Source organism: Malus sylvestris, chromosome 13 (genome assembly GCF_916048215.2).
Source record: "Malus sylvestris chromosome 13, drMalSylv7.2, whole genome shotgun sequence".
Taxonomy (NCBI): domain Eukaryota; kingdom Viridiplantae; phylum Streptophyta; class Magnoliopsida; order Rosales; family Rosaceae; genus Malus; species Malus sylvestris.
The window spans coordinates 2,502,914-2,563,720 of NC_062272.1; the positions used below are offsets into that span (position 1 = coordinate 2,502,914).

The following is a 60,807-nucleotide window of genomic DNA, read 5'->3' on the forward strand; positions in this document are numbered from 1 at the left end:
ATTCTTGGATTATCATGTTGTTGTACAGAATTTAGTGGAATAATGATTTGTTATTATAATGATGGTTTCTGTAGACCGACAAAAGGAAAATAAATAAATAAAAGTATCTTGATGATAATTGGGATAAGGCTTTATCAAGTACACACTAGCATTTACGTTTGGTGATGAATTCCAATCTCTCTCCTTTTGCTCCCTTTTATTTTCTTGAATAAGATGATGAAGCAATAATATTCCAGATTCAGTCAGAATCATTTGCGTTTGAGAACAGCAACCAACTGACTTTTCTCGTCGCGTCGTGAGTTTACGAGATCGGAAATGTCTAGAAGTTTATCGGTCACTCGTCCGAACATTTCATCGATGACCTCACTTCCAAAGTGTCTGGCAAACATCCCCTCCATTGCAGCCCTTACATGTTTCACACCAAAGTTGGTATGTCAACTGGACGACCTTTCAGCCATGCTGCTGGGTTTGACGACTCCATTCTCCCTATCTTAAAGCACCCGTCTTTCTCTACTATCTCCTCCATCTCCTCTAACGAGGCTGCATAATATGGCAAGTTGAAGGAATCCGCTTCACTTTCTTCAATTATTCCCTGTGGAAGAAAAAGGAAATGCAACATATTCCAACATGAATTTATGCAATTGTTCTTTTCCGGTCATCTCTGTTTTAACTGTATATAATTATGTTATTCTTTTTAATTATTATGTTTGTAGGTCAACAATTATTTTGTTTTCTAAAACACCTCTTTGAGGAAAAAAAATTAGAGAACGAAAATCTATGGTTGTGCTTCAAATATTAAAAATAATTTTTTTTTTATTAGAGAACACTAAATAAACAATAAACGAACATTTCAGTTAATGAATTTTTTTCTTTACTTAAAGATTTGTAAAAAGTTATATCAACGTATATTCTCCAGTAAAAACACTTATTGGCTCCTCTACACTTTTTAGAGCCCCAGCATGTGAAATTCTACTTTCGTGTTTTTGTCTATTTGTGATATCCTTTAGGTATCGTTTGGTATGCAGACAGGACGGGACGGAACAGAACAGGAAGGGACAAGACGGGACGGAACGGAGAGGGAGCAAAGATGCCTTCGGATGGAAACAAGGAGGAAGAAGAAGGAGACGGAGAGGTTATAATTTTGTGTTCCACGGATGTGGAACGAGTCGTTCCAAGGGGTGAGGCGGAATGAAAATTCACCCAAAACTCGTCCCGTGGAACAGCGCGTTCCACCCGTTTTAGGCGCACCAAACGTGCGACGGAACGCCTCGTCCCACTCCGTTTTGTCCTGTCCCACGTACCAAACGGTACCTTAACGCACACCAAAGTTATTTTAATATTTTCAATGTAAATTATAATAGCTTAACGAAAAGATTTCATTATTATTCACTTTAAAGAAAAATCACATTTTTATGCTAAAAAATCAATTCTGGTACTATTTATTTTACCATTTTTTTTGTTTGTATCGTTAAAACTCAAAGTTTTCAAGACATTTTCATTAGGTTTCCTTATAAATAATGAGTTATCGATTTACCTCTTTTGCCATGTCCATGAGGCTAGACGATATACAATTGTACAACATACCCGCTGGGACTTCAGAATGAGGCATCCCTTTGGCCCTAACAGTCAAAAAGTTCTTCATGCCCTTGGCAAACTGCAACGCATAAGCATCAAGGAGCTTGTGACATGATGTGTATTGAGTATTTCTTACGGCACTTCTTGAGTTCAATTCGCAATGCTAAAGAATTACACGATGGTGAACAAAAAATGCTAAAATGTTTTTGTGAGTCTTCTTGACCCCAAGAGAGTGAAATACGTCTTTAAAAATGGCATTTAAGAAATTTGAGTACAGAAACCCATCATGAAGTTTGATGATTAATTGTAGATAAAATTAGTTCACGCCGTAATTGCACAAAACTTTAAAACTCTAGTGGCATTTGTGCAATTTTACCAATAAAAACTAAAAGGAGGAAGAAGATGCAGAAGAAGCTTATCCTATCCGTTACTGCCACACGCTGCTAGTCTGCTAGCTCCCGCTCTGTGTCATCCATGGCAACCTCCCTGCTCTTTCTTCCTCCAGCTCCACCTCTCAGCTTTCCTTCTTCCTCTTTCAAGGCACTCCTCGAGCTTTCTCTGTCTAATATTTGATATGATTTGCTAAATAGCTGCTAATAGTTTCAATCTTTACAGGGAAATGCGAGAAACTTGGGGCAAAAACTGTGTAGCGTTCCCTCCGTCAAGGTGATCGGAGCTACAGAAAGAAGACCGCTGGTGATTTTGAATAAGGCGGCGGCGTCCACAGTCGGGTCACCGGTCGGCAATGTGCGGTTCAGGCTGGACAATTTGGGCCCGCAACCCGGGTCCAGAAAGAAGGGCAAGAGAAAGGGAAGAGGTATAGCAGCCGGGCAAGGGAACAGCTGCGGGTTCGGTATGCGGGGACAGAAGTCTCGGTCCGGACCCGGCGTCCGCCCTGGATTTGAAGGCGGTCAGATGCCGCTTTACCGTCGACTTCCTAAACTTAAGGGAATTGCTGGAGGTAGTTACATTATATCGTCTTTTATTTCTTGATTGCGAATGCACGCCATGTGTTCGTGAAAATGCTTCAGTAACATTCGTTCGTGCATTGCTCAAAGCTTGTTTTGTTTTCTTGACAAGGTATGAGTGCGGGGCTACCGAAGTATGTCCCTGTTAACTTGAAAGACATAGAAGCCGCAGGGTTTCAAGAAGGCGAAGAAGTGTCATTGCAAACTTTGAAGAACAAGGGTCTGATCAACCCATCCGGAAGAGAACGGAAACTCCCTTTGAAGGTATATACTTTAAATTGTCTGCTCTACACAATGTAAAATGTTCGAATGCTCATATATAATATGCTGCTTTAAACTTTAAAGTATGGATGGATAAATCAAACCTTGAGTCTTACACCTAGCGTTAGTATTTAGTCATCTTTTCCTTTGTTAAGTTAGTAATGTCGCCTGTTTCTCATGCCTAAACCCTGTAAATCTGGCCTCTATACCTCTGTTGGGCCGCTGCGCCATGCTAAATGCGACAACGAGCCTTGAGAAATGCAAAACAGTGATAATCTCTAACTGAAAATTCCTCCTTCAGATTGTTGTTTCTTTTGTTTTTAATGATAGTGTAACTGGCAGAGAATCATAGTATAGAACTTTCAGCCTGGATGATTTTCTAATTACTAGATTTCGTGTTTTGGTTAAAGCATCCCAACTGCGATGCATTCTGGCCAAAACTTGGCAAATCCACATGTGTGATCCAGCACTTATGCAATTGATAGTATATTAGGTTTTCTTTGTAATTTTGTAAAAATGCAGTATAAGTAGGCTTATCTACCTTATTCAGCAGCTGTAATGCGTCCTTTACGATTAAAGTATCTGGATGATACATTGAGATTTTAATGGAAAAACTATAGAATAATAGAAATGTGGTACAAGCATTAGGGCCACTGCAAGCTTCATGTGGCCCGATAATTCCTAAGCTTCACAGGAACGTTACAAAACTTAGGTATTTATCACTGTGCACTGCTCGTTAAGCATCTTTACATGGTAAAAGAATAAAGTTGCCTGCTCTCTATTTTTCTAGATTCTTGGTGATGGAGAGCTAAGTGTGAAGCTGGATATAAAGGCACGTGCCTTCTCAGGAGCAGCAAAGGAGAAACTAGAGGCTGCTGGCTGCAACCTCACTGTATTGCCGGGTAGGAAGAAGTGGGTAAAGCCATCGGTTGCCAAGAACCTTGCACGCGCTGATGAATACTTTGCCAAGAAACGAGCTGCTGCTGCTGCTGCTGCTGTAACTGATTCTGTGTCTGCGTAGACGACTTCATAATCAGCCTGTACGAGACTGTAGGTGAAGTCGTAGACGGTAACAATTTTTTTAGGCATGTTAATCTTCTTTCCTGTTATTATCATTTTAACTGGCAATTGTTTCATATAACGTGAGAAGTAATATTTATCAACCCTTGAATTGGCCGTGACGTAGTGGTCTATAGGTCTTCATTTTTTCCTCAAAAAGGCAGGCTTTTAGGCTGTTACCCAGTGATTAAGTAACCACTCTGTCGCAGCCGTATCTGGAAATGGAAGATAAGAAAGAGACCGCCAAACCCTAAACCCTAAACTATAAAAGTCAAGTTTGGTGAACCTCGTATCAAAAATCGGACAATTCTCTACATATATTTTTTTCGCTGGCGAGTTTGTTTGAAGTAATTTCATAAAAACACGTTGAAATTTTCGTTACAAAACAAGTGTTATTTTTTAGAGATCCAGCGAGCTTTTTTCAAATAAGTACTTTCTCATGAAGCAATTTTAATTTTTTTTTCAGATGGCACGAGGACAATAAAGTGGTGGAGATGGAAATCCATCACGATCAAAATCCAAGGAAATTGATAGCGGGTCCAAATGCTATTACATAATATGATTAGGTAGTTGTCAAATTGCTCCACCTCCCAGACTCTCACAATTCTAACTTTCTCAGAAAGTAACGTTAAAGGCAATGCCCCTAACTACTAAATTATCGATCTGTGTTCATGTTTCGCGTTAGAAACGTGCCCAAACGCGTCATTTCAGTCACAAAAACTGCACATGGCTGCAAATATATTTGAGTTTTGGTTTAATTTGGGTAAAAGTTGGTGATGACCTAACCCTACATATCATGCAACTACTTATGTGGACTGGTAAAGTAGAAAGGTAAAAGCCCAATCAAAAGCTATAACTGCCTCCAACCTAAAATAAAAGAAAGTCACATGTAAGCCTGACAATTTTTTACACAATCGGTTAATGAATCAAGTCGTTACTGAATCATCTATTAAGAATTCAATAAGATATCATTTGTCATGTCAAGACATTAGACGTGGCAATTTTTTGCATGACTCGTTCACCCGACACGAAACGATACGACCCATAACGAATCAAGTCACCTGTTAAAAACACATTAAGATAACAAGTTTGACACGACACTACCTGTTAAAATAATTAGTATGGCACGAAAACGTCACAAACACGATAAACACGACTCGTTTGCCAGATCTAGCCAGGAGTCGAACAAATTTTTGGATGCATATGACAAAAAATGACATAGTTGTTGGATTATCGGCACAAAACACTCCATCTTCTTGTATTTTAGTCTCTTTCATCTTTTAATCGGACCTCTTTTACCTGGTGCTCTACACAGACATACGAACACAAGAATCTCTTCATTTGTAGCCTAGAAACATAAGCTTCACTTCTCTTCACATCCACCATTACTTGGTTTGTCCTACTAAATACTTTTCATGTCCATTCATTATGGGCACGTACAATTAAATTTAGTTGCGCAATTGTCGACATGGTGTTCGTGTCTTGTAGCATCGAAAGGAAACACATCACATGCTTACCACGAATCATAGCTACAAGCATAGGACGACACCTCCTACTTGCTAGGTTTTGGTTCCACCAGCAAGTCCAAACATGCAAAAACCAATTTCCAAACGCACATCGTGGATCATGATCCGTGACAACATCAGAATAATATGCCACAATTCAAGCTGCAACAGTCTCCTTGGTATTTCGTCAACGCGCTCAAAATATTGTTATGTTTGTTTGAGTGGCATCTGTCTCGCTTTAGGCCGTTTTATTTTGTTTCGACACGCCGGTGAAGATACCAACTGTGTAGGGGATATTTATGGCGGGAATGATGCTGGATATGCGGCTATTTTGCCGCCCATTTGTAATGTCAAAGAGAAAAGGTGGCCAAATCGTGGCCGTCACCACTTTGTCTTAAACAAGACTTTTTTGGTCCAAAGTCTTAAAACAAGATTGGGAATGAGAAACGTCACCTTATCATGTTCGTTAGAAAAAATGACTCGTGTTTTTATTGGTAAGCACTTCAAAATTCTCGTTATGTATTTTGCGTATTTTGTTTTCTAAATATTAAAAGGTAGGAAACAAAAGAATGTAAAATCGTATCAGTTTATGTTTTTCGTATTTATAGTCTGTATGATTCTTAATTCATGACGTGATGGATGTAGGTATGTTTGTAGCAATGTAAAAGTCACACACTTTAAGTATTAAATCCCAATCGTGCGATTTGTTGCCATTTCTACATACGAAACATAAATTAAAGAAAAGTCGAAGCCATATAACTAATTTTAGTCTATGAGATGCAGGTGTGACTTTCAAGTCAAACAAAAAGTGAATCTCCTACTTACCGTATCACCAATTTAACTATGCATTAAGTACTCAAACAACTAAAAAAAAAATGTTTAAAATTGAATTTTCGTGAACCATACTTGTATTCTATCAAAGGAATTAATTTGGCTCTTCAATAAACGAGGAGAAGTTCCTCCTCGAGAAACTTTATTATTATTTCACAAAATTTTGTATTTATGATCAGAATTATTAATATTATAAATTAATTTATGTAAAATAATAATAAAATATAAGATAATTTAATCATAAAATCGTATAAAAATAAATAATTAAATACATTAAACGTACTTGGACCTATTTATTAGTTACGATTGATTCTGTAACCGATACTTCGAGGAGAAATTTCTCTTTTAGCTTTCCACTTTGTCGAGGGGCGAAAGAGAATATAATTTTGCGATTGAAGCATCAAAATATACAAAAATAAACTTAGATGCTGGTGCACGTGACACGTGGGGGGTTGCAGGTACACTAAAGTTATAAAAAAACCGGCAACGGTTAGGTCTTCCAATGGGCTTGGGTGGCGAAATCGATGTGAGTTCTCGCGGGAGGCACCGCCTGCGTGAAACAAATAAAATATTATTCCACCATTCCCTAACAACTTGACAACCCAAAGAAACATATTTTAATTTTTATTAAAATATTAAATTAACAAAATATCAGTATTTAATCAGAGAGGAAAGATAAGGGAGAGCCGCCGTCGTGCTTCTCTCTCTCCTCCTCTTTCTTTCTCTCTCTAGCTTTGTCATCTGTTGCCCAATACCTAAACCTAATTTCCATCCCCTCTCCGATTTAATTCGAATTTAATATTATTATTTTTTTCTCTATAAATCTGTTGGACGCTCCCTTCTATTAACCTTGTTTCCTTCCCCGTCCGTCTTCTACCTCTCGCCTAATTTTTGCTTCCTTCTCCCTCTCTGTTGTGATGTCTTTGTAGCAATTAGGGTTTCCTTACACAGGCAAGCCAAGCAGCTCAACTCTTCACCCAACTTCAGGTATTTACATCTATTTTTTGCTGATTTTTATTGTTTTGTTTCAATTTTGTTCGTCGATCTGGTGCTTCTGATTGTAGAGAAATGATTTGGTATCAGTTTATGAATTTTGATCTCTGTCTGCTCAATTGACTGGAAATTTTCAGATTAGATCAGATCTGTTGAGTTCGCATCTAATTAAGCTTGTTTTAGATCGATTAATTTTGATTAACGATTTGTTTGATTAGGTTGTACGACGTCGTTTGCAAGCAAGGAAGAAATGAATCACTGTGCGATTCAGCAAGGAAACGCCCTCTCAGCTTGCGACGACATGAGGACTTGTTCCAGAGACTCGGTAGTTTGTCCCAAACCTCGCCGTTTTGGCCTCCTTAACGTTAACCAGAACGATCCCGTCAGATCTCTCCGATGGCATCTCGGGTAATTTCCCAATTTTTCATTTTTTATTATATATTTGTCTATTTTTTATTTCCCCCAAAAGATACTATTCGTCTAGGGTTTCAGATTATGCAATTCTTTTTATTGTTTTAAATATCGGTTTTAATTCTTTGTTTGAATGAATTTCAGCCACCAAGCGGAGCTCTATGATTCGAAAGCAGGGTCTGAAATTTTGGACAACATTCTCTCAAAGGTATGTAAAATATTTCCGGATCTGCAGTTTTTATTACAAAACAATTAAGAATTAAGCTCATAATTTAGAAATGATTAGCATCTGGTTCATAATTATTTTGTTCATGTTGGATTTTCTGCAGGGATCTTTTGGTGTTGAACAATTATCGTGTACAGAAATAGCCTCGCCGCACCCATTTTTCAGCGGGTCACCGCCGAGCAGAGTAGCTAACCCATTAATTCAGGATGCTAGATTTGGGGATGAGAAACTCACCCCATTGTCACCACTGTCGCCAACCGCTCCCCCAATGGGCCTTTCATCGTCTCCTTCATCATCTGCTAGGAAAGGAGGCTATGCTCGGGCCAGTTTCGGGAGCAAACCAGCAGTGAGGATCGAGGGGTTTGATTGCCTGGACAGGGATCGACGTAATTGCAGTATCCCTACCCTGGCATGAGATCCCAATTCAATCGATGAAGGTACATAGGAACAGACTGAGCTTAAAGTTTGATATAGCCAACCACATTACTTTGATAGCACTGTGAGGAAATTTTGAAATTTTCAGCACGAGAAGAGAACGACGACGATCCTTCTACCTTGTGTATATATGTACGAGGGATTTGTGTAAATGAAATGTGTCAGTGTCGTGTAAGTAAATGAGATGTTAACCAAATAATAAACGGGTTCATCGATCGTGTCTAGGAGTGTTTACGACCCTCTTGTATTGTAAAAAGTAAAAGAGTACTGTGGGAAAATTTTCGTTGTGTTTCCATTTAGGTGTTTCGGAGTTTCATAGAGCGGCTTGCGAAGCGAATCTGTATAAATTGAAGCCGCAGTTGAGTCGATCTAAACAGTCGTTTAGTGTGTAAATAAAGCATTTGTGTTTTAGTCCGTTTCTGTTGTGTATGACATACATTTAATTGCTTTGCATTTCCCTTTCTTGATCCGGTTATGGTTTTGTTTTCTGTAACCCGCGTCGCTTGAGCATGTAAAAAAATTAGGATTTAAGCTCCTGTGCTAAAGTTTGTTAGGATTTATTAGCACTTGAGCTAGCCCCACATATTAACAATTAAAGGAGATGTCCGTTTTAACCTAATGTGTACGAAGAGTTTTGTTTTAGCCTAATATGTGCGGTTCATGTGCTAATAATTAACAGAAAATTAAAGGAATTTTCAATTTTGGGCATAAATACTAACAAATTTTACCACAGGAGCTTGAATCCTAGTTTTTTCATCACAGGAGTTATCTTCAAACTACCCTATCACCACGGAGACTGTTAATCCAATTAAGCCTTTGTTTTATGGTAATGTAATCTTTTCGTTAATTCACCTTAGATTTATCTAATTACTATTAAAACAAAATTAAGTTTTTAAAGAGACTAATGGTATGTTCTACTCTGGAATAGATAAGCTTCAGGCTAATAGTGTTATAAAACTGGGATTTGGATTCCATCCATATTCAAATTGTGGGGATATTAAAGATCCTCACATCTTAATCATTTATCGTGCATCGTGCAGTCATAAATCATTTGATTTTTTTATTTAAAATTAAACACAAATATTACCTGACGAAAATTGACCGTACAATGTACGATAAACGGTTAGGATGTAAGGATCTCTAAAATATCCACAAAGTGGATCCGAAGAGGATCCTCTTCCATACTGTTGATCTTTGTTCTATGTACATCTAGCAACCACTGACAAACACGGTGAAGGACTAATGAAGGAACGAATTTGGATCTTCTTTGCGAGGATCCCGAAGATCCGTGAATCGTGTCTATTTCTTGTACATCGTGCTGTTAGTTTTCGTTAGATACTGTTTGTGTTCAATTTTAAATAATAAAATTTAAAATAATTTCTGACCGCACGATGTACGATAACGGACACAATACATGGATCCCCATAATCCTCACAAAGATGATCCTTATTATGAAGGCACATGGCACTTCTTTTAAACAATGAAAATGTTATTCCTAACAGTATATATTTAAAGGAAATCTTTAAGAAAGATTTTCATTTCTTTATAAAAATGAGGATTAGTTCGGGTTCATACCATAAATTTAACGATCCGAACCGTCTAATTTTCAAGTTGCCCTTCATAGATTATCTTTACAAAATATTAGTCAAATCGAAAATATTTGAGGTATTTAATTGAGTTCAAAGAAATTGACGAACACTTTGTTCTCTAAAAAACATTAAAATTTTATCGTGATAATTAAATAGGCAAATGGTTTCATATTGAATTGAATGTTTGTAAGGATGGTCTGTGAATCAAAACTTACAAAAGAGACGATTCAAATCGTTGAAGTTCGATGTAAATTGAGTTCCACAACTAATCCCCATTTTTAATTAAAAAAAAAATGGAAATCCTTTATCTTGAAGGGCATGTATATTTATATGGCCATTCATTCATGTGTTTTGGCTAGTCTACTGGATAATCCAATACTTTTCTGGTAAATATTTTGTTATAATGTACATTTTGGGATTTTTCTCTAAAAAAATACTTGCATCCACCTATACTTTAAAAAAACACATTGTCTATCATTTGCGACTAATGTATTTTTTACAAAAGTTTCATAATCGAATGTGTAGATTTTCTTAATTCTCATTTAATCACTATTTTTAGAAAATATCAATCTAATTCAAGACAGTTAGTAATACGTCTGCATCATACAAATATACGGTCTTAGTATTAAATGACATATTGATGATCAATTGTCCACTTGTTTTGCAGATTTTTTTATAAAAAAATTAACAATTAAGAAAATGAATAATTTTGCTAACGAATTTGTACAATTAAAGTACATTAATCGAAAATAGTAGATTAGATGATGTCCCTCATGGGGTATCCAAGCAAGTATTGTCTTTTGTAACTACTTGTATAATTTTTGTAGTTTTAAGTAATTCTATAATTTTTATGTTCAAAAGAAAAAATACTTCTATGATTTTCTTTCGGGTTATGCTAGGGAAATTAACACTCAAGTAATAATCTAATATCAATATCCATATAATTTGATTTACAAAATTTGGTTTAAAAATTTAGTCTATCCAACATTACTCTTTTTCTAATCCAAACTTTTGGTACACTCCAGACTTTTAAGCCTTCTCGAGTCAAGGACTTATGCTATCTCCAACCGAATGAAGGCCAAATGGCTCCCTTTAGCTCTATAGTCCTGCAGGAAATTATATTTTAATGAACAGTGCTAGGCCATATTTTATACAATCTCCAACCGAGTGGGCCAAAAAGTCATAGACCAAACGTAACCTTTTGACAAAAAACCATCTCCAACCGAATGGGCCAAAGGGTCATAGGCCAAACATAATTTATTATTTTAATTAAATTAATATGGTTAATTAAATAAAACTACCATATTAAAATAAGGTTTTCAGACATATTTTGAGTGTCACTTGTTGCCAAATGAATAAGTCTCTGAATTTCTTATCTTTATATAATCTCAATAATTTTTTGGATAAGATTTCGAGTGACACGTGTCGTCAACGTGAGTAACTCTCCAGATTTCTTATCTTTATGTAATCTCAATAATTTTTCAGGTAGAATTTTGAGTGACAAGTGTCGCTAAAGTGAGTAACTCTCCATATTTCTTATCTTTATCTAATCTTAATAATTTTTTTGATAAGATTTCGAGTGTCACGTGTCAAAATGTAATTGGTTGTGCAAATTTTAGATATGATTTTTATCTACGTGACATTTCTTATCTTCAGTTTTCAATGTTGTAGGAACGATGTAGGTATTTATAGGAAAATTTTTTATTTTTTTATTTTATAAATTTGTCTAAAAAAAATTTTCAAATTCCAACGGTAACCTGACGTTAGCTAGCCATTGCTAGCTGGCGTCATGATGATGCCAGGTAGCCATTGACATTCAAATGGGCTGAGCTGGAAGGCTGACGGAATGTTAAGCTTGACATTCTGGAGCTGGATGGTTGGCAAAATGTCAAACTTGACATTATGGCGCTAGAGGGTTGGCTGGTTGGAAATGGCCAGCCCACTGGCCTGATTAAGGGTTTTGGGCCCGGTGGGACCCATAAGCCTATTGGTCTAGCCCTCGGTTGGAAATGGTTTTCGTGTCGTTCCGAGCTATTATTAAGCCTATGACCCTTTGGCGGGGTCGGTTGAAAATGACCTTACATGTCAAGAGATACACAATCATTGTACAGTAAATTTGACTCTGTAAATCTCAATAACATTGAACCTGAACGAAATTTTAAGCCGTAGAAATAATATTAGGGGTGTGATATCCACACATCCCATTTTACTTCTCACACCTTTTTAATTTTCAACCGTCGAATCAGATGAATTGAATAAGATTAACGAACATAAATTATCAAGGAGTATATGAGAAGTAAAATAAGATATGTAAATATCACGACCTATAATATTATTAACACAAAATGCCACATCTATTGTATCCACACCAGATAAATTACCTACTCTCAGACCATCTCCAACCCTTGGGCTAAAAGCCAAATTTTTTAGCCTGGAAAATTTAGCTTTTAGCCCAGAAACATCTTTTCTGCTCCAACCCTTCTACCCTAAAATTTTAGCCCGGAATTATTAAAGAATGAAATTAGCCTAAATTTTTTTCTTAAATCAATTTTTTTTTAAATAAATATGTAGATTATTGTAAATTAATTTTATGAACATTTTAATCTAAAAAAATTTAAATTCCGATAAACATTTCGCATTTAGCCCGGGGGGGAAAGCTGGGGGGTGTATTTGGCCCAGAAATAGCATTTGACATTTAGCCTAAAATTTTAGCATGGGTTGGAGAGTGTTTGGGAGATAATTTGGAGGGTAATTTGACTTTTAGCCCAGGATTGGAGATGGTCTCTCAGCTCTCAAGTTCCCACACATATCACGTTCCTCACTTTACTTCTCTCTCTCTCCCCCCGTTGCCCTCGCGGCTCGCCCATTCCCAAAATCTCTCTCTCCTCAATTTTTTATTAATTAATCACACGATTCTTTGTTCGCTCTCTTTTTCTGTTGAGCCATTGGCCCTATAAATTCGATGGAGACTCTGCGTTGTCAACCTTCCTTCCTTTCCCATTTCCTTCCTCTCCAACCAAACCCCTTCCCTTTCCCCCCTAATTTTCCATTCCATTTTTCCCACCTGCAACCAAGCAGCTGCTAACTTCTTCACTCAAACTCTAAAGGTAAACTCACATGTCTTTTTTTTTTTTTTTTTAATTATGATTTTTCTTGTTTCCATCAAAATCTTCGGTAATTCCAATCTTTGTCTTCGGATCTGGCGTTTTTGAAAACAATCCGACTTCTCCAGATCTCCTTCCTCAATATTTACGCTCAAGTTAATATCCATTTTCTGTTACAATTTATCCAGATCAGATCTGTTAACCTGTCATTTACTATGCTCCATTTTTTGGATTTATTGCAGAGAGAGAGATATATATATATATACATATGTATGTATGTATTATAGTTCCTTCCCTCGAGTTTTTAATTTCGTTTAATTGATTTGCTGGACCAGGTTTTACGTCGTCGTTTTAAACCGAGCGGAAAATGAATCACTGTGGGATACAGCAAGGCAATGCGCTCTCAGCTTGCGAGGACATGAGGTCTTGCTCCAGGGACTCCGTCGTCTGCCCCAAACCTCGCCGCCTCGGCCTCCTCAACGATCCCGTCAGATCTTTCCGATGGCATTTCGGGTAATTCGAATTTTTGAATTTCTTTCTGTTTTGGAATATTTTTATTTGTGCTATCCTTAGCGTTTCAGAATTAAAATTGTGAAATTTCGTTAGTTTGGTTTTGATTTTTAATTATTTGAATTTCAGCCACCAGGCGGAGTTCTGTGATTCAAAAGCCGGGTCTGATATTTTAGACAATATTCTCACTAAGGTACTTCTCGATCTGCAATTAACTGAATGCTGATTAGGCAATTATGGTAATTAAGTCAGTAATTCAATGTGTGTGATGTTTAATTTATTTCTTGATGTTTGATTTGTGTAGGGATCCTTTGGTGTTGAACAATTTTCGTGTACAGAAATGGCCTCGCAGCACCCATTTTATTGCGGATCGCCACCGAGCAGAGTAGCTAACCCATTAATTCAGGACGCTCGATTTGGGGATGAGGAGCTCATCTCGTCCTCATCTCTGTCGCCAATACCTGCCCCGTCAGGTCAATCATCGTCTCCTTCCTCGTCCACGAGGAAAGGAGGCTGTGCTAGGACCAATTTTGGGAGCAAACCGGCAGTGAGGGTCGAGGGGTTTGATTGCCTGGACAGGGATCGAAGGAACTGCAGCATCCCTACCCTGGCATAAAGAGCCCGATTTTTTATCAACGAAGGTACATAGGAGAACATGAAGCTAAAGTTTTCTACACTTGATAGCATTGAGAGGAAATTTTGAAATTCTCGGAGAGTGAAGGAAGTCGATCCTTGTGGCTAGTGTAATTATGTTCAAGGGATTTGTGTAAATAAAATGCGTCGTGTAAGTAAGTTTGATTGTTAACCAAATAATGAGCGCGTTCGTTCTTCTTGTTTAGGAGAAAGCTCTGAGGGGGTGCGGCATTTAGTAGAGAACAGATTGATTGTGTTTTCTACCGCACCACCCTTTCTCTGTGTTTCTATTTAGGTGTTTCGGAGTTCGGCTTATGAAGCAAATCTGTACAAATTGAAGCTGTTGTTGAGTCGATCTGAACAGTCATTTACAGTGTATATATACCATTTGTGTTTTCGTTTTCTTCTGCTGTCCGCTGCTTGCTTCGTTTTTTTACTTTCCGATTGAGTTTATGTGATTCTCTCCGAGCTTTGCCAAATCCTTGTGCTTTTTATCCCTGATCATAATTCAACAGCTATGTGATGGTTTTTTGTGTTCATTCGTACAACTCCGTTTGAATCATCCGATGATCAGATCTGTTTGAATCATCGGAAATCGATCATCGATGCTATTTTTAAAGAAAGAAGAAAAACAGCTTCGAAGCATCGTTCAGCTTATTATCCACACAACTTTATTCGAAGGGATGAGCATCTATATCTTGATGCGAACCTCTTTGTGTGGTTGAAGCTTGCAGAGTGGACATGTTTTGCGTAGTTGAAGCCAGTTGGGGTCCTTGATTGAAGAGATTCTCTCGTTACAATTAAGACGTAGTCTTGGTATATTCCTTTCCTTCGTCCAATAGATGATTATCATATATTCAAATGAATTCTCCTTTCTTGTTGCATAAGAAACTTTGAGTTTAAAATCGTTTAGTGGTGAGATAATGATATTCATTTTATTAATTTAACCCTGTTTAAATCCTCCATTAAGACATTGATCATGATAATTTGACACAAAAATTGAACTAGTCTCATCAAAACAAAATCAACAAAAAGAACTTATTAAACGAGTAGAAAGACTTGGCGCCTGCTTGAATTCGTTACAAGAAGGGGACCCACTTCTAGAGACAGGATTTTATTCCAAATATTATATTAAAAATTAAAAATTAAAATACTCCCATCTGTAAGTCAAAAGGGTAGGTTAGATGGAATCTGGATTCTCTTCGTGAATCGTATCCGTTAATCGTGTAGTCATAAATTATTTTAAATTATTTTATTTAAAATTAAATACAAATATTATTTAATAAAAACTAACCGCATGATGTACGATGAACGAACAAAATTTACGGATTCGCATGATCCTCATCAAAAGAATCCAGAGAAGATAATGTTGGGTTTAGTTGCATGGACCTAACACCGGGAGCGGGGTCCCAATGAGTTCCGTGATATCAAGTTAGGGTAAACTGTCGGTTTACCCCCTGAACTTTCACCTCACTTTCGATTTCCCCCCTGAACTTTTCTATTGGAAAATTAAGGACTCCAACTAATTTTTTTAGCCAATTTGCCCCCTACCGTTAGTTTTTCATATATTCCATCCATATTTCCGTTAAGTGAGACCATGTGCATAACATGTGAGGATAGTCAAGTTATTTCAATTTAAAAATGATTAAAAACTGAAAATAAATAATAATAATAATTTTCCCTCTATTTTTTCCCGCTAATTCCTATCCTCAATTTTAATTTTCCCTCTCATTCCTATGCATGAGAAATAACATATGGTGTTATTGTCTTCATAAGTAGCTAAGTTAATCTTTTTTTTGAAGCATGTACTACCATTTTTATTTTATCTAACAAATTAATAATTTGACAAATGCTCATGGTGTTATTGTCTCCAAAGCAGTGCATTAATATAAGAAACATGTCCATAAAAAAGACTAGGGTTTCTTATATTAATGCACTGCTTTGGAGACAATAGCATCATTAGCATTGTCAAATTATTAATTTGTTAGAGAAAATAAAAATGGTAGACAATAACACCATATGTCATTTCTCATGCATAGGAATGAGAGGGAAAAATAAAATCGAGGATAGGAATTAGCGGGAAAAAATAGAGGGAAAATTTTGCTCTTTTTATTATTTTCAGTTTTTTAATCATTTTTAAAAGTGAAATAACTTAACTACCCTCACATGTTGTGCACATGGTCTCACTTAACGGAAATATGGATGGAATATATGAAAAACTAACGGTAGGGGGCAAATTGGCTAAAAAAATTAGTTTGAGTCCTTAATTTTCCAATGGAAAAGTTCATGGGGGAAATCGAAAGTGAGGTGAAAGTTCAGGGGGGTAAACTGACAGTTTACTCTATCAAGTTATTATTAAGCAGATTATCGATTATACTATTTATTCTTAAATCCATTACCATGTTAAATTATCAAATAGACAAGTCAAAAGCAACTTATGACAAAATCGATATTGTTTTCAATTTATTACTTACCACTTGCACAAATTGGAAACGATATCAATTTTGTTGTAAGTTACCTTTGACCTGTCTCATTTAGCACTTAACATATATTTTAACACTTAACTCTTGATGCAAGTGTCTAGGTAAAAAGACCTGACTGGCTGGTTCATAGTTATTCATCTTTAATCTTTAATCTTTAATATTAAAAAGTCATAAGGAGAGTTTGGTGTCTCAAGGCTTCACCAAAAAGTTTTGGACAAAAAAACCCCCCAAACAAAAAAAAAATCAAAACTGACTGAAAATAATAGAAACAAATTCGCAAGGGTAATTTTGTCATAAAAAATATAAAAAACTGAAATTATACAACAACAACAACAACAACAACAAAGCCTTTTCCCACTAAGTAGGGTCGGCTATATGAATCCTAGAACGCCATTGCGCTCGGTTTTGTGTCATGTCCTCCGTTAGATCCAAGTACTCTAAGTCTTTTCTTAGAGTCTCTTCCAAAGTTGTCCTAGGTCTTCCTCTACCCCTTCGGCCCTGAACCTCTGTCCCGTAGTCACATCTTCGAACCGGAGCATCAGTCGGCCTTCTTTGCACATGTTCAAAATCACCGGAGCCGATTTTCTCTCATATTTCCTACAATTTCGGCTACTCCTACTTTACCTCGGATATCCTCATTCCCAATCTTATCCTTTCTCGTGTGCCCACACATCCCACGAAGCATCCTCATCTCCGCTACACCCATTTTGTGTACGTGTTGATGCTTCACCACCCAACATTCTGTGCCATACAACATCGCTAGCCTTATTGCCGTCCTATAAAATTTTCCCTTGAGCTTCAGTGGCCTACGACGGTCACACAACACGCCGGATGCACTCTTTCCATCCAGCTCGTATTCTATGGTTGAGATCTCCATCTAATTCTCCGTTCTCTTGCAAGATAGATCCTAGGTAGCGAAAACGATCGCTTTTTGTGATCTTCGCTAGATTGCTCCGGTCATTAGTGTGGATAAGTATATAAATGGATAGAGATAGGAAAGCAAACACAAGATGTACGTGGTTCACCCAGATTGGCTACGTCCACGGAATAGAAGAGTTCTCATTAATTGTGAAGGGTTTACACAAGTACATAGGTTCAAGCTCTCATTTAGTGAGTACAAGTGAATGATTTAGTACAAATGACATTAGGAAATATTGTGGGAGAATGATCTCGTAATCACGAAACTTCTAAGTATCGGAGTGTGGTGTCGTCTTGACTTGCCTTATCTGTCTCATAGGTAGATGTGGCATCTTCTCTGGAAGTACTCTTCCTCCATCCAGGGGTGGTATCTTTAACTGGTGGAGATGCACAAGGTAATGTATCAATTTCACTTGAAGCTTACTTGTAGTTTCAGGCTTGGTCAAGCGCGATACAAACCATGTAGTAGGAGTCCCCCAAGTCGCCGAGCTAGGGGGTCTGCTGAAAGAGGTGACAGACAAGGTAAGCAATCAGAGCTCCGATTGATTATTCACCTTCTCCCCATCTTGCAGCAGCATGAAGGATAAAGAGAAGAAAAATGAGAAGAGATGATATGAGATACTTTTGCTTTTGAAGAAGTAACTTTCCACAGGCTTATTCTTGAACTGAGCTGGAGGGTTTTCTGGTTTCCTCTAGAGTATAAGGCCGACTGAAGAATTTGAGGGTCAAAACAAGTCCATCAAATCTAGAGTACGTTCCACCCTGCTGATATGGGATACTTTTGCTTTTGACAGAGTAATGAATGTATCGGCACGTGTGCTGTTACGCTTGTCTCCACATGCTTCCTTGTATCCTTCGCACTTGCCCTATCTGTTCCTCAAGCAGATGCGGAATCTTCCCTGGAAACATAAGATGTTGAAGATGAGTACTCGAGAGCAATGCCAGGTAAGTAATCAGGTAAGGGGTTCCAGGCAGTCAGTTCCTGGCTGGAAGCTTGATTCCAAGTGCTGACTGATTGCTCTCTTTCTCCTTGTCTTGCAGGTAAAAACAAGGCCAAAAGAAAAGACAGGGAAAAAGCATGATATGGGATACTCTTGCTTTTAACCCTGATGATATGAGATATTCTTGCTCTAGTATAGCTTGTTTGCAGAGGTATTATCGGGGGGAAAGAAAGCTGAATATTTCGAAAGGCTTCGTTGGGAGTGCCCTCTCAGATATGATGAAGGGTTGAGCATTTTTGCGGGTCTGCCTGTCCGTTGGGGATGGAAGTCGACATATATAGGAGTCTCCCTAACAACAAGTAGTAATGCTATTCCTTTACCCTGCTTGGTCATAGCACGGTAGTGGGAGCTGCCAGTTTCACATGTTTTAACTTTGTCAGAGCACTTTGAAAAAGTGGTCTGTGGTATCTGGCTCTCGAGATTCGGAGAACGATGCCTCTTCGATTTTTGAGAAAGCAATCATGCTGGGGGTATGACTCTCGAGATTCGGAGAGCAGTGTCTCTTCGATTTTTGAGGAAGTAATCATGTTGGGAGTCTGGCTCTCGAGATTCGGAGGGCGGTGCCTCTTCGATTTTGGAGCAAGCAATCTTGTTGGGAGTGTTGTCTCGAATGTGAGTAAAGGTTGGGCATGTTTGCTAGTCTACCTTGCCACGAAGCACAAAGGTTGACACACAGGGACTTTCCAATTATCCAGCAATGGTACTGTTCCTTTACCCTCTCTTCGATTTTGAGAAAGTAGTCATGTTGGGAGTCTGGCTCTCGAGATTCGGAGGACGGTGCCTCTTCGATTTTGGAGCAAGCAATCTTATTGGGAGTGTTTTCTCGAATGTGAGTAAAGGTTGGGCATGTTTGCTAGTCTACCTTGCCACGAAGCACAGAGGTTGACACACAGGGACTTTCCAATTATCCAGCAGTGGTACTGTTCCTTTACAGTTGTGGGTAATAATATGGTAGCTAGACCTTCAAAATTTATGTGTCTAAACTTTTGTTAGTGCTGTTTCTTTGCTATTCTTTTACCTTTCTTGGTCAGAGCGATGTAGTGGGAGCTGCAAGCTTCACGTGCTCAACTTTGGCAGAGAACTTTGGCAAAGTTATTTGTGGTACCCATGAGCTATTGTTGCGTGTGGGAAGTGGGTGATTGAACAGTAAGATTCATGTGCTTTCTACTTCACCAGAAGTCTTCGACAGAATGCCCATAATTTCTGCAAAGCTGAGTGTGCGTGTGACAGGTGCTGACAAGGCTAGAAAAGTAGGTGCCTCTTCGATTTCTGAGATCGGCCCTCGTGGTCTCTGAGCAGCCCAGCTTTTGAGAAAGCGAGTGCCTCTTCGATTGATTCGGAGAACGATGCCTCATCGATTTTTGAGAAAGCAATCATGCTGGGGGTCTGGCTCTCGAGATTCGGGAAGCAGTGTCTCTTCGATTTTTGAGAAAGTAATCATGTTGGGAGTCTGGCTCTCGAGATTCGGAGGGCGGTGCCTCTTCGATTTTGGAGCAAGCAATCTTGTTGGGAGTGTTTTCTCGAATGTGAGTAAAGGTTGGGCATGTTTGCTAGTCTACCTTGCCACGAAGCACAGAGGTTGACACACAGAGACTTTCCAATTATCCAGCAATGGTACTGTTCCTTTACCCTCTCTTCGATTTTTAAGAAAGTAGTCATGTTGGGAGTCTGGCTCTCGAGATTCGGAGGACGGTGCCTCTTCGATTTTGGAGCAAGCAATCTTATTGGGAGTGTTTTCTCGAATGTGAGTAAAGGTTGGGCATGTTTGCTAGTCTACCTTGCCACGAAGCACAGAGGTTGACACACAGGGACTTTCCAATTATCCAGCAGTGGTACTGTTCCTTTACCCTTGTGGGTAATAATATGGTAGCTAGACCTTCAAAATTTATGGGTCTAAACTTTGTTAGTGCTGTTTCTTTGCTATTCTTTTACCCTTCTTGGTCAGAGCGATGTAGTGGGAGCTGCAAGCTTCACGTGCTCAACTTTGGCAGATAACTTTGGCAAAGTTATTTGTGGTACCCATGAGCTATTGTTGCGTGTGGGAAGTGGGTGATTGAACAGTAAGATTCATGTGTTTTCTACTTCCCCAGAAGTCTTTGACAGAATGCCCATAATTTCCGCAAAACTGAGTGTGCGTGTGACAGGTGCTGACAAAGCTGGAAAAGGCTGGAAAAGTAGGTGCCTCTTCGATTTCTGAGATCGGCCCTCGTGGTCTCTGGGGAGCCCAGCTTTTGAGAAAGCGAGCGCCTCTTCGATTTTTGAGATCGGCCTTCGTGGTCTTTGAGCAGCCCAACTTTTGAGAAAGCAAACGCCTCTTCAATTTCTGAGATCAACCCTCGTGATCTCTAAGCAGCCCAGCTTTTGAGAAAGCAAACGCCTCTTCGATTTCTGAGCAGGCGCCTCTTCGATTTCTGAAGCTTCGTCGAGTGCAGATTTTTATAGGGGCTGGCATTAAGTTCCAAAGCACACTTGAATCTCCACCAGTAGAAGCTTCATTCTTGCACTTCTAAGATCTTGATTTGTCCGACCTCTTCTCTCTTCAACACCTTTGAAAATGTCTGGCCCCTCCGACCGTCGTTTTGACTTGAACCTTGTTGAAGAGGCAGCCCCGCCTTCTCCAGACAACATATGGCGCCCATCCTTCGTCTCCCCTACTGGTCCTCTTACCGTTGGGGATTCCGTGATGAAGAATGATATGACCGCTGCGGTGGTGGCCAGGAACCTTCTCACTCCCAAAGATAACAGACTACTTTCCAAACGGTCTGATGAGTTAGCTGTTAAGGATTCGATGGCTCTCAGTGTTCAGTGTGCAGGTTCTGTGTCTAATATGGCCCAACGCCTATTTGCTCGAACCCGCCAAGTTGAATCATTGGCGGCTGAAGTGATGAGTCTCAAACAGGAGATTAGAGGGCTCAAGCATGAGAATAAACAGTTGCACCGGCTCGCACATGACTATGCTACAAACATGAAGAGGAAGCTTGACCAGATGAAGGAAACTGATGGTCAGGTTTTACTTGATCATCAGAGATTTGTGGGTTTGTTCCAAAGGCATTTATTGCCTTCGTCTTCTGGGGCTGTACCGCGTAATGAAGCTCCAAATGATCAACCTCTGATGCCTCCTCCTTCTAGGGTTCTGTCCAGTACTGAGGCTCCAAATGATCCCCCTCCGGTGCCTTCTCTTTCTGGGGCTCTACCGACTGCTGAGACTTCTCCTAAGCAACCTTTGTGAAGGCTCCCCCTTGTGTGCTTATTTTGACTCATGTATATGTACATATTTGTAGCTTATCGGGGATATCAATAAATAAGCTTTCCTTCATTTCAACGTATTGTGTTAAATACACCAAAGCCTTCTTCGCTAAGTTCTTTGAATTTTCTTTTGTTAAAGCTTGTATGTTGAAGCTTTCTGAGTGGAGCATGTAGGTTGGGGTAGTGTTCCCTTAATTTCCCGAGTGAGGAAAACTTCTCGGTTGGAGACTTGGAAAATCCAAGTCACTGAGTGGGATCGGCTATATGAATCTTAGAACGCCATTGTGCTCGATCCTGTGTCATGTCCTTCGTTAGATCCAAGTACTCTAAGTCTTTTCTTAGAGTCTCTTCCAAAGTTTTCCTAGGTCTTCCTCTACCCCTTCGGCCCTGAACCTCTGTCCCATAGTCGCATCTTCTAATCGGAACGTCAGTAGGCCTTCTTTGCACATGTCCAAACCACCGTAACCGATTTTCTCTCATCTTTCCTTCAATTTCGGCTACTCCTACTTTACCCCGGATATCCTCATTCCTAATCTTATCCTTTCTCGTGTGCCCACACATCCAACGAAGCATCCTCATCTCCGCTACACCCATTTTGTGTACGTGTTGATGTTTCACCGCCCAACATTCTATGCCATACAGCATCGCCGGCCTTATTGCCGTCCTATAAAATTTTCCCTTGAGCTTCAGTGGCATACGGCGGTCACACAACACGCCGGATGCACTCTTCCACTTCATCCATCCAGCTTGTATTCTATGGTTGAGATCTCCATCTAATTCTCCGTTCTTTTGCAAGATAGATCCTAGGTAACGAAAACGGTCGCTCTTTGGTATTTCTTGATCTCCGATCCTCACCCCTAACTCGTTTTGGCCTCCATTTGCACTGAACTTGCACTCCATATATTCTGTCTTTGATCGGCTTAGGCGAAGACCTTTAGATTCCAACACTTCTCTCCAAAGGTTAAGCTTTGCATTTACCCCTTCCTGAGTTTCATCTATCAACACTATATCGTCTGCGAAAAGCATACACCAAGGAATATCATCTTGAATATGTCGTGTTAACTTATCAATTACCAACGCAAAAAGGTAAGGACTTAAGGATGAGCCTTGATGTAATCCTACAGTTATGGGAAAGCTTTCGGTTTGTCCTTCATGAGTTCTTACGGCAGTCTTTGCTCCTTCATACATATCCTTTATAGCTTGGATATATGCTACTCGTACTCCTTTCTTCTCTAAAATCCTCCAAAGAATGTCTCTTGGGACCCTATCATACGCTTTTTCCAAATCTATAAAGACCATGTGTAAATCCTTTTTCCCATCTCTATATCTTTCCATCAATCTTCGTAAGAGATAGATTGCCTCCATGGTTGAGCGCCCTGGCATGAACCCGAATTGGTTGTCCGAAACCCGTGTCTCTTGCCTCAATCTATGCTCAATGACTCTCTCCCAGAGCTTCATTGTATGACTCATTAGCTTAATACCCCTATAGTTCATGCAATTTTGTACGTCGCCCTTATTCTTGTAGATAGGCACCAAAGTGCTCATTCGCCACTCATTTGGCATCTTCTTCGTTTTCAAAATCCTATTGAAAAGGTCAGTGAGCCATGTTATACCTGTCTCTCCCAAAAGTTTCCACACTTCGATTGGTACAAGCATGGAACCCCTTAACTGCCTTTCCCAATCATGGAACACACAGCAATCCAAGAACAGGATAGAGGAATAAAGAACACATGCATGAAGTACTGGCATTGTTTAATTTCATTTTGGGTTTTTCTTTTATAATTTTTTTAAAATTTTTGTTCGCTGCAGAAACGTAAAGCAAGTAAAGGCAGAAGAGTAGGTTTGTTTAGGGCTGGGTTCGGTTCAAAATAGTTCGGTTTTTTGCCAAAATCGAAACCGAACCAAAATTTCGGTTCGGTTCAATTCATTTTTTTTTTCAATTTCGGTTTTTTCAGTTTTTTTTTAAATGATGTAAATGGAAGGAACCTACCTATCAACCTCCCAGTTCTCATATATCACAGAAACATAATGTACATTGCCATGATTCATAATTATAAAACTTTAAAATTTACAAAATCATGAAATAATTCAACAAATTAACTGATCGATGCAGATCGAAACAAAAAAAAAAGCAAATGGGTTCGTCTAAATGCCATAATCGGACTCCAATATCGCATGCCCAGTGCCCACATTCAAATTCATAGTCAAGTCCACAATAGATCTAGAAAATATTCAGAGAAAAATACTAACTTTTTCACCTTAAATTACATAAATTTCAAATGGGTAACCATAAAATTAAAAACCCATGAACTGACAAATAAATAAAACCCACAATCTTTGCTGCAACGATATCACCATAATCGTCACAAGCTCTTACAATTCCTCTTTTCGTCAGGTCTCGTCGGGTCTCCAAAGGGGTGAGGGAAAATCATGGTTTGGAAGAAGGAATCCACGAGGAGGACATGAGAAGACTGGAAAGAGAGTGATTTGGAGGAAGAGAGGAAGGAGAGAGAGAGAGAGAATGAGGAAGCAAAGGCAGAGAGGAAGCAGCGGACGGAACAGAGATAAATGTTTGAGATTTGAAATGAAATAAGAGTGAGACGACTAGGGTTTGTAAAGTTAAGAAATTTTATAAAGCATTAAACATAAGAAACCTATAAATAATTTACTGGTACAATTATAATAATATAAAGCCTATAGTCAAGTTGGCTTGCAGCCACTAACCCCAACCTGTAGGAAAGGGGTTCAAACCCTGATGCCATCATGTTTTTTTAGTATTTATATATGATTTTTTTTTCGGTTCGATTTTTTTCGGCCTCGGTTTGGTATGATTTTCGGTTTTTTTAACCCACCCTTAGGTTTGTTTACAGGATTTTTATGGGCTTTTTGAAACTGCAATTAGCAGTTGCAATTGGTTTTATTCCTTTCCCGCAAAAACTAAATCGTCTTCATTCTCAGGTATGTTACTTTGATAGTTTGATGTTTGATTTATTTTTAATTTCCTTTTTTATCATTAATGACACACTCCGACCTAGATCGAGGCATGCTGGCCGTCACGTGAGGGTGACGTAGCCATATGCACAATGCAGAAGCAATAAAGATATAAGGAAATGTGAATAAATAACTAGAGCACTAGATAATGTAAGATGCAAGTGCGACATTAAGTGTGAGTTCACAATTAGAGTATAAGTAGCCTAAGTGCAGTCCAACAGGGCGAATACTAATTATACAACAACAAAGATAATCCTACATTGGTAATAATCTGTCAGAGCTGCCGTGAATTCTTCGTAAGCCACCGACAAGCACTCCTAACTAAAACCTAGAGGGGCCCAAAACAAAAAGTGTGAGTGGGCAAAAACAAAGCTTTTCAAAACCATTTTATTTATCAAAAGTTCTAACCCTCGTCGTAAAACCAGTATAGTCTCCCATAAAATAGAATGCATATATATATATATATATATATATATATATATACATATCTCAATACCACGCTCAGAAAACGATATTCATAAATATGCCATGCCAAATATCTCAAAATAACAGAATAAGTAACTCAAGTAAGATAACATATAAGCCGAATCCACCTAAAGTGGCTTGTACAGCTAAATCTATAGCTCAACAACTATGCATGCACACAAGTCGGAACCACCTAAAGTGTTCTGTACGACAGGACTGGGTGTAAATAAATAAATACGCTCTAGTGCTACAATCACGTGAAGACTGTGCAAATAATCGCGGGTCACCTATGAGTCGGAACCACCTATAGTGGTCTGTAATACAGGACTGTGCACCTAACTTGGATCCAAGGTGAGCGTATAGTGCAGGAAGTGAACATCACGTGAAGGCTTGTACCCTAGCCACGAGCGGGAACACTAACACTGGGGTGCAGGTTTATAAATTCTCAACACATCTCACATCATCATCAAATCACACATAAACAGTCTACAACTTACCTAGTACTTACCTAGTACTTACCTGAGCGTCCACAGTGTCAAATCATATTTATGCATACTATACTAATTCATATTCTAAGTATAAATCAATATGCATGGCATTTCAAAACATAATTTCATTTAAATGCATTTTATGGGAAAAATATCAAGTATATAAGTATATACTGAAAACCAAAAGCCCACTCACTGATATGTGGAAATGTTGTAATCCCTAAGCCTTGCTTGACTGTGCTCGTCCTCAGGATAAGTCTCACCTGACGGCATTAGAATATTCCGTCAACTTTGACGGAATATTCTCTTCCTTCTTTCTTGGTTCGTCGTAGTCCGGCGCCGGTGCAGCTACTATCACCGGAAACACTTTCAAGTCTTAAATCCACTAGAAACTCGTCGGAAAAACCGACGATAATCCGGCCACCTCTGCAACTCCGCGAACTGGGATTTCCCGACGTCCAAAATCCTTCAAAATTCATCTAAAAGCTTCGTGAAGACTAACTAAGGCTTCCAAGAAGCTCAAAACTTCAAGAAACACTCACGATCATGTTGAGGTCAATGTGCACTTCCTCGGAGCCTTTTGGTTCTCGGGTTTTCGAGGGTTTCACTTTCAACCAAAACCACTACTCGACTCCTAAGCTTGAAAGGAGCACGAAAACAACTACCAAAACCCCGATATGTGATTAGAGAGCTAGGTTTGAGGTTGTCCATACGGTTTGTATAGAAATGGATGAAAATCCGAAAGAGATGAGAGAAAGAGGGTCAACGGGATTGGTTGGTGTGTAAGTGTGTGGTCCAAGTTTGGCCAACCAAACCAAAAACAAATAAAATCTTAAGTTCCAATTGGGTCCAATTCTTTAGGAAAGGAAATAATTGGTCAAAATATTAAGCTCAACACACAACACAACTCAATGTTCAAGGGTAAATTAGTCAATTCACACCATCGATAAATTATATTTCGGGACGGGCTGTCACAATTAACTCCAGATTTGATCAAATATATGGGTTGATTAGTGAATCCCCAATGATCGATGTGTTTTCAATATTTGAGTTGGTGGTTTCATTCTTTTGGGTAACTTCGTTTAATTCTTTTTTCCTCCTGTCCATGAATTAATTTTAATTAATTTAGTGCAAATGTTCATTTTTGGTTTCTGGGAAATTAAAAGTTTGAACCTTTTTTATTTGTGTAATCAGTTTTGAAGTTTGTTTCACAGGGAAAATATGGAAGAAGGAAGAGAAATAATTAACCATACAATGCAAGCCACTCAAACTAAAATCTAAAGGCAGAGTCAATCGACATACTATTTTGTGTTGTTAAAAGAGATTAGCCATCTACAGAGCTAAGGAAAATGCCCAGATCCAGTTTGATTTTTCACTCTTCAATTTCTTTGTTCCTTGCAGATTTGTGAATAAAGATTGCGACTACAAGTAGAAGCTTTGAAAATTTGCGTTTTGAAATTGGAGATGTTTCGCCATTGATTCTAGTGGGTATTGATGTCTTCATTTTCCATTTTACCTATCACCAATTCAATTCAAAACCTATGCCATGCTTAACTATTAATTGAAAAATTGCAGGAGATTATAAAGCTAGCATTGAATGAGTGTGTTGTGAAGCAAAAACAATTCCCACAAATAGCTGCTGTCAGCATCCCTTCCGCAAGTGCATGAGTCATGCCCACTTCCACCTCCTGCATCATCAAATTTTAAATAAGAAAGAAACCCTCTTTGTCTTCGTAAAGTAGTTTACAATTCCATTTGTTTCTCACTCCAAAATCTTTTAACTCTCATATTGGCATCCAAAATCTTTCATTCTAAATCCAGTTCATTCAGCAATATCTATTTCTTTATTCTTTGTAGATTTGTAAATAAGAATTGGGAGTACAAAGTCGAAGTTCTAAAATATTCCTTAGTCGAAAAGGATGACAAATTATTGAAGATGTTATCCTTTGTGAATCGCAGTCGTCGTCAGTGATTCGAACATGTATTAATGTCTTCATATTTTAGAGTTGTATACATGTCCATATTGTGTTACCTGTTCAATAGAGTTTTTGCCAAAAAAAAAAAAGAATTTTATTTAATTTTTGAAAAAGAAGAAAACATAGATCATCTCTACAGAAGAGGAATAATGCAGATAAGGTAACAACCTCTGACAAATTGCTTTTATCAATTCCCTCCATACTTGATATGTTGAAGTCCTCTGGAAATCTTAAAACTGAAATTTCAATTTGATGATTCTTAATAAAGGTAAAATTGAAGAAAATTATGAAAACATAGCATTGAAATTCAACAATGGAAAATGATTATTGCACAAATTAGATCATAGTTAAAAGATTCATGAAATTGTACACTATCGAATTGACAAAGCACATAACATTGAGAATTTCGAAAAGGGAAAAACACAGACTAACACAAACTAATAGGAGGGAGCCAAACATATACCATCATAACCAAAATTAAGACGGTAGGCAAAAAAATTGATGCCTTTGATGGCATTCAAAGTAAATATTAAACATGTTGTGCGATTGTCTACCATCTAACAAAATTAAGAATGAATAGGGAAATACCTTAGTAATGCAGTAATTTTATTTTTTTAATTTTTGTTTGAATGCTCCACTAATTCACTGCACCAAAGCATATTTAACCAAAAAGAAGTTAGGAGAATGTAGACATGGAATTGATATTAGTAATGCAAACCACTAAATGAAATGCATATATACCCACTACCGATTAATAGTCCAAGAATGTAATCCCTATTTAAGCTTGCCAAAATGAAACTCAAAATGAATTATGGTAAGTATATATATGTGCACGTCTAAGTTAGATGATTGAAAATAATAAGAAATTGTTGTGATGGACACACACCCACAATTTATAAAATAATTACTTAAGAAATATAAGAATATCTAAAACAACACATCTTTGGAGCGCGTAGCGCCCATAATGCAAAAAAACCTCTCGCACACACGTTAGTGTGTGCAAAGAGGCTAGTAATTAAATAATTTGTGTATGTCTTGCAACTTATTTAGTTGGTGCATATCTTTATCGAACTATAGTAACAACTACTCTCACAAATTCTATCAAATAAATTAAGAGTTTATTATAAATATGTTACTTTTAGCGCATGCGGATGCCCATATACATCGACATGATTCAGCAAATAGTATGCTAATTTTATACTAAATATATTTTTATATCGAACGTGTATCTTTCACACAATGCATCTAATACTAATAACCAAATAAATGATATAATAAAGGGAGTTTTAACGAAAATCTCACGATACTGTTCACTTTAATGAAAGATCATATTTTTACACTAAAAAGTCAGACCTGATACTATTACTTTACTCTTTATTTTGTCCTTATCATTAAAATTCAAAGTTTTCAAGCTCTTTTCATTAGTTTTCCTTATAATTAATCTTGAAATCTTATTGACATGTGGACATTGGGCATTGGGACGACGCCTGTCCTTTACATGTACCGGCAAAGCCATACTCTGAAAAGATTCCATTTCTTCTAATCAAACAGCTACAAACATGGGTACATTTTAAAAGTTATAATAACTTTAGTCGTTGAATCAAATTTTAATGGTCTGAATCCCTGAACTTGGTGGATTAAGAGGAAGGGATCCAGAGAGGATCCTTTTCCCATACCATAACATATAATATGAATAATATTTGAGTATTCAAAGAATAAATAAAATTTTACACTCAAAACGATTTGTTGTCAATTTATAGAACTCTTTTATGATTAGAACCGTTCACTTATGTAAAAAAATTAATTAAAAATAAGGTTTTTTTATTCCTAATGAAAACAGATGAACAAAATTGATATAAGCATTACAAAGAGTTTATGTATTTGTTAAAATAGATTGACTAAACGATCATAATTTTTAATTTATTTTTTGGATAGATGATCTTACAAAGTAATACATTATATGAATGGTTCTAATCATATATACAAAACTTTATAATTCAAACCCTAAGAATTTTGAATAGAAATTCTTACTCATTTTTAAATAGCAATATCTCCCCCATACATATACAGCATGGATGTTTTTTGGACGCAGATTCTCTGCCCTCTCACTTCCCGTGCCCTCCTGTTTGTGTGGTCACGATTAAGTTATGTCAACATTTTATATTACTATTCATTTTTATCTTATTATATCTATAAAACATAATATAAAATGTTGACGTGGTTTAATTGTGACCATAAAAAATAAGAGAAGATGAGAAGGGCAGACAATCCATCTATCTTTCAAATATCAGCTGCACTCTCCAACAAAAAGTAGGTTGTTCCATAAAAATACCTACCAATCCTAGATTACGTGCAACGGTGTCAAATAAAGCTTAAATTTTTAAGCTAAAAAAATCATTTGGCTAAAAGAAGAAAGATGGATCCAACTATCCAAGGTCAAACCGTTCTCAACCCCTCCATCCTCTCCAACTTGGTAAGCATAAGTCGACGCCGGTGGCAGCAGGGATGTGATATGTAATGCAAGCCACTACGACGAGGAGATGGTTTTCACCGTCACGAACAGAAAGACAGACCAGTTTAACCCAAGGTGTGCGTGTTATTTCGGTCGTTTGATACCCAACTTGCAGTTTTAGGTTAGGCCAAGGGACTAGTCGGTCAGCCAGACAGCAAACACTCTCCGACAAAGGGCCTTTCCATAGCTGTCAATTCACAACACCACGTGGAACACTTTGTTCCTGCCCTCCCTGTTTTTTTTGGAAGTGTAACGAAAAGCACATGTTACTGTTCACTTTAACGAAAAATTATATTTTTACACTAAAAATTCAATCCTTGTACTATTTACTTTACCTTTTATTTTGTCATTATCATTAAAACTCAAAGTTTTCAAGCATTTTTTATTAGTTTTCTTTTTTTTTTTATGCCAACAACTAACACTATCACAAGCCACACTTTTTATTCCAGTGGCGAGAATTGTATGCCCTTCACTTTCGGTGTCTTTTTTGTGCTCTCTTATTTTGTAATCAAGGTTAAGCCACGTCAACATTTTATATTATTTTTTTATTAATATAATAAAACAAAAATAAATAATAATATAAAAATATTAACGTGGTTTAACCGTGACCACATAAACAGAATGACACATAAAGGACACCAGAAGTAAAGGTCAGACAATCCTTGTCCATCCATCTTAACCTAATTTTTTGAACTGTCAAATATGACAGCGCATCGTGCCTTTGCCCTAACTTAAAGATATTTTGAAATCCGTCTTCTTTTCCACAAGCGAAATACATTTGTAGATTTATCTGATCACGTCATTTGCAATATAATTTTCTTAAGTGTGGGCAAACAGGTCGATACTAGTCAATCACAAACTAATTAGTCTTACACACTTGACGATAATTTTGTTCGTTACGGGAACTGCTTTAATTGGACAATCGTAAACAAGAATCTCCTCCCCAAACTTTTAGTCGGCAGCTCGTATTTCACCGAAATATACTAGTTTTTTAATTGGATTTGTATTCTTGTGTCAATCAACTTGTCCAGTTGCCCTTTGGGGAGTCCAGAAGTAGAAAAATAAAAGAAGTACAATCACAACTTGCCCTTTTGGGTGCTCGGGGGAGGCAACTCTTCGAAAAAGACAAGGTAAAATCACGTGAACACATAAATTCACAGCTGCAGGGCCTGCAGCCATGAAACTACTACGAGCACTCCAAGTTCCAAACCAACTATCTCTGCCTATATAAACACAACCCACCATCAATATCTTTTTCAAGTCTCATTCACGAACTCCTTGCTTTTCCTTTTTTATTGGGGTTTAGATCGCTGCTTTGCTATGTAACAAACCCAGTGTTTTGTTTTTTTGGAGAGATCAAATTCACCGGGAGAAATGAAGAGGCGGAGACGTAGTGGCGGAGGCGGCGCCGGTGTTGATCAAGCTCCGAGTTTTGAAGTTACAACGACAAAAACAGTGGCGGCTGCGAGCAAGAAGGGTAAGAAAACTATCGACAAGAGCGTGAAAGAAGAGGCGAGGATCGACGGCGGCGATGATCAGCAATTGGGTTTGGTGGCGGCTGATCAGAATCTTATGGCTGGGGATGAGAATTACTGGGGGAATTTGGGTGGTGGTGTTGCGGTGGATGAGCAAATGTCGTGGGGGTCCGTTTGGTTGCCACTTTGGGATGTTGAGTTTATGGAAGAGTCGCATTACCGATTGTTTAGTGATGTGATTTGGGACGATGACATTTGGGGATTAAGAACCACAAAAGAGATCCCAAATCCGTGAAAAAAGACGGAGAGAAGATTTGTATTTACATTGTTCAGTTTATGTATAAGATTCTGTAGCAACAACAAAATAGTCATTTTCTGCAATTGTTTTTTCCGCTATATTTGCCGTTGTAAGGATGCGCGAAAATCACTTCCCATATGGAATTTCAGAAGTTAATTAACATGCATATGCAAAGTTGACGAACACAAAACTCTGTTTAGATATAGAATTCAAATATCACAGAATAAACGGAGAATTACGAGGAGAGAAATTACAGAAAGAAAAAAAATTTGGAGCTACAAAACGAATGGTACAAACAGAAACTACTAACATGTCAATTTGAAATTCAAAATGTCGAAGGGAAGTAACATAGCCGGTTGCCCGCCGTTTGCCGCGGCGTAGCTTTTTTTAAGAACTTAGAAGCCTGGGGACTTGTAAGCGATGAAACTGACGCACTGTGTTTGGCGGATGTTATCGAATCCGATGATCCGGATGAAGGATTCGGGGTAGGTGGTCTTGGCCTCCTCGAGCTCCTTGAGAACTTGGGAAGAATCAGTGCATCCGAAGAGGGGAAGCTTCCACATCGTCCAGTAGCGTCCGTCATAGCGTCCAGTAGCGTCCACATGTCAGCTTAATGTTGAGACAAGAAGTATCCCTCGATAAAAAAATAATCGAGTTTAGTGGTGAAATGATACATGTTTACTTACCCCTAAACCTTTTTATGGCTTGCTTACTACGAAATTCCCATATTTTACCTACCCCTAAACCTTTTTTTGGCTTGCTTACTACGGAATTCCCATATTTTATAAAAAAAATTAAATAAGATTAGATTTTAATTATGGGTTTTTGGGATCACTATTGGTAATCGAGAAAAACTTTGTTTTAAGTAAAGAATAACGATTTTCACACCCTCCATTTTTATCATATGAATTTTAAATTGAATATTTTATAATTTTTTTTGTTGCATTTACACGAGCTAAAGAGTGATTTGTGAATGTTAATTACCTCCAACTCGAATTCCAAGGTGGGAACCCAGTTGTTGCGGAGAAGGTAGTCTACTTCCTTTGCCAATGACTCGGCAGACAAGGGAGGAAGGTAAGAGAGAGTCTCAAACTTCTTCAGTCCAATTGGTGGCCACACCTGCATTTTTTACATCAAGGCGCATGCAGATTAATTTACTTTCTTTCTAAGGTGGTAACTTTTACTAAAATTTAGAAATTAAAATAACCCTAAAGTAACATAGACAAGTAAATTAATTCGCTAGGGTTACCTGCATGCACTGGACTCTTCCCACCGTTGCTTGCAATGGAGGTAATATCGTTGGCCTTGCGGGTCACAGGGAAGGCTGAGGAGGACTTAAGCCCGTTGAAGGGACCTGAGCCGGGGAGCTGGTGCGGTGGACGGAGCTAACAGCGGCGGACGAAACCATAGAGGAAGCCATAGTTCCTCTCTTTCTTCGTTAAAGTATCACAACTAAGTACATGTGATCAGCTTAAGGGGACTTGACAGTGTCGCTTCGTCCTTCATGTATATATATAGAAAATAACGTCGCTGCTAAATTTAGCCTGTGTTACCATAACCTAAAAATCTAGCGGTGTAAAACAGATATTTCTGAAAAAACTTTGCCTTATCGTTATGCACTCAATGGTTGTGACAGGTGGCGAACAGCAATATCTTATCGGAATCACCACTTGAATTATTTGTATGATGATGTGTAACTTTATTTCTTAGCCCTTTATTTTTTTCCTCCTGTCGTCTGTGTGAGCCTTAGATTTTTATAAAAAAAGTGACTATTAATCTTTCGCGTCTTTCAAAACCTGGACTGACAGAAATGACTGTAACTCCTTCCTGCAATTTAATTTTGGACAAGGATGGTCTGCCTTTCTACTTCCGATGTCCTTCTGTGCCCTTCTGTTTATGTAGTCACGGTCAAGTCACGTCAATATTTTATATTATTATTTATTTTTGTCTTATTATCTCTATAAAAAAACAATATAAAATGTTGATGTGGCTTAACAATGACCACACAAAACAAGAGGGAACGGGAGAGCACCAGAAGTGAGAGGAGGGCAGACAATCCTTATCCTTTAATTTTATGCCATATTTACAACCTAATTCATTTGTCTGTTAGGCCTCGTTTGACAGCTCGGACTGTACTGACTATTTTAGTTGGATATGATAAATAGTCGTCGGATAGTACTGACTAAATTAGTCCGACGTTTGGCAATGGAATCGGATTAATTTCTACATCGGATAATACGTCGGATTATAATAATTTTTTAAAAGTATTTCACATAATAATTGTTGTTAAAATGAAAAAAAATGAGAAAAACAAAGAAAAACAGAGAAAAAATGAATTAAACACCATTACATAAAAAATTAAAAAACAAAAAGATTAAACATCACCATCTTCCCCACAGAGGAATATGTTCTTTGAAACCCAGGCAATCAATACTCCAACAACAAAAAAAAAAACCAGCCATTACACCAACAGAAAAAAAAAAAAACCCAGCCAGCTTTTGATCTCGTTGCCACCTTCAATTTCTTTCAAATTCAGAAACCAATTAAAACCTCCAAATTTGCAAAAGCAACCTCCAACAGAATCAATGGTCACTCGCGCACCCAACAAACTGCAATTTCGTGCTTTACAGGGAAATTGGTCTTGCTCTCTCTCTCACAACTTCTAATCCATTGAAACTAAAAACCTAGATGAGATTTCTCCCATTTTGGTGTGATCTACCACTATAGGTGTATGAACAAGAATGTCGTGACATGGTTTCGATTCGGCACCTCTGGTTTTGTGTTTGTATCTACTTGATGTTGATTGGTAGTGATGAGGGAGAAAGAGAGAGCAATAATTCCTTGATTGAGGAGTTTGCGATGCGTAGGAGCGAGCGTTAGCATGAACCCAACTAATAATACAAAGGATTTGGGGAGGATAAGTAGCTGTGTGTAGGGTGTATTAAATTAGCAGAGGCCGACTAATTATCCGGTGGCTATTTAACCCAAACGCACACCAAACACCATACTCTGTATTATTAGTACTATCTGGTACCTTACACAGTGTGTCAAACAGGGCCTTAGATCACGTTGGACCACCTCAGACATTCAACTATTGGGGTGCTTTGGGTCATATGGATTGGTAATGGGCTAATATTATGTGGGATTTAATGCAAACAGTCAACAATCTATGGGAAAAGATTTCCATGTGTTACACAACTCTACCCGTTTAGGCTACTTGCCATGTAAAAAGCAGGACTGATGAGCGGGGAACAAGGTATAAAATATCGATATATAAATTTATGAAAATATCGACATACAAATCTATAGAAATATCAATGGATGTAATGATATCGATTGCCTTGAATGGAAATTATGATTTTTTACACTAGAGTGAGTATATCAACTCATTTAGATTTTAGTTGAAATTAAAGAAAGATTTATGGCCTGTTTGGTATCCTATTTGAAATTTTTTATCATTTCTCAAAACATTTCTTAAGAACATTTCTTAAAATCAAATTTCTTTAAGATTCAAAAACTTGATTGGTTTGTGATTTAAATTTTTTAAATATTACGACTTAAACTAGACAAAGAGATATAAAAAGAGGGGTCGCATGAGAGAGAGAAAGATGAAAGAGGAGAAAAGAAAGTAATAGATGATTGAAGGATAAAGAAAGATGAGAGAGGAAGAAAGAAAGTAAGAGATGATTGAAAGAAAGAGAAAGAAGAGAAAGAATCGGACTAGATAGAGAGGAAGAAAAGTGAGAGAAATAATCGAGAGAACGAAGAGGGCGGATTGGAGGAGAAATAAAAAAGGTAAAAAAAAAAGAAAACTAATGAAAATGACTTGAAAACTTTGAGTTTTAATGATAAGGACAAAATAAAGAGTAAAATGAATAATACAAATTTGACTTTTTAGTGTAAAAATGTGGTTTTTCATTAAAGGGAACAGTACCACGGGTTTTTTTGTTAAAACTCCCAAAAAAAAGGAGGAGAGAAAGAAGAAAAGAGAGAGATTTGGACTGAGAGGGAAGTAGGGAGAGAAAAGAAATGAGTGAGTTTAAATTTAAAAACTCTAAATACTTATTTTTTATATTTTTAGAGAATATATTATATTTTTGAGTTAGTCTTTGAGTTCAGTTTTTGAAAATAATTCTACCAAACAAGTTTTTAAAGCCTAAAACTTAAAAATTATTTTTGAATTTAAAAAGTTAAATTCAAATAGAGTACCAAACATGCCCTTAGATTTGAGATAAAATTGGAGCATTTGTAGAATTTTATAGAGAAACAGATTCCCGATAAATAAAAGTGGGGTAAATTACATAGTAGCCCCTCAGGTTTGAGGTCTATTACAACCTCATACAACAACTTTAAAACATTTCACTTTCATACCTCCAGTACCATTTTATTTCAAAATAACACATCCGTTAGATTTTCCATCCATTAGTCTGTTAAATGCTGACGTGGCTGCCACATTTGTGCTGATGTGGCTGCCAAATGTGTGCCACGTGGCAAAAAAAATAATTTTTTTATTTTTTTTTATAAAAAACCTAAATCTTCTAAATAAATTATAAAACCAAAAAAAAAAAATCAAAAAAAAAAACCATACAAACCCAGGAACCCCCGACCCACTTCTCCATCTCCTCCCTCTTCACCCTCCCATCCCTTCTCTCTCCCCAGACCCACACCTCCCATCCCTTATAAACCGTCACCCTCACCCTTCTTCTCCAGTTCACCTGTGTCCCGCCGCTGCCATCTTCCTCCTCAAATCCCCTGCTTTGTTTATCCAAATCCATCAAACAAAACAAAAGCAACACCAATTTCACATCTTTACAAAAAAATTCAGAAATGCTAATTAAACCCAAGCCAGTTGGGAACACAGTCGATTCGGAGCGGGACATGCGAGCTCCCGTCAATTAGGAGCGGTGGGTCGGAGGTCGTGACCGGATCGAGAGGAAAGGGGATTCAAAAGATGCAGCCTTGGGGGGTAGCCATTTGCGTGGGCGAGCTTCCAATGCACGAGGTCGGAGAGCTCGAGTTCATGGTGGGTGATTTAGGGTGGGAAGAAGAGAGTGAATTTTTTTCCGGTTGGGCTAGGGTGGTGGTGGGTCGAGTTCGTTGGGGTCGGGGGGGGGGGGGGGGGTGGGTGGGAAAGTTTCTGGGTTTTGGTTTGCGGGGGTATGGGTTGCAGGGAGGTGTCTCTGACGTTTTTTTTTTGTTTTTTTTTTCTGGGTTGCGGAGAAGATGAAGACGGGTAAGAAGATGGGTGCGGTGGGGTGTGTAGAGGAGGGAAAATGGTGGGTGCACGATGGGTGCCACGGGGAAGATGAAGATGATTTTTTTTTTCCTCCTCTTCTTCTTCTAGGTTGCAGGTTGCAGGTTGGGTTTTGGGGGGTGGGGGAGGAGGGAGGGAGGGAAGACGAAGTGGGCTTTGGTTTTTTATTTTGATATTTTTTTTTTTGGTTTTAAAATTTATTTAGAAGATTTAGGTTTTTTATAAAAAAAATTAAAAAATTATTTTTTTGCCACGTGGCACACATTTGGCAGCCACATCAGCATAAATGTGGCAGCCACGTCAGCATTTAACAAACTAATGGATGGAAAATCTAACGGAGGTGTTATTTTGAAATAAAATGGTACTGGAGGTATGAAAGTGAAATGTTTTAAAATTATTGTATGAGATTGTAATAGACCTCAAATCTGAGGGGCTACTATGTAATTTACTCATAAAAGTGGGAACGCTCCCTCCTCTCCTCAAAAGCATCTCGAAGCCCTTTAAACAAGAACCCGCGTCCTCGTATTCCATGATAATCGCATCACCTGCGACTCTCTCCCACCGTGAAAAACACTTCCCCCCAGAGGCCATACAGCCAACGATAGTTTGACTCTTTGACTGGGACGTGTCTCTGACGCTCTTAGATGATCGCGTGGGTCTATGAGGAGTTTCTTTTAGTGAAAAGTGAAAACGGCTTCCATTGCTTTGCAACTCGCACTGCGTCCAAAGAAAGTTGTCACTTTTTGTTCAGTCTCACTCTTTTTTGTACTCAACTTTCCTACAGAGAGAGAGAGAGAGGGAGACGGGAGAGGAAGGAAGCCATGGGAGAAGGAAAGGGTTCGACTTTGGTGCACCTGCTGGTGGTGGTGCTGAGCTTAGTAGCCTTCGGGTTCGCCATTGCTGCCGAGAGACAAAGAAGTGTGGTGAGCCGTCTTTACTTTTCCTTTCGCGTTTGTGTTCTTTCTAATTTTACAGTTCGAGATGTAATTAAATTTTTTTTTTGAATGTGTTATTTTCCACAAGTCTTTGTTTGTATCTTGATCTGTTTTTTGTGTTTAATTTTTATGATTCTGTGTTCTGTACTGTTTGTGCTCTGTAGAAGACAAGGGTTTTTAAGGATGTCGTGGAATTGGTAATCGGTGCATTGGAAAAGTGGGTTTGTTCACATTTTTTGGGTTAGATTTGTTGATGGTGAGACTCTGTTTTTTCGGTATCGGGTTTTTTTCTAGGATATTCCACAAATGAGGATTCTGAGGGTGGCATTTTCCATATGCGATTGAGTTCATTTACTTTATGATTTAATTTTCATAATCTTTCGCGGAATGGCTACCACAAGAATGAGCATTGTTGCTTTGTAGTGCCTGTGGTTGGAGTCGATTCCTCTCCATTTCGTGGTTAAGTTGTTGCCATTGCCAATCTTTGATCTTGGCAAAAAGAGATTATCTTGTGAAACTTTTACAGTAAGAATGAGCATCTCCCAGCTCATATCTATATTTGAAATAGTGTAAAAGTTGCTGGAAGTAAATGGGTATTTAGTTGCATGATCCTTACAGTAGTAAACTTACAAATGAATAGGTGATCTATCATCCTGAATCGCACAATAACGGGATTCAGGGTTGCCCACGGAAAATTTGATCTTCTCACAGCTGTTAGAATAGTACTTATCCTTTGAACATTCTCTTTTGAGAAGTTAATGTACCATGCTTTCTTGGTCTTTGGATTTTGTTTCTCCTATTGTACCAATCACTGCGTTCTTTATTTTAAGGGGATGAAATTGTTTATGAAGAATTATGCATTGTCATGTGGGCGTATAAGAAGAGGCAATTCATGCGTCAATTGGATTAGAGTTTATTAGTCTGTATATTCGTGTGTCATGATGAATTTTCAAACATTTAAAAAGTGCGAAATAGAGAAAATTTAAAAGTTTGTAACCCTTGGCATTGCAACGTTGGATTTTTGTTTAAGTAGGGATTGTTGGAAGTTTTGAGACTCTTGTCCCACATTGGGGAAAACAAGATTCTTAAGGGCCTTTATATAGATTTAGTGCTTTAGTCTAGTAATTAGAATATGGGTCATTTGGAAATGGATTGAAGGCTTAGGCCTTATGGTTGTGTGGATTAGGCTTGTATAATATAGCCTAAATACAATTAATATTAATTAATCAAGACAGCAATTTATAAAGAAACTTCATTTCCTGGCAGGGCGAAATACGTACAGATGTTGGAACGAATGAAACGTACTGTGTGTATAATTCAGATGTTGCAACTGGTTATGGAGTAGGCGGTTTCTTGTTTCTTCTCTCAGGCGAATCACTCCTCATGGGTGTCACGAAATGCATGTGTTTTGGCAGACCCTTGGCCCCTGGTGGAAATCGAGCTTGGTCCATTATATATTTTATTTCATCATGGTGAGCAGTCCTATGTTTCTTAAGGAACTCCATCTTGAACAAGGCAACATTATAACATCGACCCCCCGATTGCTTTAACCTGCCCATCATATTTTGCTCCCTTTTCTTTTGTTTTCTTTAAAAAGTTTGCCAAACACTTCCGTATTGCCAACCTGTTGCAAATCCTAGTATGCCTGCACCTGGTATAAACGATTTATCATATGAAATCATAGCATGTGATAGGGTATCCGCTTATCCTCTTTCATTTGGTCTTAGGACGAATTGATTGAACATATTATTCTTCATTCAACTCATGTAATTCAAATTCCACCGTTATAATTTGCTGCATTTTTTGTATCTCCAGGACAACTTTCCTGGTTGCGGAAGCTTGTCTCATTGCCGGTGCTACAAAAAATGCGTATCACACCAAGTACCGGGAAATGATATATGCTCAGAACTTCTCCTGTGAAGCATTGCGAAAAGGCGTTTTCATTTCTGGAGCAGTATTTGTGGTTGCGACTATGATTCTCAACGTGTATTACTACATGTACTTCACTAAGGCAACTGCTGCTCAGGCAGCGCACAAAGCAAATCGTTCGAGCTCCACTGTCGGGATGACTGGGTATGCATAGAATCAATTCGTAGTGCTAGTTAGCTTTCAAGTTTGCATATTCATGTTATGGTATGGGATGCCTCTGTGATAGCATACTTTTCAGTGTATCAATTACATTGGTTTTATCTAGTGAATATAAGTGCCTGTATGAATGCTTGCAAATGCAAGTTGCAGAAAATAGTTTGGTGGTTGATGACTCAGTACTGGTTTGGTACTGAGGTTCTTTTATAAAAAGTGGGTATAAAAAAAAACTGAGCTCAAAAAGATATTTCGTAAACACTTAAAAATAGCTTATTTTCAGAGTTTTTTGTGAAAAAAAGCTGAAAACGTAAAGTAGTAAATATGAGTTTTTTCTCACTGCACAGCAAAAAACAGTTTTTTTTTAATAGCACAACAATACCAAACCAGTCCTTACTTTTCAAATTAATTTTAAATCTGCTATACTCTTAATTTTAGAACATACTATTTTAGGGGAAATTCCCTTCTACAATTTTCGCCCAAAAAATAAAAGATTTGAACTAGTGAACTAGATCGACATGAACCGGTTGCAAATTGTTCAGCTCTTGGCTTTGCCACTTGTATCCCTTCTTTTTCTCTTCGCTCTCCATTCACAACTCTCTTTTCTTCTTTCCCTTTTTCCTCTCTCGGTATTTTTTTTCGACAAAACCAACTGCTCCTAACTTGAATCATTGTCGGGTGGTGCTAGCGACACTTTTTTTTTACTTTCTACATACTGTTACTTTATCTTATTTGATTCAACGGCCAAAATTGAAAAATATATGTGAAAGTAAAAAAATGTTTGTAGATAGCACGCCCTTTGTATTGTTTGGTTTGGTTTGTGTTTTCGAGGGTGAAGCGAACCGAACAGAATCTGCCCACCCCTATTGAGAGGCAAAGAAAATCGGGTGGAATTTGAATGTTTGTGTTAGAAAGAGAGGAAATAGGGGAAATAAATAGTAGTAGGTGGTTGCGGGTTGAGGCCAAGAAGAAAATGGCAAATACAATAAAAGAGGGGATAAGAAAACGGCAAAAATGAATAGCAGAGGATTGGCAAAAGTCCAAACCACACGCTCAAACTTGTCAACTTTATTGCATGCAGATGAAGGGGTGGCGAGGTGGGGGTGGGGGTGGCCCGGTGGGGGACGGGGACAGGGAGAGGGACGATGAGATCAGATCAGATAGGCTTTTCCTTTTATAAGACTATGAGTTACCTCCTTGTCTCTCTTTTCAGCCACAAAACAAAACAGTTTTCCACCTCCAGAATTTAGGGTTTGTTCCGAATTGTTTTTAAAATGATTGAAAGCATTTTTGGTGTAATTGATTATGGATTTCAAAAACACTTTAAGTGTTTTTCGATGCTTATTGCAAGAATCACTTAAAGTGTTTTTCCATAATCCACTTGGATTTTTACAAAAAATTGGTTTCAAAAAATATTTTTTACAAAAACGCTTTTAATCATTTTAAAAACACTTCCAAACGAACTCTAAACTTTCAACGATAAAAGCGTGTTTCTCTCGTGCACTTCAACTTTGGACTACAGTGCAGAATTTTTTTTATCATGTTTCAGTGTTTGTCCTGCATCGAAAGATAGAGGGTCAAACGTTCGGTTTTAACCGTACTGTGTGATTGAATTCACCTAAAGTAATAATAATTCAGTTTTAAGTTTTAACCGTACCAAGTCTCATCCAAACGTTTAAATGCCATCGCTACCTCCTCAAGAGTCAAGTCTTTCTAACATGCATGGAAGTGACCATTCCTGAATGCCAGTCGTACCTTTCCCATCGATACACCTAGAACATTGATTTCCACATTTTATCTTTCTTTTCTCCGTTTTTTTCATTGAGAATTGTTATTAGTACTCTAAAAATTTTATTTTATACTTCTTATAAATGTATTTTTCTTTATAATTATAAAAAATTTGGAGTGCCAAATGAGATTTTTAAAGTGCTAATAACAATTCTCTTTTCATTTCTAGGTAAAAAGAACACGATGGATTTGTATACCAAGAACTGGAATTTTCTTTTGAGAAAATCCGATATGATAATCACAAATTCTTTTAATTTTGTTCCTTGTTTTCATTTTTCTTGAATGCCAGACTTTTTGCATGCTTTATCATCGCTAATTGATGAGTTCATAATGTTGTAATCTAATACGAGTTGCATTCTCCTAGATCTTATTCTCAAATAAAACTGTGTTCCCTCATCATTCGATCTTAATGCAACGATTGAAGAGAAAGTGCAACAATAAAAGTTAAATGATCACGTACTATTGAATTAAGACCAAACAGTGTATGACCATAATTTTCTTAAAATCATAGAATCCAAGATAACGGATCTAATATTGTGGTCGGCATGCATCATAAAATTGCTATTGTTTAGAAATGATTAATGACATGCAAGCTGGCCATTTATTTGAGTAGGTTTCAGGTCCACTTCTTTACTTGATTAACATAATTATGACAACTCTCACACAAATGAAAGTTGGAAAATCACATACATATATGAGAATGTCTTAATCAACAACGTGGTTCGAAATACCGGTGGTCAAACAAGTCTTGGACCCGTGGGGCGGGGCGGGTATGAACTGTTTTCACCGTCCAAATGATTTGATATTCAATTTATATCCTTGATTTTATCTCAACGTCTCTCTCTCTCTCACTCACTCAATCTCTCCCCTTCGACTTGTCTCTCTCTCATTCAGCCTCTCCCACTTGACCAAATTGCATAGACATTATTGTTCTCGGTCGCTGCGGTAAAGCGTCATCCGCCAACTAATGACAACTTTGAATCGTGACAACATAAATATAAAACATCGTACCCAAAAATCTGCCCAAATACAGCAACGAAAAAAATAGTAAATTACCCATCCCAAATACAGATATAAGATAATGCCACACAACTAAAACATTGTCACATTATCAACCACATGTCCCAAGTGATTTATGAGGACAATTGTGTCTTCAAGGAGCACACAAGATTGCATCAAAGTTGACACCTAATTCTAGTAATTAACGGAAGAGGATTCTCTTCCCTCCTAATATCTCTCCCCTTCACTTCCCTCCTATTTGAACGGTTACGGTTTAACCACGTCAACATCTTATATTGATTTGTTTATAAAGACAATAAGACAAAAAACAATATGTGAGATGAGGGGACATAAGATGATGAGAATATGAGAAGACAGAATCATACTCCATTTAGAATAGTAATTAACAATTAATTAGGTCGAAAGTACGAGAGATAACTATTACTTTTGCATACACGTTTCCATGTTTACGTACGACTCTTGACTCTTAAGACTTTTAACCTACTACACCCAAATATTGGTCGCCAACACCGCCGCGGGATTCCCGGCCGTTCTCCTCCTCCTCCTCCGCAATCACATGCATTTCTTTCTTTTATAAATCGAAACTCCATCTCTTTACTATTTACCATTTACAGTACGCGTAATTGGAGAGTGTAATTCACCGTTCACCTCCCCGCGTGGTTAAATAACTTGAATTCTCAAAATTTGCCTCTGGCTCCCATGCTCGAGTGTGGTTCTTGGCCAGCCATCCCACCATAAGATTTGTTTGTATAATAACAGCGACCCTCTTCAAAGCGCGTGCGGACTTTGTTTCCACTTTTAATTTTCTCTTACTGCGTCACCGACATGCTGATTTCTAACGTAATGCATCGGTAATCGTAGTTGCACCGATATTTGCAGCAACTGCAGGAGCAGTGTAACAGTGATTCCCAACAACGATTGCCAAATTAGTGAGAGAAAAAAAACCATCGTTCCATGACTTTAACTTAGAGGGAATAATAGTCTCTTAATTAAAAATTTGTAACTATTGATCTCTTAGCTCATCAAAACATGCAGTTCTGATCCTTTACGTCAATTCCTTTAAAACTTCAGTCCAAATCAATCACGTGCCACGCACGTGAGGTTGAATCAAGAGCTAAATATGAAAAACCAAATGAGAAAAATTGTAACAATTGTTCCTCAACTTTAATCCAATTATAGCAATGGTCATTCCAACATGACTCATTTTGACGAAGTTGATGAAAATGACCATAGTTGCACGTTTTGATGAGTTAAGAAACCAATGATAATGAATTTTTGTTGTCGAATAATATTGTATTGTGAGAATTTTTCATCAAAACTTGGCAAAATAAAATACAATATATATCTAGTAATTTTACTACTAATAGAATGAAACTTTTAATAGAATCTCACATCTATTGGACTTAATCCCCATGTCACTAAATTGAGAACAATGTGTGTGCTGATTAGTAGTTAATCACTAGATAGTTCAAAAGGAGAACCCAACAAACTAAAATACTACATTCGTATAACATTTTGTAACGAAAGTGTACACATGTTAATGGTGTAAGTAATTAAGTTAAAGAAATATGATACTGATATTGATTAATAGTGGACCGTTGAAATCTATTTTATTTTAAAAGAAGAAAAGAAAAACCAGAGTTAAAAAATAAAATACAGAGAGCAGAGACATCGACTGCTGTTATTTTCTCTTCACGTCGACCATTGTGGGCGAATACTAGGCTCCATTATACGAGAGATTTTTCAGTTTGATCGGTACACAGGATAGTAAATCACGTGTCACTAAATAAATAGTAAGATATGTGCACTAAAAAGTTAATAACTTAAAAAATAAATTTTTTTATCATTTCTATTAAAACACGTAGTGTATCGCTTGTATTCCCGTTACAACTAAAAATTTATCCCATTATACATATAATAGCCGTCAATCCGATGCTCATAAGTCATAGCCTCGAGAGACAGGCAGACATACAGTGAGAGAGAGAGACAGACAGACATACAGTGAGAGAGAGAGAGAGAGAGAGAGAGAGAGAGAGAGAGAGAGAGAGAGACGAAGAGAAAGGGGAGAGGAAGAGGGCTTTGGTGATTTATGTAGCTGGATATATATACACACACACACATATTCCGGCAATGTCGTTCGCCGGCGGCTGGAGGCTTCTGCATTCTTCCCTTGTGGTGATTCTGGTCGTTTCGGCGTTACAGATTTGGGTCTGCTGCGACTGCAAGGCAGGGGCAATACGGGTATTCCCGGGAAATACAGATAATTTAATATCAAAGGTGCAGGTGGAAGAAGCAGAGAGGAACATGATGCAGAAGAAGAGCAAGACAAGCACAGAAGCCCTATTCCATAAGTACATCGGCGGAAGCACTTCCAGTTCCAACTTCAACAAAACAGAAAAAGGGTATGAAGAATCCAAAAGAAGAGTGCCCAGTTGCCCAGATCAACTCCACAACTAGTAAAACTGTTCAAATTTCCTTCTTTTTTTCTTGGGAAATATTTCTGGAATTAAAACCAAAACACCCACGTTTTTCTCACATCGTTTGGCAAGTTTTAATGGTTTCTTTTTGTAATTCACCAAGTGAGAAAACCGGGGGTATTTTGGTTGATTAATCTGTTTTAATTAATTTCTTAAGATTAATGGATCACAAATCATGATGTGTACAGAGAAAAGTTTAGGAATTTGTACTAGTATTTCTTTGCTAGCTACCAGCAGAGTCTCCGTACGTATGTACTAGTTTTCCAAGATCCCATACATCTTTTGATCTTTTAGCTTTTCTTTTTGAGATATTCAGAATATCGAATATATATCATCATCAGAGATAGAGTGTTGGCAGCAGAAAAATATTTTTGCAAAATTACGAACACAGAGATTCTTTGCTTTCCAACAGCAACAATACAAACGCATTTTCTACTTTCTTTTTTTCAAAAAATTAGATCTTGGTTATACTAATTTTGATCAATAATCTAACGGCTTCCTAGCAAATTCCTGAAATCAAGTGAATGGTCTATTCTGGTGAGAGCTAAAAGATCTCGATCGATCAAATAATATTATTCTGGGATTATTAAATGAGTCTGTGATTTTGTTTGCCTTTTCCGATGAAAAATCATAAATAAATGTTATAGTCTCTGGGATTGGCGTATCCGGTAGGGTTTTCCTCTGCTTACCTGTATAGGGTTTCGTTCCTGTCTTATTTCTTAACTTGGTAAAGAAAAAAGTTTGAATCTTCCATCTTCCAGAAGAGAAATTTTTAGTTGTGATGAGAACACGATTGGTACATTACATGTTTTTATGTAAATGGTGGAAAATTTTAATTTTTAAGTTATTAATCTTTTAACACACACATTTCACCATTTATATATGGACACATGATATACCATCTCGTGTGACGATCATAATGAAAAAATCTCTCATTTCAGAAAGCTTAAAGCTGCTTAACCAGCAATAAATTTTAAATTTTACAACACCACCCCATATTATAATATGGACAATTGTTGTGTTCATCGCGTAGTTGCACCTACTTGTCCATATGTTTTTATTAAGGTATTTAATTGTAGATACAATAATTGGAATCATTTTATTTCATCAATCGTGAAATATCTATCTCTGCAAATATAGTGATTAAACTGAAATCATCGATTTGTATAACATACGTACCTATACGACTACTATATAATCTTTAATTTGATTGAATTCTTACAAATAATTTTTAAATAATGGATAAGAAAATGAACGGTTATGATTGTTATATGATGATACTATGTTAAATACAATTCTATGTATCCGTGTAGAATAAACGCAAGTATTGTCCTCTCAAACTGGATATAATATATGATTTGAAGCCCTTTCAAGTCATCTCGTGTAAGTTGTAACATTGGTAGCAATTTCTAATCATGGAGTCTGAATAGTTGCTGTACCTGGCTACATATTTTAAGGTCATGAGGGCCTGAGCCGTTGACTCTTTTGTAGTAGTCTTTTAACAATTAAACAGTTCAAACTTCAGGATTAATTTAGACTACAAACCCCAACAAGCCTGGCTTTTCTACATCACATTTCGCCATCGCTTTTTAGCTTTTTCAGAAAGCGGTTTTCCGGAGTTGAAAGCCATGCAAGGAGAAGTGCTTTTGATCAAAGAAATACTTAATGTAATATTAAGATTAATAAATTAGGGTTTGAGTGGGATTTGCAAACGTGGGATTCATCCATGAGAAGAACACTAAAGAGGAGAGATGGATGTATATTCAAATGATCATTGAACTGTGGAAAAAGGGTAGTAATGTTGGATGAACTTTAGCGTTTGTAAAGTAGCGTAACACAGAAAGTTTGTGATATTCAACTTTTTGATTTTCTTGAAAAGTACTTTTGTCTGGTTGCAGAAGAAGTGCATGGAGACAAAGATTTCGCAGACTAATAATTTTTATGATATTAATTCTTCGATTTTATAGTGCATATTGTTTGGACATGGATATGGTCAAGTTAACAAGCAAAACAAAAGGGTTCTCGTTTTCTGGTATTTTGGGTGTTTTAGGGGATGGGGAGGAGGGTGGAGGAGGAGAAGACCGAAACACAGAGAGAGAGAGAGAGAGAGAGAGAGAGAGAGAGAGAGAGAGGGCAGCAGAGAAACCGATGCGAGAAACGCCACGTCTTCTGCGGCGAAGGATGGTAAAACTTCAGACTCGTTTGTCTGCAAGCTTTTGGATGTGGAATACAACTAATTTATAATACATTTTGACCCTCCAATCCACCATCGATGCCATATTCACTGCCACTCCTATTTATATTTTACTCTACCTTTGTCATTTGTTTGGTTTTTGTTTAATTGGGACCAAAATCAAAATCATGAATGGGTCAAACTCAACTATTATGCGGTTTGAAGAACAATTTATATGAAATGTGTTTTATCGTCGCGTGATGTTTCAATTTTGTGGTGCAGTACATTGTCGAGAAAAATTCTACAATATTATATTGTTCAATTGGAACGATATGATGACAATAACTTTAGGTTAAATTGCTAATTGTTAAGGGGAAAGGGAATCGAACCCGCATCAGTGTGCATAGACATTATTGTATTTTGCCATTGCAATAAAATGTTATTTGCAACTCATAGTCAAATCACAGACACTATGTATCAAGAAATTATTGATATATGAAAAATTCTAAGGAAACTCTCTTAAAGTAAGATTCTCTATGAACTCTCACTCACCTTGTGTTTTTAGCATAATCCATGTGTCAATATTATAAAACATTGTGCCAAAAGCATAAGTTGACGAAAAGTTTAAAGAGAGTCATACTTTTAAGAAAGTATCTTTTATCGTTTAATCCAAAAACTTGATGCAGCAATCCAACCAAAGGTGGAAAGTAATCAGTCACACATTAATGTAATTAATGAAATTAGTTAAAATGGGGTGGGTCATCAGGATTTGCAAAACTCCTGGCCCAAAATAATGGGCCACTCACAATGTCCAATCCAGGAATTAAACCAAGGCAATCCGTACATCAAACTTGTTTTCGGACTCCTGTCTATCTGGAGTGTTCGACTGTGAGGCCGTCATGAGCTCGTGCGTGTCACGTGCCAGGTAATCATTTGCCCTTCTTCCTTGTCCTAATTTCATCGGCTGTCTTCTTCTTTGCTTTCACACATTCTGCCCCTGTATTGGATCTAAAATTACATTTCTGCGTATAAATGGGAATACAATTTTATGGAGTTTCCATTAGAAAATAGAATGATGCTCAATAGTAAAGCATAATTAGAAAGGGACCAAAATTTGCTAATAAACTTTAACAATATATTCAAAATGTACACAAGATACAAATCTTAATATAACTGTAGAAGTATTAAGTAAATACAGTCAACACTAAAGCGGACAAAATCTGCACAAATAACAAAAGAAACCAACCAAAATCACAATTTTTATTATAACGGAAAAAAGAATTAATGTAAATATAGCTAAACTAAAACGGACATAATCCACACAAATAACAAAAAAGAAACCCATCGAAATCTAGCATAATCCATGTGCAGCCTAAAACAACCAAAATTCTAAAAGGTAGCACACAAGACTACATTATCTACAAATTCACAAGGTGGTACACCATATGTCATAATAAAAGTGGAGAGACATTGAAAACTATATTCAAAAGTGGAACATACCAACACTCTCATCCGCTTATGCTGTACCATGTGGTGTACCAGCTTTTATTCTAGGTACACAAAACACAACCTATGTCTTTGTAATTTATAGTTTATCCTTCTTCTTTTTTTTAGAACTAGTCATTAAGTCTAATATTTTGACTTAATTTGCTATTGAAAGTGTTAGTCACCTAAAAATATGGGCCATGCATTTATCACATCATCATGTAACCATCATGTAACGATCAATTTAAAATTAGATAAAAATTTGAAGGTAAAAAATGTAATTTACCCCACATATAAAATTAGATTAGTTTTATATTCTATTACCACGGTCGGTTGGTAATATAAGATTGCATGCAGGGTTAGAGTAAAAGGGGAAAGCACAAAAACAGTCGGCTAATTTTCCACTTTTCCCTGAATGCCATTTAAACTAACCCGGAAAGTGGCAACACAAAACTGCTGATTTTCGCCTTCCACAAAAAAAAATATATATATATATTACTATGCATATACGAGTTAAGTTAGTTGGCTATAAACATTACAACCATGAATTTGTGGATTAGATGTGCCTTCCAAAAATGATTTGAAGTGGTTTTCACACAATTTTCTCGCATCACGCCATCTTGTTTATTTCTAAATTTGAGTTGAATAAATTGAAAGACAAAATTAACTAGAAATGTGTTGAGTGTGCAAAATGAAAAAGAAAAAAAAAATTGGAAAATCATTTATAGAAAAATTAATCTCGCCCATTCAATTAATTTGTACTATTTTTCTTCTTGAAATACAACTTCGAATTTTCTAAAACTCAGAGTTTGATTTTTTCTAGCTATTTTCAAGTCGGTATTATACGAGGCTTGTGGACGAATCGTGAACCCAACGTACGGCTCGGTAGGCTTGATGTGGTCCGGGAGCTGGGACCAATGCCAGGCAGCCGTTGATGCAGTTCTTGAAGGACCGCCCATCACAGGAATTGATGCGGATGCGCTGCAGCAGAACACGAATCCGAACCTGGATCCTCCTCACATATCCGGGGACATACGCTATGTGTCTACGGACACAAACTCGGGTGGTTCGTCTCGTAACAAGGCAAGAACCCTGGAACAAGTTGAAAAGGTCCATAAACCGGCCCAAAGTCCAACCAGATTTTGCAACCAGGTCAAACATCAATAATTTGGCACCAATCTGCAATGTTCCCGACCCGGATGACTTGTACCCGAGTCCGCAAGGAAACGGGTCTAGCAGAAATCAGCAAGCTGCTGATGATCGAGATGGAGCGGCCGGAGCTAGCTCTTGGTCTTGTGTTACCTCTTCCAACCAATGTTAATTAATTAATTTATTATCTATTAATTTATTATTAAGATGTGGATGCTTGTGGGTGTGACAAGTGGATTAGCAAATGTTTTTTCCTTTTTAATTTGATCAGAAATGTTAGAATTGGTTAGTGTATTTTAAATTGGTATGGAAATGTCTTATTAAAGAGTTTATGGTGAATTGTCAATTTAGCATTTGAATTATCACCTAAGTCAAAATTAGTACCTAAACTATTTTTTTCAAAAAAATCAGTCATTGAATTATAAAAATCTACCAATTACATTCCCAATATTAGATTCAAAGCTACTATATTCAATTTTTCGTCAATTTAAGTCACATTACTTGCATGTGATACACATTAGAGAGTATATTGATAATTTTTTCATAAAGAAATAGTGTATGGAGTTAACTTTTGAGGGTAAATTAGATGTTAGATTTGCAATCTATATATGAAATGATAAGGGCTTATAGGCGAGGAAATTGCGGTATTACGCTCTAAAGTGTGTGAAGTGACTTAAGTTGACAAAAAATTTGATAAAATAGCTTTGAATATAATAGTAGAGACGAAATTAGCAATTTTTAATGAATTTAGAGACTTATTTTACCAAAAAAATTAATTTAGAGACCTAATATCATTGAGATGAAAGTTCAGGTGTTAAATCGGCACTTCACCCAAGAGTTTAAAATTGTCTTAATCAGTTTGGGATTAAAACTTTAAATGAATCCTGATACTTAGCACTCATAGATGAATTGGAATTGTGTGTCAATTTCTACACGAATTTATATAGAAGAAGCAGAGTGATTGTTTCAATATAAATAGTGATCAATGCTCTCACAAAAAAAAAAAAAAAAGTTCATTATTGGATTTAGACCTTGTAAGTCAGCATATTATTTCTGTTAGAGATCAAGAGAAGCTTAGTATTGAAGTCAAGTATGAGTTCATAATTTTCGTTTGTTGGAAGTCAGATTAATTCTTACAAATTAGGCAAGTTGAAGTGCTAAACTACCTTCAAAACTTATGCATAACCACAGTTATATCAAAGTCTAGCTACCTTTCCCTCGGTTTCAAGAATTGGAGAGAGCCAACCTGACACGCCTCGATCCTACTATTATCCAAATATCAGGATAGGCACGTGTTGTCCAACACCCGAAGGTGACGAAATCCATTTATTGAATACATGAGGATTAAAATAAGAATAAGATAAGAGAAATTTAAATAGAATTAATATTAAGATTATGCATGACATGTCCAGAGCATACGTCTAATACAAAGTACAAGCGGAAATTAAGATAGAGAGTGATATTACAACAGATGCCGAAGCAGAGAGAATATAGCATGATATCAATGGTAGGGGAACGCCTCGTAGATGAGATCGTATTCATCTACCAGTGATATCGTGCTATATTCTCTCTGCTTTAGCATCTGTTGTAATAGCACTCTCTATCTTAATTTTCGCTTGTACTTTGTATTAGACGTATGCTCTGAATATGTCATGCATAGTCTTAATATTAAGTATATTTAAATTTCTCTTATCTTATTCATATTTTAGTCCTCATGTATTTAATAAATGACGGCAGCACATGCCTATCTTGGTATTAGGGAAACATCGGGATCAGGGTGTCTCACAACCCCCAATATAACACCCCCTCTCCTTCGTAGACCCAACTTAATTAGCCAAAATAGAAGAAACATGCATTGCAATCATCAAATTATAAAATCCCTATAGGGTATAGGGCTACCACGGAGTGAATTCGCATCCAAACTATCGGATGCAAATAATTGCCTTTTTATAACAGAAAATTGGGTATGAAAATTGTTACAGTTACTAACAACGAAACAAGATGAGCCTACATCCGTAAAATTTTGACCCATGAGCTATATATATACATGCATACATACATACATATATATATATATATATATATATATATAGGGAATTGATATTGACACTCAAAAAATCTCATTTTACATTCTAAACTTTCTATATTTGAAAAGAAAAATATATTTGTGAGGGATGTAGAATGAGATTTTTGAAGTGCTAATAACACTTTCTTATATATATATATATATAGAGTCAAAAATGTTTATTTGAATAATAATTGATGTACCTGCTTGTGCATGTATACACAAACTCAAGTTTACTATGAGGTAAACTATGGACTCAACCAGAAACCACCACCGGGCGCGAGGGACGTTCATTTGGCAAGCACGGGAAAAGCAGATCCTGCCAAGGATGCTTTCTTGACAAACCTCCCTTTCATTCTTGGTCTCTTCTCGGCATTCAGCTTTCGAACTTCGTACCTTATTTTCTTCGAGAACAGCCTTGTCCTCCTCTTTTCTCTATATCTCGACACCCTCGCCTCCCTCCATCCGTCCGCCATTGCCGGGTGAACTCCAAGCCCGTTCACATCCCCATAAGGGTAATGAAGTTCAGCTCCACATGCACTCTGAGAGGGTCACAAACATATTTGTTAATTACTAAGAACTAATTATAATTTGGCACTAACTCTATCTGCTTACGAGTTAATTAAACAGATATCAATTGTTCTATTTATTGTATCCCTCCACAAATATAATCAATTATATTAATTGATTTATTTATCAATTATTGAATTTTATTTTATTTTTTTGAACAAACGGTCAATTATCGAATTTGAACATAAAATTTCTTTCACTTACATATGGGATTTGAACTGAAATTGAACCTCATTTATATATATATATATATATGACTTGTACTTTACACGAAAGGAAAAGTATTCAAGATTTAGGGCAGTAAGTACAAACCATGTAGTCAGGCAAGCATTCGGAGTCGAAATCCGGGCGGTCACCGGAGGTCCACGGGGAGCCATCCCAGGCTGTAATTACCGCCTCGTAATCCAGCCTCAAAATCATCTTCCTCTTCTTGCTGTTATCTCTTGCATCGTCGTCAGCCTCCTCACGTTCATGATCTTCTGTACTACAATTACTATAGATTCCCACTCTCAGTTTGTCATCCTGCTCACCGCACGATGCTGGCGAGTCATCGTAATCTTCAATATTCAATGCAAACGGCTCCCTCACCATGTCAATCTCACTCTCCCCTAATTGGCACCCCATAAAATCAACGTTGTCTGTTCCCTCTTGATCATCATCCTCCTCAAGCTTCACTCTGCCATTCGATTCCTTTTTTTTACAATCCATCAACCCTAACCTTTCCATCCCAAAACACTCGTCATCATCAAGGCCTCTCCCCAGCAAACTATCCACGTCAGCCGCGAACTCCGCAAGATCCATGTCGCTCGGAGGCAGAAACGCATCGTGGCCGTTAAAATTCGGCAAAGACGAAACTGCTTTTGACTCGCTTCCGACATGATCAGAAACAGTAATAAGATTGGTAGCTTCATAATTAGGAACTGCATCTTCCTTAGAAATATCAGAGTTATTGCAAAGCTCCGCAACAAACGGATCGAATATCGGAACCCTATAAAGCAGCTGCTGGTCCTCTGTATTTTCTTCATCGTACGAGTTATTATCATCTCCCCCAACTTCCGGAACCTGCGGAAACAGGTTCCGGACGCCATCCTGGGATTTTCCATGATGTGTCATGGACTTCCCGCCTCTCGGTGTCCGTGCCTTCCGCGTGAACCCGCGGTGCCAAGACGGTGCCGCTGAGGTCTCCGAAACAGCGCTCGCTCGATCATCTTTGTTGCTAGGTTTGAGCGACGACGCAGTCTTCAAGAGAACCCTTTTGTGCCGATGGGCCAACTGGTTGGCTGAGTGCACGGCGGAGTCGCAGGCTTGGCATAAGAAAGCGTCGTCGGCAGCGCAGTACCAACGAGCTCTCTTTTTTATGCAGCTGTCACACGCTCGGGCAGTTTTACCGCCGACGGCGTTTGCCACTTTCTTGCTAGAATTCATCAAAGAAAACAAAATTCGACACAAAATTTGAAATCCCAAAAGCTTTTTCTGAGAGAGTACAGTTAAATAGTGCGAATTCGAGAGTAGCAACTGTCTGCTAAAATGCACTTTTATATAAGTGAAAAGCGCAAGAAATAATTAGGGCGGGAGTGCATGCCCCACAACCGGTGCTTTTACAGAGCATAAAACAGCGAAGGCAGCTCTTGGATCTGCACTTTTGGGGAGGAGAGAGAGAGAGGACCGTACTTTCGGGCCCTCAGAGAGGCTTATCTGTTTCCCAATTGGTCGAGTTTACAAATTCCATCCGAATCCCCGGCTTCCCATTAGCTATTTCTCCCTACAGATTTCTTGTTTCGTAGTGATACGGGTCCCATCTCTCACTTTCTTCTTATCCGAATTGTAAAAAGACCGTTTTGTTAGTTTTTCATCCCTGCCATGGTCCATCGGTACCAGTTTAAATTTCGGAGTTCTGCATTTCCTCCAGCATTGTGGTCCTCCCATGATCCACGTGTCCTCTAAAAAGAGCTTGGCTTCTATCCATCGTAAAGAATGAAGATTCTCATAATTCTTAAAACGTGTCGGTTCATCGTATATCGTAAGGTCAAATTTCGTCAGGTACTATTTATATTTAATTTTAAATAAAATTATTTAAAATTATTTCTAACAACACGATATACGATAAACGATCACAATTTAAGAACTCCTAAGATCTTCACAAAAAGGATTCAGATATGATACTGATTCCATCGTAGATCCTCGTTGGAGTGTGATAGGACCAATCATCTAATAATATCAGTCCTCGTGCATAAAGATCATTTTTTTCACCCTAGAAAGGTAGTACTCATTAAAACAAAAAAAAACAGGATAATGTTTGAGAGCATGAATTTGTAAATAAAATTTGCAAATCAAAAAGTGTTCATAAATAAGAATGAGCATGTTTTTCGATGCTTAAAGTCATAATTCAATTACCAACTTTCATGTCATTTAGTTTACAAAATTTTGTCTGTAAATTTAGTTTCTCTAGTATTTCCTAAAACATGGATCTAACTCTAACAGTGAATTGTGGTCTTGCTGCGTATATAACTCTCAAATTCTACGCCGCTTTTATCATTTAGATTACAAGTTAACTTTGTGTAGGAAGTGATTTATCGAACTTTTATTTTCTTTTTCAAGTTGATGGATAAAAAGTCACTCCTGACTAGTAGTAGAAATAGATGGGTTGGATTAAGAATATGAACACAGCCAATTGAGGCACGACCTTGACGTACAAAAAATGTTTGAAAAGAGGTCGTTGATGATTAGTGGTTTGAATTCACACATCTCCTTGTCAGAAACGAAGCTAGAGATTTGTATGAGCGTGGATATCCTCAAACAACAAAGTCACAATTAAATATCTCAAAAATTTATAAACAAAACACTAATATATTAATCCATAAAGTTTTTCATAAAACATATTACATTATTCCTCGAATCGTTTTCATGTTTTGAAAGCATTGTATAACAATATCATTACCAATACCATTAATTATCTCTTTATATAAAAATAATCATGTTATCATTCATCCATTGATTTCTAAATTAGAAAGCTAAATTCTAAATTGAAATGCCAAAAACAAATTAATGAAGTAGAGTTGTATAAAATACCTTATGGAGTAAAATTCTTGTGTTGAATTTTGATAATTGATTACTTGAACTCAAACTGCCTATAACACTCCAAATTCAATTGAGTTTTGAAAGGGGAGGAAAAATCTGGAGAAGTTGAGGATTGGAATTGTTTTGCCGTACGTGGTGGGATGAGTTTTGTGTGGATTAACGATCTAGGGTTAGAAAAACGGGGAGGCACAATTAAATTAATTGTTAATCAAATTGTCATCAGGTAGGGCATTTGGGATCCAAAATGGTAGACTAGTTTAGTTGCCTACCAATTTTTTTAATTGTAGTTTAATTAGGGCTGGTTATTGAGAATTGGAACACAAGCATATATATTTTTTTTAAATGAGTGGGGGCATCCACCCCCCTTAGGCATACACTAGCTCCGTCCTTGCTCTTATCTAGTTAATTAGATAAAAGGATAAGTAATAATTGTGTATGAATAAAAGGTGACGTGGAGGTCATATAAATTGCAGAAGATTACCGCAACGGCCAAAAGGTCGTTGAGAATTGAGACTTTTCTCCGAGAAAAATATGTCGACATAGTATTATTATTCCTTGTTTTGGTTACGTTGAAAGGGACTTGTGTGTAGCTATCTCTGTGTGTAGGACCTAAACAGTAATAGCCCATCCCTCTCCATCTCTGTCTAAAATAATTTTAGAATCTCACTCACTTGTGTATGTTTGTCTACAACTGTACAACATGTCAACATGTACGTATGGGATAAGGTTTTGGTAACATGTTTTGTAATATTGGTATCGGTATGCGTATGGGAGAAAATGATGAATGAAGGATTAAGGGAGGAGTAGGAGAAACAGAGGATAATATGTCAGAACAAAATCTGTAAGTGAAAACAACTTAAAATTATTATTGGTGTTTAGTTTTTAAATTTTATATTGTGTGTTATTGCACTTACATTTCTTTCTCTACCTTCCCTTACGTACTTCATTTCTCCTCTCCACCACATAACGAAAAACAATGACAAATGTATTGACTTCTATTGGATTTTCCATAAAATATTTCCCACCACATGAATTTAAGAAGGGATATTTCCCACCACATTAATTTTTTAACATTGATCATTTTCTTCGATCAAACGGTCGAAATTTGAGGGTATATGGATAACACTACCCTTTAAGAGGTAATATAGGACTTATCAACTAGTGAGTTAGAGAACTTCAATTACGAAAGAAATGAAAAACCAAACGATGTACGTAACTAGTCAAATAGATAATATCAAAAATTCAAAATAACTCGTCATTCATGATATTCAAACTTAAGACACTGATAGGTGAAAAAGAATACTACTAGACTACAGTACTAAATGCATAATTTAAAATATAATGTTGGGCTATTGTTGAAGTCCACCTTTACGTCAATCACCGGGCCTAAGGCCCATATTGATTTGTAACATTTTAAAGTTCGGCCAAGAAGGCCCATTAACCATAGAAACCTGAGAATGTTAAGCTTTGAACTTTGGGCAACAATGGCAATTTCGTCATTGAGAAATCCAATCGCCTCGTTGCCTTGGGTGTAGGGTTGGTTGGTAATCTGCCGAGCTGCTGAGGCAAACCAGTGTTCCCGTCCAAGATCGGAGGCTCGCGCTCGGTCTAAAGGCTCAACCTTTGTAAGTGTTTGCTTGAAACGGTGTCGTTATTTGTCAATTTACAGCAAGCTCTGCAACTTTCTTCGCACTCTGTAATTTTGCTCACCTGCATATATGGATAGATGTTATCTTCGCCATTAATTTTTTTCGCATGAAATTATGGATACAGCTTTAATTTTACTTAATCAAAGTTTAACATCGAAATTTGTATTGATTCTAAATTTTCCTTCATTAATTGTATCTGATTATGGAACTCCCAAGTGCAATTATGCAAAAGCATGTTTCCAGCTTTAAGAATTATACTTCTAAGTGAAAGTTTTGGACGTTTTAGAGATTGGAATGCAGAGTTGTAGTTGATGTAATCGAAAACACCGAAACCATTGATGCAGTTCAAAGAGGAATTCGATGGTAGTAAGTTATTATGCAGAGTGAATTATGCACTTGGAGGATGACAAAGACCTTCCGTTACAGTTTTTGAACGAAAGAGGGAATTCGGGTGCACATTTTGTCACCGAAGATGGTTCCATAGGTTTGCCGATAAAGAGGAATTCGAGGATATATTGTCCTTTTTTCTATTAGGATGGGATTCTATGTATATGTATTAGAGTTAGTTCGTTGCAAGTAGTGAACTGATCGCAGTTAAGATGGACGTTTATGATTTACTATTTTGTAGGTGTTGTCTGCGATTCGCAAGATCAATTCAGATTATTGATTATGCTCCTAAGTTAGAAAAAATAAGGATGATTGAGCAATATTCTCTACATCGATGCGCATTTAAATGCTTAGTGTTGAATTACTTTGAGGAGCTAATTTGACACCGATATATGAGGTTTTTATTTCTCTTTGAAAGAACGAGATAGGAGTTCATCATTTGAGGTTATTTAATTGTCATGTTTAGCCGACGTGTTTGAGACTTGTTACCTTTTAAAGTATGATCTGTGATCTGATGGAAATGGAATCCATTGTAGTACTCCATACATCTTAAATGGCACCATTAAAACAATCGGGGAAGCATGGAATCAATGAAGAGCAAGGATTTTACGTATATTTCCATTCAATTCTTTTGTTTCGGTAGCTCTGTTCCTTGAACAGCTGGACCAAGGGTGATGTTTCATCTTCTGTCCTAATTTATGTCTCCCTTGATCATACTGAACTAGTGTGATGATGGCATCATTACTGCAGGATATCCTGATGTCAGGGAGAAACCGTGTGTCTCGCCATTCTAACGGTTATCGAGGTTATCATGATGATCCACGACCTGTTATGAACAGAGGGCCGGGATCCTTGTCTATTCACCTTGCAGCTTTGGAAGAACAACTTGCTGTGCAGCATAGAGAAATGCAGCGAATTATTGCTGAGAACCGGCTTGTAATTGATGATAATACCCTTCTTCAAAGGCAATTGGCAGATGCGAAAGATGAAATTCATAGACTGGGGCAGGCTATACCTAAAATCCGGGCTGAGAAAGAGGCGCAGTCTCGGGAGTTGATTGAGAGAGGATTGAAGCTAGAAGCTGATCTCCATGCTACAGAGCCTTTAAAGGCAGAAGTTGTGCAGTTAAGAGCTGAAGTTCATAAATTAAATAATTTACGGCAGGAACTGTCTTCCCAAGTCCAAGGTCTGACACAAGACGTTACTCGGTTGCAAGTGGAGAATCGGCAACTAATTGCCATGGGGGCTGATATTGATGGGATGCGAAACGAGCTTGTCGAGACCAGGTTTTAACAATGCATTTTTAATTAGGTTAATAGCCAAAATAGTATCTTGCTCTTCTTTTCCTTTTTAGGAGATGGGTGCACACATTAGGAAAACGCTTAATGCGTTTTCAACCACGTTAGCTGCTGCTCTTTTGTCTGCATATTTGGATTGATTTTGCAACTTTTTTAGGAGAGCTTATGAATTTGAGAGGAAAGCCAATGAAGAACAAGTTGAACAAAAGCAAGCAATGGAAAAGAACCTCGTTTCCATGGCTCGTGAAATAGAGAAGCTAAGAGCAGAGCAGCTGAATGCAGACAGGAGGGCACGAGGACTAGGTGAATCTCCATCTCTCTCTCGCTCTTTCTCACCCATGCGCGCATACACACAAACACAGAGAACTCTAGCGCTCATGGGCCTCTTACTCCGGCAGGCAAGTTGTTTTGACTGCTCTCATGTTTATGTATAGGTGGTGGGGGTTACGGAATGATGAATGGAAGTCCCGAGATGAGATATTCAGGTCGTCCGTATCGCAACGGCTATAGCACTGGTTGGGGACCCTATGATAAGCGTGGATCACGGCATTAAGTTGTCCTAAGAATATCGAATGCTCGGGAATTGGTAAAAGAATAGAGATCTTGGCCATGTATTTTTTTTCTTTACTTACGACAAGATGAGATGTTGGAAGTGAGTAGTAGGCAAGACAAACGTATGAAAGGGGAAGCGGGGTTGTGTCATAGGTTCCGTTTTGGAAGTAAATATGGACAAATTAATATCATTTTAAGGGGGTTTTTAGATTGCTTCTGGAATGATTACTGATTTATGACAATCAAAAACCCTTTAAACTAGTTGTATAGTAGAATTTGTAGGTGTTGGCTCAGAGAAGCACTTCAGGAAGAAGCACATTGTCACATGTCTTCTTAAGGAAAAACTTCTAGATACTTTGTCAAGAATCCTTGGATTTTCAATAGAAATTCCAATGTGCACATCTTCCAGGGACACTGAATTTTTTTTTCTTTCTAAATGTGGATGGTAGCTTATCACGGGTACATCGTTACCGTGAAATCTTTTGCCTATGCCTTGTAAAAGTCGCTTACACATATTGGATTATTGACATAAGGCATCACAAAAACCACATATTCGTACTATATAACTCATTATCCTAAAGGATAATATATAAAATAAAATATATAAAAAAAGATATATATAATGATGAATATCACAAATGTTTTAAGTATAAAAAATGAAATAAAAAGCTTTTTATTTAAGCTGTTGGGTTTGACTATGTAGCATTTAAGACGGGGCGGGCCGATAGGCCCAACATACCATTGGTCTAGGGATAGAACTTCTTTGCTGAAAAGATCAGCAGCTGCTGATCATGAATCACGGTTGGATACGTGTTCAAGTTTAATTAAAAAAATCAAATACTTGGTCCAACCGTAATTACTGATCAGCAGCTGCTGATATTTCAGGTGCCAT

The 60,807-nt window shown here is 37.5% G+C and overlaps 7 protein-coding genes and 2 pseudogenes across 10 annotated transcripts; 7 read left to right on the top strand and 2 right to left on the bottom strand.

The window, feature by feature from the left end:
* Positions 1-1,947: 1,947 nt before the first annotated feature.
* LOC126597803 (50S ribosomal protein L15, chloroplastic-like) lies at positions 1,948-3,985 on the top strand. Its single transcript, XM_050264640.1, has 4 exons — positions 1,948-2,115; positions 2,191-2,536; positions 2,656-2,807; positions 3,595-3,985. The coding sequence occupies exons 1-4, from the start codon at positions 2,050-2,052 to the stop codon at positions 3,823-3,825; spliced, it is 795 nt and encodes a 264-aa protein (XP_050120597.1). The 5' UTR covers positions 1,948-2,049; the 3' UTR covers positions 3,826-3,985.
* Positions 3,986-6,781: 2,796 nt separating this feature from the next.
* On the top strand, positions 6,782-8,678 carry LOC126597804 (uncharacterized). The gene is made up of 4 exons (XM_050264641.1): positions 6,782-7,186; positions 7,411-7,600; positions 7,748-7,811; positions 7,933-8,678. The coding sequence occupies exons 2-4, from the start codon at positions 7,443-7,445 to the stop codon at positions 8,242-8,244; spliced, it is 534 nt and encodes a 177-aa protein (XP_050120598.1). The 5' UTR covers positions 6,782-7,186; positions 7,411-7,442; the 3' UTR covers positions 8,245-8,678.
* Positions 8,679-12,696: 4,018 nt separating this feature from the next.
* Positions 12,697-14,501, top strand: LOC126597805 (uncharacterized). Its single transcript, XM_050264642.1, has 4 exons — positions 12,697-12,960; positions 13,293-13,470; positions 13,597-13,660; positions 13,772-14,501. Exons 2-4 carry the CDS (start codon positions 13,325-13,327, stop codon positions 14,081-14,083), a joined length of 522 nt encoding a protein of 173 aa, XP_050120599.1. The 5' UTR covers positions 12,697-12,960; positions 13,293-13,324; the 3' UTR covers positions 14,084-14,501.
* Positions 14,502-31,356: 16,855 nt separating this feature from the next.
* On the top strand, positions 31,357-32,036 carry LOC126597806 (uncharacterized). The gene has a single exon (XM_050264643.1). It carries the CDS (start codon positions 31,555-31,557, stop codon positions 31,948-31,950), a length of 396 nt encoding a protein of 131 aa, XP_050120600.1. The 5' UTR covers positions 31,357-31,554; the 3' UTR covers positions 31,951-32,036.
* Positions 32,037-32,144: 108 nt separating this feature from the next.
* On the bottom strand, positions 32,145-33,535 carry LOC126597807 (ribulose bisphosphate carboxylase small subunit, chloroplastic-like; annotated as a pseudogene).
* A 4,175-nt stretch (positions 33,536-37,710) lies between these two features.
* On the top strand, positions 37,711-40,384 carry LOC126597812 (uncharacterized). Its single transcript, XM_050264650.1, has 3 exons — positions 37,711-38,130; positions 39,409-39,614; positions 39,958-40,384. The coding sequence occupies exons 1-3, from the start codon at positions 37,852-37,854 to the stop codon at positions 40,223-40,225; spliced, it is 753 nt and encodes a 250-aa protein (XP_050120607.1). The 5' UTR covers positions 37,711-37,851; the 3' UTR covers positions 40,226-40,384.
* A 4,778-nt stretch (positions 40,385-45,162) lies between these two features.
* On the top strand, positions 45,163-52,159 carry LOC126596750 (uncharacterized; annotated as a pseudogene).
* Positions 48,464-54,897, bottom strand: LOC126594818 (zinc finger protein CONSTANS-LIKE 16-like). 2 transcript variants are annotated; one of them, XR_007613437.1, is made up of 3 exons: positions 53,264-54,897; positions 52,585-52,923; positions 48,464-48,679 (listed from the first exon to the last, which is right to left on the bottom strand). XR_007613437.1 is itself a non-coding variant. In XM_050261070.1 (2 exons), exons 1-2 carry the CDS (start codon positions 54,374-54,376, stop codon positions 52,672-52,674), a joined length of 1,365 nt encoding a protein of 454 aa, XP_050117027.1. In that variant the 5' UTR covers positions 54,377-54,897; the 3' UTR covers positions 52,223-52,671. The 2 variants fall into 2 exon arrangements, 1 of the variants encoding a protein (XP_050117027.1); XM_050261070.1 differs by lacking the exon at positions 48,464-48,679 and having other exon boundaries at positions 52,223-52,923.
* A 2,592-nt stretch (positions 54,898-57,489) lies between these two features.
* On the top strand, positions 57,490-60,327 carry LOC126597644 (protein FLX-like 3). Of its 3 annotated transcripts, none has more exons than XM_050264455.1 (3): positions 57,490-57,654; positions 58,816-59,351; positions 59,521-60,327. In XM_050264455.1, the coding sequence occupies exons 2-3, from the start codon at positions 58,825-58,827 to the stop codon at positions 59,795-59,797; spliced, it is 804 nt and encodes a 267-aa protein (XP_050120412.1). In that variant the 5' UTR covers positions 57,490-57,654; positions 58,816-58,824; the 3' UTR covers positions 59,798-60,327. The 3 variants fall into 3 exon arrangements, with proteins under 3 accessions (XP_050120412.1, XP_050120411.1, XP_050120410.1); XM_050264454.1 differs by lacking the exon at positions 57,490-57,654 and having other exon boundaries at positions 58,791-59,351; positions 59,521-59,666; positions 59,798-60,327; XM_050264453.1 differs by lacking the exon at positions 57,490-57,654 and having other exon boundaries at positions 58,791-59,351.
* The last annotated feature ends 480 nt before the right edge of the window (positions 60,328-60,807 follow it).

Excerpts from the sequence above, each read along its gene's own strand:
- LOC126597803 (XM_050264640.1), top strand. The coding sequence starts at position 2,050 with ATGGCAACCTCCCTGCTCTTTCTTCCTCCAGCTCCACCTCTCAGCTTT. Across the intron at positions 2,116-2,190 it reads TTCCTTCTTCCTCTTTCAAG|GGAAATGCGAGAAACTTGGG; the intron begins GCACTCCTCGAG and ends CAATCTTTACAG. Across the intron at positions 2,537-2,655 it reads ACTTAAGGGAATTGCTGGAG|GTATGAGTGCGGGGCTACCG; the intron begins GTAGTTACATTA and ends TTTCTTGACAAG.
- LOC126597804 (XM_050264641.1), top strand. The coding sequence starts at position 7,443 with ATGAATCACTGTGCGATTCAGCAAGGAAACGCCCTCTCAGCTTGCGAC. Across the intron at positions 7,601-7,747 it reads TCTCTCCGATGGCATCTCGG|CCACCAAGCGGAGCTCTATG; the intron begins GTAATTTCCCAA and ends AATGAATTTCAG. Across the intron at positions 7,812-7,932 it reads TGGACAACATTCTCTCAAAG|GGATCTTTTGGTGTTGAACA; the intron begins GTATGTAAAATA and ends GATTTTCTGCAG.
- LOC126597805 (XM_050264642.1), top strand. The coding sequence starts at position 13,325 with ATGAATCACTGTGGGATACAGCAAGGCAATGCGCTCTCAGCTTGCGAG. Across the intron at positions 13,471-13,596 it reads TCTTTCCGATGGCATTTCGG|CCACCAGGCGGAGTTCTGTG; the intron begins GTAATTCGAATT and ends TTTGAATTTCAG. Across the intron at positions 13,661-13,771 it reads TAGACAATATTCTCACTAAG|GGATCCTTTGGTGTTGAACA; the intron begins GTACTTCTCGAT and ends TGATTTGTGTAG.
- LOC126597806 (XM_050264643.1), top strand. The coding sequence starts at position 31,555 with ATGAAGAGGCGGAGACGTAGTGGCGGAGGCGGCGCCGGTGTTGATCAA.
- LOC126597812 (XM_050264650.1), top strand. The coding sequence starts at position 37,852 with ATGATCGCGTGGGTCTATGAGGAGTTTCTTTTAGTGAAAAGTGAAAAC. Across the intron at positions 38,131-39,408 it reads CCGAGAGACAAAGAAGTGTG|GGCGAAATACGTACAGATGT; the intron begins GTGAGCCGTCTT and ends ATTTCCTGGCAG. Across the intron at positions 39,615-39,957 it reads ATATATTTTATTTCATCATG|GACAACTTTCCTGGTTGCGG; the intron begins GTGAGCAGTCCT and ends TTGTATCTCCAG.
- LOC126594818 (XM_050261070.1), bottom strand. The coding sequence starts at position 54,376 with ATGAATTCTAGCAAGAAAGTGGCAAACGCCGTCGGCGGTAAAACTGCC. Across the intron at positions 52,924-53,263 it reads AATGCTTGCCTGACTACATG|AGTGCATGTGGAGCTGAACT; the intron begins GTTTGTACTTAC and ends TGACCCTCTCAG.
- LOC126597644 (XM_050264453.1), top strand. The coding sequence starts at position 58,795 with ATGATGGCATCATTACTGCAGGATATCCTGATGTCAGGGAGAAACCGT. Across the intron at positions 59,352-59,520 it reads AACGAGCTTGTCGAGACCAG|GAGAGCTTATGAATTTGAGA; the intron begins GTTTTAACAATG and ends CAACTTTTTTAG.